At 36.6% G+C, this 72,089-nt stretch overlaps 2 protein-coding genes across 3 annotated transcripts; both read right to left on the bottom strand.

The window, feature by feature from the left end:
- Positions 1-5,225: 5,225 nt before the first annotated feature.
- On the bottom strand, positions 5,226-6,920 carry LOC113308670 (RNA-binding protein PNO1-like). 2 transcript variants are annotated; one of them, XM_026557136.1, is made up of 3 exons: positions 6,812-6,920; positions 6,643-6,715; positions 5,226-6,118 (listed from the first exon to the last, which is right to left on the bottom strand). In XM_026557136.1, exon 3 carries the CDS (start codon positions 6,060-6,062, stop codon positions 5,406-5,408), a length of 657 nt encoding a protein of 218 aa, XP_026412921.1. In that variant the 5' UTR covers positions 6,063-6,118; positions 6,643-6,715; positions 6,812-6,920; the 3' UTR covers positions 5,226-5,405. The 2 variants fall into 2 exon arrangements, with proteins under 2 accessions (XP_026412921.1, XP_026412927.1); XM_026557142.1 differs by having other exon boundaries at positions 6,643-6,708; positions 6,812-6,916.
- A 209-nt stretch (positions 6,921-7,129) lies between these two features.
- LOC113354476 lies at positions 7,130-48,090 on the bottom strand. The gene is made up of 5 exons (XM_026597802.1): positions 47,571-48,090; positions 46,901-47,435; positions 45,976-46,751; positions 7,393-7,500; positions 7,130-7,281 (listed from the first exon to the last, which is right to left on the bottom strand). Exons 1-5 carry the CDS (start codon positions 48,088-48,090, stop codon positions 7,130-7,132), a joined length of 2,091 nt encoding a protein of 696 aa, XP_026453587.1.
- Positions 48,091-72,089: the final 23,999 nt, after the last annotated feature.

The following is a 72,089-nucleotide window of genomic DNA, read 5'->3' on the forward strand; positions in this document are numbered from 1 at the left end:
TTTGTGATTTTAGATGAGCAGCCGTTTAGAGTGGTTGAAGGAGAAGGGTTCAAGGAACTTTGTAGGGTACTTGAATCCAGATTCAAGATCCCTTCTCGTATGACCATTTCGCGGGGTGTGTTAAATTTGTATGAAGCTGAAAAGGAGAAGATGAAGAACTACTTCAAGGAAAACAATGTGAGAGTTTGCTCACCACTGACACATGGACCTCAAATGCCCAAATAAAAGCTACATGGTTGTAACTGCGCATTTTATTGATAAAGATTGGAAGCTGCACAAACTGGTAATCAACTTTTTCCAAATTTTAGGTCATTCAGGTGAGGTAATTGGGAAGATGTTAGAGGAATGTTTGTTAGATTGGGAACTTCCTGGGGTTTTTACTATTACGCTTGACAATGTTAGTGCTAATGATTTAGCTATTGATTATCTAAGGGAGGATGGTCATTTAAAGGAGCAAGTGATTAGTTCAAATGGTGTACTGAATACTAAGTTTATGCAAGTTAGATGTGCTGCTCATGTGCTTGCACTTGTTGTGAATGCTGGCTTGGGAGAGTATCACATGGCTATTAAGAGAGTAAGGGCAGTGGTGAAGCATGTGATGAGTTCTCCTGCTAGGTTGAGTAAGTTTATGGATTGTGCTAAACAAGAAAAGATATTGCAGAAAAGGTTTAGTTTTAGATGTGGATACAAGATGGAATTCCACTTACATGATGTTGGAAGCTGCTTGTAGATATCAGAAAGCTTTTGAAAGGCTAGCACGGGAAGATAAGGCTTTCAAAAAGAAGTTTTGTTTCAACGAAAGATCCATCCCTCCTGTATTTTCTACTTCTACCGGTGCTAGTAATGATGTTGACATGGAAGAAGCTTCTACTATTGCTCATAACAAAGGCAAGAAGAAGGCCCCTCCTCCGCCTCCTATACATGCTCCATATATGGAAGATTGGGCCAATGCAAGATCATTTGGAAAATTTTAAAGGTATTCTATGATTTGACTGTCAAGTTTTCTTACTGTACTCGTGTTACTTCACATGAGTTCTTGTTTAACGTAAGTGTCATTCATAGAACAATGAACACATGGGTAAAAAGTTCAGATCCATTTCTCTCTGGTATGGGCACTAAAATGCTAGACAAGTTTAATAAGTATTGGGGAGAATATGAGAAAATGAACACTCTCATGTTCATTGCTGTTTTGCTTGATCCACGTGAGAAGATGAAAGGTTTAAATTTTATTCTTGATACTTTAGATATCACGGGTCCGTCATTACGTAAACACTTATCGACTTATGTGAAAACTGATTTTCAAGAACTTTTCGAAGAGTACAAGTGTCTCTATGCAAATGATGAAAACATGTCTAGCCACAGGTGATTGTAATAATGTTACTCAATCTTCTGGGGTTACTGATGATGAAGATTCTGCGTATGCTAGTCTAATAGCAGAGAGAGCAAGAGAAGATGAGGGGATGACAATGTTGAGGGGAAAACTGAGTTGGAGTTATATTTAGAGGAGAAACGTGAACCAGAATTAGCCCTAGCGGTGTTCAGTTTGAAATTTTAGGTTGGTGGAGGACTAATAGTACAAGGTATCCTGTATTATCACACATGGCGAGAGATATACTAGCCATACCAGTCTCTTCTGTTGCCTCAGAATCTGCCTTTAGTACTGGAAGGCGAGTTATTGATTCATATCGAAGTTCACTGCTGCCTAAGACTGTTGAGGCGTTGATTTGCACGCAAAGCTGGTTACGGACACCGGTTGATCTTGATCCAAACCTTAGGAACTGATGATGCTGAAGATGTTTCAGGTATTTTCTCTACTCACTTTTGTAAAATTCTGATTTGTTATTTTCTGTACTCACTGTTTGTCACTTATTGATGTAATTTCTTGCAGAATTTTTAGGTTCTCTTGCAACTTCTAAGTTCATCCGCATTGACATAGATGATGATGAAGAAGAAGATTCAACTTTGTTATCGTGAAGTTGATTATAAATGATTTAACGGGTTAGCGGTAAGTTTCTCTAGTTTGTAGTTTTAGCAGTTGATATTTTTTTAGAATAAAACTTAGATTTGTTTAAGCATATGAATAGCCAAGTTGAAACAATGAACTGTCAATAATGTGAGTACTCTCCTTTACGCCAAAATAGCTTAAACTCATGCCATTGCCTTTGAAGGTAGATCATCTTAGTCAACTGTTATGAATGTTCAGGGCTTACTTTACTTGTAACTTCTTCATATCAGTACAATTCTATTGTAGTTTCATTGGTTGAGGTGATAATGCAACATTAAAATTAGAAATGCATATTCCAGTAAAAGGATCATCCTCAATTCCAGCTAAACGAATGCTTATTGTTTAGTGCTTCTCTACCATAGCGGTTGCTAATCTTGATGTTCTTAGTTACATTATGTACCATTGCACTGATCATGATTGAGAAATTCATATTTAACTCGAGTTTGTGTATGTGCAGGTTACCATTACAACCTCCTGTGGAATACCCAATTTCTACACATGCAAAGTGTATTCACTGTAACAAACTATTTCCTGTCGACCCTTTTAGGAATGAGATCTCTATGTTGATTTTCCATCTAAAGATGTGGTCAGTTATGAACTTATGATTATGATTTTTTGATGTTTTTTCGTTTTTGTTATTAAGGAGAAACTAGACTCTTTAAAATTTAATGTTTCTATCAATATGTATTGGAAGTTGGAACATTTGATGTATTTGAAACTTGAGTGACAGGTTCAGAAAAATTTGCCCGTCATTTTTGTGAGACTGACAGATATAAAAAATTTCAGTGGTTAACCAAAAACCGAATGGTTTTATACAAAACCGAGTTGGAACCGAACCGAGAAAAACCGAACTACCCAAATGATTTCATTGGTTTTCATTATTGGAAACCGAGTAGTTCGGTTTCGGTTTAATTTTTTCCAAAAACCGATGAAAACCGAACCATGTGCAGCCCTAATTGTGGTAAGGAGAAACATCATCAACTATTTGCAATAACAACAATAGATGCGGCACGAGTTTGCAACAAGTAACCCAATACACATATGATTAATTTTGTTGATATACAAAGGATTAAGTTAAGAGACGTTTGTCCCATTGCAATTTAGTATGGATAATAAGATGCAATTTTATTTAATGTAGCAGCAGGGGCGGAGCCAGAAACTATGAGAAGGGGGTGCAAAATTTGTTAATGGGTTCAAAAAAATATTATAGGGGTGCAAAAGAGCAAAAATAGGCTTATGTTTTAAAAAAAAAAAAATCTTGTTGGACGGTTGGACCTATATTAGGCTATGGAGCCAGCTGGACAGGGGGTGCAACTACCCACCCTTGCAATGGGCTGGCTCCGCCCCTGTGTAGCAGGTGGACACTATGATATCCACTTAAATTTATACCTCAACGAGAAATAAAAATGAGAGACCAACAAAATTTGTGGTATCCGCAGTTATTTGGATGCAAATGTTAAGATGTTGGCGTTACCTGAATAAGGTTCATGAAGATGGAACTGTATCCCTGATCATGGTTAGTGTGAACACCAAATAAAAAATGCGAGTCACGGGAAGGAGCGAACACGCGCACACCAAATTGAAAATGCATCGCCAAGGGGAAGGATGGTTAAAAAGAAAAAAATGTCCGGTGCGTAGCACGGGCACAAATCTAGTATATGTTAAATACTATTAATATTAGGTTTAGGGTTTGTGAATATATTTCTTTAAAATAATAATATATTAATTAGCACAAAAAATATATTAATTAATTTTATTTAATTATAAAATAAAATTATTATATCCATAAATAATAATTTATTATATTATCCATAATATAATATCTCTTTTAAATACTCCCTCCGTTTCAAAAAGACAGTCCGGTTTGACTTTGTCAAAATATCGACTACCCTTAATTATTTACCTATTTTATGTTAATAAAAACTGCCTAAAATTGTCAAGAGGATTGTAAAATAGAAAACTAAAAGATATCAAATTTATGGAGTATAAACTTTTTAGGAAATTTGATTCTTGGAGCAAATATATTGTCTTTTAAAAGGAATGAAGAATATATTTGTTTCCTTAATTGTACAAATTTCTTTAATATTTTAGATTATATCCCATTAATATGCATTTATGAATATAAAAAATTAAAGGCTATAATAGAGAGTTCATTGAAAAAATACGCCTATAAACAGAAGCTGGACACAATTTTGAAACTGACGGAAATGGAATAGAGGACGGTTTTTTTGAAACAGAGGGAGTAATAATTTTTTTTGGTCCCAATCCTATTATTTTATGGAAGTTATACTGTAACTGCTAATAAAGATCACAATGAGAAGAAGTAATTGATGAGAACTAGTAAGGTTGAATTTCAGGTAGAGAGTTTCAGTGAACATGAACATGAACAAAGACAAAGGTGCATACGTCAGGACGACGCTGCAGAGCTAAGAGAGATACTTTTTGTGTTATTTTGCAGGTGTGCTTGAGTTTGGTAAAGTTGGACCAAGCGAAGTTACCTTCTATTGCCACTGACACGTGAGATTAAAGCTGATCGGTTGCGAACAATTTCCGACTCGTATGAATCGTTCTATGACCACTCAGCACGTCTACTATGAATCGATTGTTTGGCTACCATGGCAAAGATTGTCTGGGTGAACTGAGATAGGTGGAATAGTCTCGTCTTTTCCCTTTTGGTAGTCACTCAAGGACCCATTTCTCAACAGTACAGGAGAGCTTCGAGATCTGTTTTTATTCGGATAAGTTGTATAGACCCAACTTCTTTCACAGAGTGGATGACCATATCGAAAGAAGAAAAAAAAGACGCAAATGCTACACGAATTGATAATGCCAGTCACTTGTGAATCTGTGATACCCATACTCAACAAACTAATGAAAATGAAACCATTAAGCTAGCAATGGAGTGCAAGTGGCCTTGTCGTCCAATAAACTTCCTCGTCAATCTCCAGGAAACCGATGTTTGTGTTTTGAGTAATCAGCTTCCATTTCAAGGCAGATGCCGCCAATTTAAGTATCAAGCTAACAGAAACTAGCTTATCTGTAATGCTTCATGATATCAATGGACATTTCAAGGCAAAACAGAATTGTAATGAGATGCCCTAGAGACAAAGAAACCAAACAAATGACCTCTTCAAGCATAAAATGATAGACCTACAAACTCAAGCAAAGCAAACCAAAACCATGTAACATATTAAATAGTTCCTAGTGCTACAATGAAAGATTTGCACCAGCACACTTAAAAGTAATGGAATATCAGATCTTCAAAGAACAGATTAGCATCTTGCTGCTTGAACGTTTACATATTCAAACGGATTCAGATACATATTCTAAACAAAATAACTCATGAGGCAAAATTTAGTATTACAGTTTCTAGCCAAGAAAATTACATATGATGTGAAGATCAAAACCTTTCTGCCAATCTGGCACTCACAGCTCTAAGTTTTGAATAGACCTTACCAGCAGGAGACCCCATAATAAGGCTACAAAGAGCATCCCTAGCTACCTTGATGTTAGCAAAAGATCCAAGAATGTGAATTCGTGTATCAGCCACCACAATCCGGGTTCTTGTAGAGTTTTCAATAGCAAATCTAGTTTTACCTCCTTTACCTGATAATCTACCGATTGCACGAGAAAGGTGCTCACCTCTTAGTGTCTTGACATCCTTGATCTCGAAAGAATCTACGTAGAGTTCATCCATACGTAAGAGGGCAATAGCATCTATCACCTCAAAACCAAGCATGAAAGCATGGACAAAATCAGCACATTTCTGTAGGTTGCTAACATCAGGTGTATCTGATCTGGTTTTTAGCTCAACCTTACGGGCTTTGAGGTTCATACGAACATCAACCTTCATCTGCTCATAGATTGGGGTGTAAAGATCCATCCAAGCTTTCTTAAGTGGGGAAAAACGATGTGCAGGAACAGCAACCTTGCGAAACTGGATTTTACCTTCAGACATTTCATGAGGCTTCAACGGCTCAAAGTGGGGCTTTGATGGGAAAAATCCAATTGCAGATTTGGATTCTGAAGGAACCTTCTCAATTTCCATTGAAGTCATGGCTTTGTAAATGTGAATGTCAAAAGTCCGATGAATCAATTAAGGATTGCAAATTCCTGATAACAATAGAGAACGAAAATAGGGTGTCATACAGCAAATTCGATACATCGAAATATCAGATACACATAGGGTTTGGAAATGTAAAACTTAAACACCAAAAAACTAAGGAACAAAACTCCCTGAGTTATGCAGTTATGAAGCAGTAAGTAGTCTACAAACACCACATCACTAGCCATAGATTCATATCATAGCTGAAGGACCACATTTTAAGACTAATTATGAATTTCTGACCTCCTTATACCTGAAGGGCTAAACCTAGGCAACCCTCGAATCTAATTTTATTAGATGAAACAAATACAAGAATCACCCTCATTCGGATTTACAGTCTTACAGACCTTATCAAATTCCTTGTCATCTATAAAACCCATTTCATCTTTAATAAGCCTAAATCAAACATCAATATAAGAAAGGTGGAAACCCTAAAGAGCAAAAATAAGCAAACCTAAATTCAAATGCAGAATTTAACACTAACAAAAACAAACTAACATTGAAATCATCACATGTCCGAAAGAGATGTTACCTTCAAAAACAAAGTAATTTCTAAATGAGCTCTAACTTTTGGTAGTCTTCCCCAAATAAGCTAGATCTGCAGACTAAAATAAAGCAAAACGGCTGAGAAAATTGTGATAATAGATAAAAAAACAAATAAAACGATGAAAAATAAGATTTTTCCAGATAGCAATACTAACCTCGAGCAGAAGGTGATAGTAATACTAGGTTATTCAGGGTTGAGCTCCCGCAGCTCGAAGGTGGAGGGAGGTACTAGGTAGCAGAAAATATATCTGATGCAGAAGACTCGAGAAAGACCCTAAACCATAAACTTTAAACCCTTTTTATTAGGAAATTGCTATTTCAGCCCAACTACTGGGGTTCCACGACTACTGTCCCATCCCACCCATACAACGCGGGAACATTTTTTTTTTTAACTGAAAAACAGCAAAACCACGCTCTATCATTCTTCAGTAAAACACACCCTGAACGTCAGCAACAAGATTATTAACTATATCTTATGGTGGACTAGTAAACCACACTCCCTCGAAAACTCTATCAGCAGCTTTCTTCGATAATGTATCAGCAACAAAATTGGACTCTCTGTACTGATGGACAAAGACAACATCTTCAAATTTCTCCTTCATATCAGTAATGTCTTGAACAAGGCCTTTTAGATATCATGGCGGGGCAGCTTCACCTCTGCAGAGTTGGATAGTATAGGTGGAGTCACAATCGACTTCAATCTTCCTAATCCCCAATTATATAGCGAGTTAAAGACCATCCCTAGTAGCCCAAACTTCAGCCACATTACTCTCATTCTGGAAAATGTATTTTGCATAGCATGCCACAAAAGAGCCAGCATCATCTCTAACCACCCCTCCAATTCCTGCAAAAAGAGAATTAGAAGATGAAACATCTATATTTAAGTTGTAGTAACAAAATATATCTGACTAAAATTCCGCGCATACAAATATCTCTTTCCTATTTATGTATCACAGCAAAGTAATACTCTCTAGCATTCCTAATGGCTAAAGCAAGAGTCCTCAAAGTAACAAGTCTCTCGCCTTCATAATTTTCTCCAATCTTCATAACCTAATTAAAAGATTCTTAACTTACTTATGTTTCGATACTGGGATTCTCTTCCCTTAGCCGTTAAGGAATATCTTTGATCAATTAAAGAAATAAACATTCATAGCACGTGTTCAAAGTATGTCGACATCCTGACTTTGTAAGTTTTCTTTCACACTTACAACCTTGAAACCGATTTGCCACACTTCCAAACAAGTTTAGAATTGGTTCATCCGACTTTCAAGAACTATGTGATTGATCAAACCAACATTCAATCACAATCATGGGTTTAACGGTTCTACCAAAACAAGTTTCGGTTCTACCTCCATGTGAGTACTGTTCATAGTCACACTAGCTTTCCAAAATTCAGTTGACTAGGTACTAGTATCGGTTCCTCATATATATATGGTATCTAACTTATATGTGTTGCACATGTCCATAGGATCGGTTTCCCTTTGCCTAAAAACGTGTTGCACATGTCCATAGGATCGGTTCCCCTTTCTGCTATAAACCTTGTTGCACCCCATACAAGGATCGGTTCCCTTTTGTGATGTACTGCACCTCTTACTAGGATCGGTTCCCCTTTCCCATATTTGGTCAGACAAAACACAAACCCGATCATACCATCTCAGGTGATTACTTAAGATCGGTTTCACTAATAAAAGTCATACCAATACATAAGTCAGGCCTTTGTGAATAATTCTACCAAGAACACAAAAAAGTTGTGAGCGGTTATACTCAATCACACATATTGGTTGTTCATAAGATATGCAATGAATAACAAAACCAATAACACATGGCAATTTCCTTTTCGGTTCACAAAAAGTTTATGAACTTACTTCTTTAGAACACATGTAAACATTGTTCCCTAGGATGAAATCCTCACCTCATACCCATACATAATCACAATAACATTCAAATGATCATGGCGATGTCTTATCTACAAAGTTTAATGGTTAAGCAATAAACCTCGTATTGTATTCCTTAATACTATGTCTATCTAGAGTTTAAATATGCTTCACATTTATGTTTTCAATATGCACGACTTGAAAGATACATTACGGAATGAAACAGTTCAAGTCAAATATCACTAACCTCAGGTGGAAGGATAATTGTTGTCGTTGTAGCTCCTTGCTTCTTCACATCTTCAAGACTTCGCAGTACTTGTAGTGTCTCATATCCTAATACTTTCAAGCTAACCTATACGAAGTTGACTATAGTACATAATCAAGCGACTCTTAACATGAGTTTTGATTCACTAAAATATGACAGCCAAAATTGACATACCAACGCTTGGTGGGTTCAACCGAGCCATGCTCTAACAGATTGTTTATCAAGTAAATATGAATTAACGTTTGAGTGATTTACTTTAATTATAATAAAAACAAATTAATGCGGAAAATAAAAGTAAATGACACAGCAAGATTTTGTTAACGTGGAAACCGCAAATGCAGAAAAACCCCAGGACCTTGTCCAAAATTGAATACTCTCAGGATTAAGCCATTACACAAAATTACACCAACTTCGTATAGTTGAGACCAAGCAACTAAACCTATAGTTCACCTAGTTACGTCTGTATTCCCATGCCTCCAACTTATAAATAAGTCACGTACTTGGAACAATTTCTTTGGTTCGTATTCCAAACAGTAAAGGAACAACAAATCTGTTTTGTATCAACTCTCTTCAACCAAGTGATGTGAGTTCGACAAAGGATCTTCTGTTTATTTTAGATAAACTCATTCGACAGGTTCTTAGATATATCTTATTCTCAACTACCGAAGTAATTGTTAAGATTTTGCAATCAATACTTTTAATCACAAAGAATTGTATTGATGCCGATCTACACAACTAATCAATCCAATCTACCACAAGGATAAACCGATTATAGTTGGATCCTCTTATTCCGAAACAAGTATTGTGCACATCAAAGATTATGAACCCCAAATCAGAAATCTTCAATATCTTCTTTGTCTTCAAATCTTCTTAGATCTTCAATAAACACCTGCACACAACAATTTGAATCTATTGAAATCAATCACGCACAGAACGGAGTCTGTTAACAATGGATTATCACAAGATCGTCTTTAGCAGTAACAACAGTCTAAAGATCCCTTTTGAAACTTCAATCTAGTTTGAGTGAATCTTATATCAGAAGAGAAGATTCTCAAGCATAAACAAACTAGGTGCAATCAAAGTTTGACCACCGTTAGTCAATCAAATCAATCGAAAACACAAGATAAACCGCAATTATCTAGTTTCCCACCAACAGTACTAATAGAGCTTCTCAATCCCAAAGAAGACTTTAAACTGAGCGGTCGTAAGAGATTTCACCTAATTAGGTTACTCTCCTCTCTGAATAGACGGCTTCACCAGTAACAACACAACCGAGGAAGTTTGTTTTCACGAAGGATTAGTTTGCTAGAAATGCAAACTTCAAGTATTTATAGACAAGTAAGTTTGGATACCAAGGAATTTCCAAAACCGAAAATATTCTCAAGATATTCATTAAAGCACAAATTCGGTTTCCATAATTCCTGGAAATGCTCTGTCCAAAATAATGACCGAAAATCTCTTTGGAAAATCTTTAACTAGTAAATGCACATTACTAATTCTTATTTTCCAAAAATAAAATTAAGACCTTAATTAAAAGATTCTTAACTTATTTATGTTTCTATCCTGAGATTTTCTTCCTTTAGTTATTAAGGAATAACTTTGAACAATTAAAGATAAACATTACTGCATGTGTTCAAAGTGTGTCGACATCCTTACTTTGTAAGTCCTCTTTCATACTTACAACCTTGAAACCGATTTGCTACACTTCCAAACAAGTTTAGAATTGGTTCATCTGACTTTCAAGAACTATGTGATTGATCAAGAACACTCAATCACAAATCATGGGTTTAACGGTTTTACCAAAACAAGTTTTGGTTCTACTTCCATGTGAGTATTGTGCATAGTCACACTAGCTTTCCAAACTTCAGTTGACTAGGTACTAGGATCGGTTCCCCACATATATATGGTATCTAACTTATATGTGTTGCACATGTCCATAGGATCGGTTCCCCTTTGCCTAAAAACGTGTTGCACATGTCCATAGGATCAGTTCCCCTTTCTGTTACAAACTTGCTGCACCTCTTACAAGGATCGATTCCCCTTTGTGATGTGTTGCACCTCTTACTAGGTTCGGTTCCCCTTTACCCAGATTCGGTCATACACAAATCACAAACTCGATCCTACCATCTCAGGTGATTAATTAAGATCGGTTTCACTAATAAAAGCCATACCAATACATAAGTCAGGATTTTGTGAATAGTTTTACCAAGAACACAAACAAGTCATGAGCAGTTATACTAAATCACACATATTGGTTGTTCACAAGATATGTAATGAATAACAATACCAATAACGCCTGGAGATTTCCTTTTCGATTCATAAACAAGTTTATGAACTTACTTCCTTAAAACACATGTAAAACATTGTTTCCTAGGATGAAATCCTCACCTCAGACCCATACATAATCACAATAACATTTAAACGATTATGTTGATGTCTTATATATAAAGTTTAATGGTTAAGCAATAAACCTCGTATTGTATTCCTTAATACTATGTCTAACTAGAGTGTTCATGCTTCAAAGTTTTGTTTTCAATATGTACGACTTGAAAGATATGTTAGGGAATGAAACAGTTCAAGTCAAATATCACTAACCTCAAGTGGAAGGATGATGTTGTCGTTGTAGCTTCTTACTTCTTCACTTCTTCAAGTCTTCGCAATACTTGTAATGTCTCATATCCTAATACTTTGAAGCTAACCTATACGAAGTTGACTCTAGTACATAATCAAGCGACTCTTAAAATGAGTTTTGATTCACTAAAATATGACAATTAAACTTGACATACCAACGCTTGGTAGGTTCAACCGTGCTATGCTCTAACAATTTCCCCCTTTGTCAATTTTAGTGACAAAACTCTTACAATCATATGTATAAACAAATTACAAGAATTCATTACACATACGCTTGATTCCCCAATTCAACATCACAATAACCTGTATACATTCAATTCTTAAATGTCGTTGTTGACATTATAATAACAAAGCTAATACTCCCCCTAAAGGTGAGATAAGTAGATTTTATCAACCCCCACGTCTTTGTTATACCAATTAATATGACATGTTACTCCCCCTTAGTCTATGCTTTCACTCTTTCGTTAGATAAACGTTTAAGCACAATTGTCCTTTTCCTCAGTGATACCAATCAATATAAAATCAATGCCAACATCACTTGTTTACTCCATATATTTCTCCCCCTTTTTGTCACAAAATGACAAAAAAACGAGAAAATAAGGGACAAACCGAAAAGAATCTTACAAATCTCTAAATAGGCTTGCAACCTATAGAGTTAAGCACGAGGGTTCCACACACCATTTTTGATAACCAATATCAAAACCGAAACTACAAAGTAATTTGTTTTGATATGTTATCAAGGAAATAATTGCCCGAAGCAATTTTCCCAATTTAGTTTAGCAAACCAAAAATCAACTAAGCAATTTGGTTCCTTTGCTAAACCGACTGTACAAATACAATCGCTTCATTCGATAAGACCAAAATAAAAATAACTCTATTTCTCTCATCAGGTTCTAATTATCCATATAACTTAGACCTTTAAGTTTTAAACAAGACAAGTACTAGGTTAGTTAACTAGCATTTCTTGTTAAGGAATTCGATTAGACTTGAATAACCGAAACCTCCACTTTGATAAGTCTACCTAAGATAAACTTAGCTTCTCTTATCCGTAATCGAATTGGACTAAACAATCCATCCCGTAGATTTTTTCTTTCGTTAAGCCATAAAAAATTCATACAAACCAAAATAAATCAACTTGCATAATTATTCACCTCAACCGGAAGCAATTGAAACAACATAGACATTATAGCACCACAATTGCACCAAAATTTTGTAAGCCTAAACAATTGATACCACACAATAAAGCAAGATAACAATAGTTTTTCTTAACCGGAACCGATTGAATCACAAACACATCCATACACACATAATGGAATAAATCATCAATTGTACCGAAATTTTGTTAAGCAAAAGCAAAATATATATGAAATAAAATCAGGCTTTTCTTAAACAGGAAAACAATTAACTAACAACATTGTTACCTCAAATTTCGCATCCTCTTCTCCAACATGTTTGCATCTTTTTCCAGGGAGAATTGATATCGAAATATCATTATGTTGTCATCCTTATGCAAAACAAAAGAATAACAACAACTAACCTTTACCAGAGAAAGGTTGAAAACCACCGAAACACATATGCTTTTATGCTAAACCAAAACCGATTCAACATATTGTGACTTTTTCACATATTGTTTCTATCAGAACCCCTCATGATCCTTTGATAAATCCTACCAACATGGGCTAGAACTTAATCCTGCTAAATCAAAAAGTCACCCAAACCATAAGGTTTCACAACATTATGAGATCGAATATCAAGGTAATAAAACTGAAATCAAACATCCCATAAACATCCATAGCAATAATAAAGCATTCAAGCACAGGCTATGTAAATCAAAAACCATCACAAGAAAAATTACAAATCAAATAATTTTATTCATAATAGACCTACTACAATCATTAAAAGAAATCAAAAATTGATGACTATTTTCCAACAAATCTTTCAAAGATCATCTTCAATTTCCTCAAATTTTTCAGGATCTTCATCAACAGCATCTCGACTGATATCTCGGATTCTGCACACAGTACCTTGATTATGTTCACAGGCTAATGCATTAACCTTTCGATTAATATTTCGAGCATACTCCCTGTTACCAATTCCAAGTTTAATCAGCTTTCTTTGGTTACAGATAACAGTTCTTAGTAGTGTTGCCTGTCTATGGTGAGTTTCAATAGTACTGAGGAGGACTTGACGAAGATTGATAATATCAATCTTAGCATCCAAGCTGTTTTGGACAAGAAGATTAGTGACATCTTCCTGTTCATTTTCTATATCTGCACAACCAGATTTCTTAAAGGTATCATCAAGATGAACGGTTTCCTTAGAAGTCATTCCACTCAAAGCTTTCAGAAGTTTTGCTTGAGATCTGGTTTGAGAATACATCCTTTAGCATAAGTTCTCAGACACGCTGAGTACATATACTTGAAATACCTTAACACATACCAAACATAGATATCAGCCTTAAATAAATAATTCTGACAAGATTTGAAAGGATTTTCGCATCTAATGTGTTACACATTCACAACTTTCTTCGAAAAAAAATTATCTTTCTAGATCGGTATCAAGAGATACTTTTAGATAGGAAACTTATCCTGTTTTACACAAGTTGTTTGCAATACAACTTTTCTTCACATAGAGCCAGATTGTATCTATATGAATATTGTGTAAACTCTTTATGTTGAATAAGAGATTATTGACATGATACAGATGGCCCAGATATGTGTGCTTCCTTACATCAGATTATTGAGCATTGTAAGGATGCACATTACAATGCGGTTAAGCACTGGGATGAGGAAATTCATCATCAAATATCCCTTGAGGAGATCTTTTCCCTTCTTGAACATCAGCATGTTCCTCTTCATGGGTGTTGAACCCATCCTCTTTGTTAGGAAAATTGCGAGATGCAATATCCTCGATTACATCTTGTGCCCAGGATGGTATGTTCTTTGAACTTGAACCCGTGTGGTCTAGATCTGCCAGTCGACGGTTTGCTGATGTCTCTTGTTAAAGGCATTCTGTATGTCCTCTTAAGATATACATTCCTTGTTGGAAATGTTTTTCTAAACATTTGTTTAGATATACCTCTTGACATGTTACAATAAGAAGTTTCTCAATAAGGAATTTATTCCTTATCTGTGAATGTTCCAGCGATTGAGTAAGAATTTCACACTCTGTAGTCTGTTGATGAAGTTCATTGCACAAGGCCAGTTTTTGTTCCATATAATCTGCCAGATTATTTTGAAGACTGAGTGTTTCTCACTTTCCTTCACATATTCTTACATTTAGTTGAACAATAAGTTTTGTGACATCATCTAGACTGTCAATGGTCTAATCTTTTTCTGAATATTTTCCAACATGATTGAAAAATCTTTCCAACATCTTTCGAAATCCAGAACTTGGGCAGGCTAGTGAATTGAATCTCTTTTCAGACGATTGTTGACTAGGAATTGGAGTCGGATCCAAAACATGTTTCGTGAATTTCAGACTCATTCTTTTCTGATAAGTAACCTGACTCGCAATCAAGTGATTAGTCATAGACTTCTTCTTCGATTTTCGAAAAGACTTTCGAGACCAATTTCCATCGACCTTCTCTGAGATATTATTCTCATTATCTTGACATACGTTAATTGAGTTCTTCATAAGCTTAGCCTTGCTTTTCTTATTTTGACTCATATCTTATAGGTTGGATTGCACCAAACACAGATTGTTAGATCTTTTCGTGTTTGCCTGCTGTGATACCAATTTAAAAGGCGAGGGTACCCAAATATACCTCAACCTAAAACTTTTCCTACCTATAAGTCCTTTCTCCGAAAGTGATTGTCTATGGACTGGGTTGAGAAAATGCAACTAATCGGTTCACACTTCGTGTCATCGTCTATGAATACGAGATCGAGACAATACAACAACGAAGTATGTTTACTTGATAAAAAGGTTCGGACTTAACCAAACACAATAGGATTGCTTATCAAGTAAATAGGAATTAACGTTTGTGTGATTTACTTTAATTATAATAAAAAATTTATAATACGGAAAATAAAAGTAAATGCCACAACAAGATTTTGTTAACGAGGAAACCGCAAATGAAGAAAAACCCCGGAACCTTGTCCAGAATTGAATACTCTCGGGATTAAGCCGCTACACAAAATTAAACCAACTTCGTATAGTTGAGACCAAGAAACTAAACCTATAGTTCACCTAGTTCCGTCTGTATTCCCACGCCTCCAACCTATGAATAAGCCACGTACTTGGAACAATTCCTTTGGTTTGTATTCCAAACAGTAAAGGAACAACAAATCTGTTTGGTATCAACTCTCTTCAACCAAGTGATGTGAGTTCGACAAAGGCTCTTTTGTTTATCTCAAATAAACTCCTTCGCCAGGTTCTTGGATCTATCTTATTCTCAACTACCGAAGTAATTTTTTAAGATTTTTCAATCAATACTTTTAATCACAAAGAATTGTATTGATGTCGATCTACACAACTAATCAATCCAATCTACCACAAGGATATACCGATTATAGTTGGATCCTGTTATACCGAAACAAGTATTGTGCACACCAAAGATTATGAACCCCAAATCAGAAATCTTCAATATCTTTTTTGTCTTCAAATCTTCTTAGATCTTCAATAAACACCTGCACACAACAACTTGAATCTCTTGTAATCAATCACGCACAGAACGGAGTCTGTTAACAATGGATTATCACAAAATCGTCTTTAACACTAACAACAGTCTAAAGATCCCAGTCGAAACTTCGATCTATTTTGAATGAATCTTATATCAGAAGAAAAGATTCTCAAGCATAAACAAACTAGGTGCGATCAAAGTTCAACCACCGTTTGTCAATCGAAAACACAAGATAAACCGCAATTATCTAGTTTCCCACCAACGGTACTAATAGAGCTTCTCAATCCCAAAGAAAACTTTAAACTGAGCGGTCGTAAGAGATTTCTCCTAATTAGGTTACTCTCCTCTCCGAATAGGCGGCTTCACCAGTAACAACACAACCGAGGAAGTTTGTTGTCACGAAGGATTAGTTTGCTAGAAATGCAAACTTCAAGTATTTATATACAAGGAAGTTTGGACACCAAGGAATTTCCAAAACCGAAAATATTCTCAAGATATTCATTAAAGCACAAATTCGGCTTCCATAATTCCTGAAAATGCTCTGTCCAAAATAATGACCGAAAATCTCTTTGGAAAATCTTTAACTAGTAAATGCACATTATTAATTCTTATTTTCCTAAAATTAAATTAAGACCTTAATTAAAAGATTCTTAACTTATTTATGTTCCGATCCTGGGATTTTTTTTCCTTTAGTTATTAAGGAATAACTTTGAACAATTAAAGATAAACATTACTGCTTGTGTTCAAAATGTGTCGACATCCTTACTTTGTAAGTCCTCTTTCATACTTACAACCTTGAAACCGATTTGCCATACTTCCAAACAAGTTTAGAATTGGTTCATCCGAATTTCAAGAACTATGTGATTGATCAAGAACACTCAATCACAAATCATGGGTTTAACGGTTCTACCAAAACAAGTTTCGGGTTTTACCTCCATGTGAGTATTGTGCATAGTCACACTAACTTTCCAAAATTCGGTTGACTAGGTACTAGGATCGACATATATATGGTATCTAACTTACATGTGTTGCACATGTCAATAGGATCGGTTCCCCTTTGCCTAAAAACATGTTGCACATGTCCATAGGATCGGTTCCCCTTTCTACTACAAACTTGTTGCACCTCATACAAGGATCGATTCCCCTTTGTGATGTGTTGCACCTCTTACTAGAATCTGTTCCCCTTTACCCAGATTCGGTCATACACAAATCACAAACTTGATCATACCATCTCAGGTGATTACTTAAGATCGGTTTCACTAATAAAAGCCATATCAATACATAAGTCAGGCTTTTGTGAATAGTTTTAACAAGAACACAAACAAGTCATGAGCGGTTATACTAAATCACACATATTGGTTGTTCACAAAATATGCAATGAATAACAATACCAATAGCGCCTGGCGATTTCCTTTTCGATTCATAAACAAGTTTATGAACTTACTTCCTTAAAACACATGTAAAACATTGTTTCATAGGATGAAATCCTCACCTCATACCCATACATAATCACAATAGCATTTAAACGATTATGTCGATGTCTTATCTACAAAATTTAATGGTTAAGCAATAAACCTCGTATTGTATTCCTTAATACTATGTCTATCTAGAGTGTTCATGCTTCGAAGTTTTGTTTTCAATATGTACAACATGAAAGATACGTTAGGGAATGAAACATTTCAATAAAATATATTTAACCTCAAGTGGAAGGATGATGTTGTCGTTGTAGCTTCTTCACTTCTTCAAGTCTTCGCAATACTTGTAATGTATCATATCCTAATACTTTCAAGCTAACGTATACTAAGTTGACTCTTGTACATAATCAAGCGTCTCTTAAAATAAGTTTTGATTCACTAAAATATGACAACCAAACTTGACATACCAACGCTTGGTGGCTTCAACCGAGCTATGCTCTAACAATAACTTGTTCAAATAACTTCAAAAGAACTAGTTGAAGAGTTGTTCAATTGCTTAGGTCTTTATACATAGACACAATTAGAAAAATATCGGTTTGATTCATTTGAATCAATTCATGATCAATATAGCCACGGTTTGAAAATATTGCATTCCTTATAATTTATTGTTTAAGTTCATGAATTACCGATTTGAGAAAATAACCAGCTTGGGTACGCGTACGGGTATGCGTACCTTAGCAACCGGATTGAGTTGGTTTTAGTTTCCAAACTCAGCAGAATTTTTCTAGTAGAAAAGTTCCACCAGTACGCGTACCTAAGGTGACTGGTTTACTAGTTTGTAAACTACAAACTCAGCAGAATTTTCCGGGAGGAAAAGTTTTGCCAGTACACGTACGGGTACGCGTACCCAACCAGTCTCCTTTACCAATTCCGTATGCACACATATGCACACACTTGGTTTCCGGTACATAGATTTATACATTAATGTGTGAACACACTATATATGCTTATATCCATAGATGGTTACATAATCTCAACTATACATTCCAAACATTGAAACATTCTTCTATAATGTTATAATAGTCGTTATTCACAACTATCGTCATCAAAGCAATTTTCAAGAGATTGAAACATCATCATGACTTTCGTCACGGGTAAAGATGAAAATGGTTAAATCAAAAGCTTACTAACACATATTTCGAGAAATAGATAGGCGAGATAAACTCGGCTCGAAATAGCAAATGTGTATGTATGAAAACTATCATACTTATACGACTTTTGTCTCAAGAGTAGGATATAGAGTAGATAGACTTTTGAGTGATAGATAAGTTCAAGTCTTCTCATACCTTTTAGTCGGAGGAAGTTCCACTGGTTCCTTGAGTAATTCTTCGTCTTCGTAAGATGATCGTCGTGGAGTCTGGAGCTCAACTACACTTAACTATCCTAGTCCGAGACTTAGCTATAAGTTGACTAGAAATCAAGACATATAGTTTTGACAACTAAATTTGACAAACAAGATTGAGATAGCAACGCTTACGAGTTCGACCGAGCAATGCTCTAACAATACTGAAAAGTGAAACTTTTTTGACAAAAAGAGACGTCCTAACTTCTTCACAAAAGCAGATAGAAAGTATCAGGAATTGAGCAATGAATTGATTCATGCTTTGAGGTGATACACTCAGATGACTGAGATTTAAACTCCTCTTGTATTTCTTTTAGCTTGTTAAAACTAATTGGATTACGCAGAGGAGGAGCACTGCTCTCACTGATTAGTAAATCAATATCGACCTCAACATTAACATTATTCATCATAACTTGATTTAGCCTGTCAAGAGATTCTTGTTCATTATGGAGATATAGATCAACATCATAATATAAGATTTCAGGTTTCTTTTCAATTCCTGAAAAAAATTCAAGGGATTTTAAATCTGGTGGAGGTTTAGATAGAATTTCTTCTACATATTTTATTAAATCAGTCATCGAAAAGAATTCTGGAATCCCTGAATCTGGTGGTGCATTTATTGACATAACACTTTTGTCCATATTCAGATCACTACAAACACAGACTTATGAGGTCTTTAATGTGTTTGTCTGCTCTGATACCAATTAAAAAAGCGGGGGTCTAACAACCACACTCAATAATTCGTTCAGCAATCTGAATAGACAAACTCCAATATATATACTTTCAAGAGAATCAACTAGACAGTCAGACTCAATCTAGAAAAAAGTATATCAAAAAGTTTTTATATCTCTATCTTTCAATTCAATCGGCAATCAACGAATAGGAATTTGTGAGCCCGATTGAATATAAGAGAAGTAACTTGAACGGTACTAAAGACCAATGTTCAAGGATCAATCAATTTCAATCAACAACCAAAAGTTGGATTTCCCAATTGATCGATTCAACGCACAACCTATGATATTTCAATTATATAAAAAAATATAATGCGGAAAAGAAATAACACATACACCAGAACTTTGTTAACGAGGAAAACCGCAAATGCAGAAAAACCCAGGGACCTAGTCCAGCTTTGAACACCACACTGTATTAAGCCGCTACAGACACTAGCCTACTACCAATGAACTTCAGACTGGAATGTAGTTGAACCCTAATCAATCTCACACTCATTCAAGGTACAGTTGCGCTCCTTACGTCTCTGATCCCAGCAGGATACTACGTACTTGATTCCCTTAGCTGATCTCACCCATAACCAAGAGTTGCTACGACCCAAAGTCGAAGGCTTGATAAACAAATTTGTCTCACACAGAAAAGTCTATAGAAATAGTGATGAGTGCCAAATATTGTATATATTTATCCCTTTTTGTTGGCATTTAACTCATCTTTTATGCATTAATTCTACATTTTATCCCATATTCTGTATTTTCATTGTTTTCAAGAATAAATATTTTTCTTACTTAATTTTGCATTTTTAGGTAATAAATAAAATCTGGATGACTTGCGGAGCGGAAAAGAGCAGAAAAGTAGTGAAAAGCCGGGAGAAATCACGCAAGGAAGCCGCGAAGAATGGTGCACACAACCTCATTTTCTACACACAAAAACGCCTCCGTTCTCAGCCATCAGATCAGTTCTCAGAAGCATCCGATGGTCGCTCCTTCATAGAGCATCAAAATCTGAAGTCTCTGCCAAGCACCACAGCGCTGAAATTCCAAGCCTTCAGATTAGATGGTAGTTGAATCCAACGGTTGCTCCCTTGCTGTTCATCAAAGTTTGATATCTCCGCCTTACACTACAGCACCTAACCCCATCTGGATCCGTCTATTTAGTTGTACCAAAAAAATCCTACGGTCGCTTCCATCCCCTTCCTTAAAGCCGTTCGATTCCATCTGAACTTAATGATCCGATGGCCCAGCTCGTGAAACATCATCTCTTGATGAACCCGACTCACACCAGAACATCCCATACCCTAAAAAACCCATCGAGAACTACCCATTCCATTTCTCTCCTTCTCTTTCTTCTTCTTCCCATCTTCACCGACAGTTGCAGAGCTGCAACTGCAACTCCTGCCTCTCTTCCTTGTCGCAACAGCCACCACACCACACCGTACATCACCACCCCATCCCAAGTTTCTCCCTTGTCTCGTTTTTAGCATCAAACTAGGTGCTACAAGCTAGAACAGTGAGAAGCTAGGGTTACACAATCGAAAGAGGGGACAAAACTTGAAGAGACAGGAGCAGAAGAAGAAGATAAAGCGTGGGTTAGACGCAAATCAACAGAAATCAGTGAGTAATTTTGGGAATTTGAGAAAACCCTAATTTCAATTTAGGGTTTCGAAAATTTAGGGTTTGTTGTAAACTATAAATATGGATGTTGTTGCTACTGTTAGGGGTGTTCTTGGGTTAGCCAAGTTAACCCCCAATTTGGGTCTAAGTAGGTTTAATTTTAATTTTAATTTTAATTTCAGTTTCAATTTCTATTTCAATTTCAAATTACTCTTTCTGTTTACCATGTTTTAATTCATCACTACCATGTTTTAGTTCATCACTAGGAAGTAGATGAAGCCTCTATGCCACAGTGAAGTAAATGATTAGTTTTGTTCTTGATGAGCTTGAATTAGAACCATGGAGGATTGATTACTCAGTGATGATAGTAACCTGTGATTGGTGGTGCTGTAAGAAGACCACCAATGCTAGGGGTGAACAGGATTAACTAGGTGAGCAATTTTCTTTAGATATAGGATAGTTAGTCAATTAGTGACCAAGTCCATCTGTGATTGATGGTGCTGTAAGAAGACCATCAATGCTAGGGGTGCATTAGTGAACTAAGTGAATAGCTTATCCTAGATGAAAGCCCAGAACACAAGGCAGGCCTGAACCTTCACCTTGTTTACTAAGGCCAAGAGCAAGACTTGCACTGGACATGATATAGCTGAGGATTTAGGTGGATTCAATATCCTAGTTTTCCCCAATTCCCTGTTTAGGTAGATTTTACTTAGAAAACAACCATAGCTCCCTCCAAGTCCCTGTGGACAAACCCTTTCTTCCCATCACTAGCTACAACTGACCCTGTGCACTTGCAGGTCAATTTGTAGGTTCTTTTTAAAACCACACCAAGTTTTTGGCGCCGCTGCCGGGGACTCGGTTGCGGCGCATAAGTTGTTTTTCTTTGCCTTGCTTTTCTGTGCAGTTGCATATCTTGCATAATTTTCTGCCATTTGCATCTGTCTACCACCTGCATCTCATGCTGTAGTTAATAGCATTTTAGCATCTGTAGTTGTAACTTAGTAATCATTTTAGTCTTGTAAATATTAGTTAGTAATCATCTGTAGTTGTTCATTAACTTTGCTACTTAGCTATACCTTGCATCCTAGCATTAGCATTCTGTTCTGTATCATTATCATTTCCATTCTGTGTAGCTGTAGCATCACTGCATCATCTTAGACATTTGCATAATCTCTTCTCAATTGCTTAAACTGCACAACTCTGGAAACTGAAGCTTTTGTTGAGTTAGCAAGTACATGTGCTTCTCCTGCTGTGCTTATCCTGCTCCTGCTGCTGCTATTGCTGCTGAGCTCCTGTTGCTATTCCCTGCTGCTGCTGCCTGCTGAAGCTGGTGTAAGATAAAGCCCAACTGGGCTGTAAGCTGCAGAAGGAGAAGAAATTGAGCCAAGCCCAACTGGGCCTCAGAAAAAACCAAAGCTTAGGATGATCCAAAGCCCAACTGGGCTTTTGCAACCTAACTGAGCAGCTGGGCTGTGCTTAAGCAAGTAAGCCTAAACCCATTAAGAGAACCCAACCTGTGGGCTTCCATTTTTAATTTGTGGGCTTGTAATAATTTTTGTTTTTCTTTATTTTTTTATTTGGGCTTGTAATAATTTTTCTTTTTCTTCTTTTTCTTTCTTTTATGGGTTTGTAATTATTATTGTTGTTTTTATTTTCTTTTATGGGTTTTGATAATTTATGCTAGGCTAATTTAAAAAAAAAAAAAAAAAAATTTACTTGCTCCCAGATTTTAAAACCAAATTTTATTTTGCTCCCACATTAACAACCAAATTTTTTTCTTCTTCCTCCTTATCCCGACAAAACCAAAATTCTCCCATAAAAACCAAAAAGTTTTCCAAATCTTTCCCTAAAAACCAAAATTTTTCTTTTTCCCATCAAAACCAAATGTCTCCCGCCAAAACCAAATTTTTCCCAACAAAACCAAATTTTTCCAAAAAGTCCAATCCCTTAAAAACCAAATTTTGAGCTTTGTAAACTCTTTACTTAGCCTTTGAGCCCAATCATGTCTAGATCTTTTTCTACAGTTGGGGAATACAACGAATCCCTTAGAGAACTTGCGTATGGACAAACTTCACGTTATGAACCTCCCACAGACCATGATGTCAATAGTTATAGGAATTATTATGGACATTTTCAAAGTCCCGAGCTTCACTACATGAACCCTACTGACTATTCGCACATGCATCGTTTGCCACAACGTGAAAATGAACATTTTGCTAGTGCCTCACTCACACAATCATCTCTTGTGGATCAATTAGAAGCTCGAATCGCAGCTTTAGAAATGCAATCACATGAGGAATCTGTCACATCTAATTTTCTTAGGCAACCTGAAATCTATGCATGTCCCGCATGTGGTAGTTTAGACCACCCTGTTGAGAATTGTCATATTTTGCATAATTTTAGGCAATCTAGAGAAAATCCAAGGTATGAAATGCCCATAAATTGTGAGAATGGTGGTCATTGGGACCGTAATCAATCCTTTGAGGGTTGCGATCAATCTTTTATAAACCCTAATGACCATTCACACATGTACCAATCACCACAATTTGAACATGAAGAATTTTGTACTCCCATGAATTTAGACTCCACCACAGAAGCTTTCAGACTCAGTGAGCAAAACTTCGATAGATCTACATCACGAATTCAGGCATATTTAGATCAGATTTTGCTTCACCTACAAAAGGAGGAAATTCATGAGGAAATGTATGTTGTCCCTCATGAAGTGTCTAGTCCCATTCATGTAAATGATGTTGAATATGAACCTAATTTAGAGGAACATGAATCGACTAATGACACCACCACTTTTAATGAGGACCAATATGCATGCTACCATGATGATGATTATGATGATTATGATGATATGTTAGAAGAACATGAAAATATTGTGGAACCTGTTGGTTCAATAACATATGGCTTCTCGCCCTCGACCTTCATGAATGTTGTTTTTTCTAATACTCATTGTAATTCATATGATTTTGATATTGACATGGGATTCGTACAATTATTCTGTGAAGATGAGCATGACATAGGAATAGTTGAATCTTCTGTAGACACTAATGCTAATATGCATGAAAATATATTTGATGTGTCTGATTCTCTACCTAGGTCACATTGTGATATTTCTCCTGATTTGCCGATGCATGAGAATAAATTTGTTGATGATGTTGATGACTCTGATTGTGATCTTGCCAATTTGTTTGATGATTGTGAGCATGTTGTGACACGTGTAGAATACTTAGGAGATGTTGATGTGATTAATAATGATGTGCCTATCGTCCTACATAAGTCACAATCTGATGGCCTTCCACCCAACCTAGATTTGGTTTGTACCCATATTGTCAAACCGATTTTTCTGAAAATTCCTAATCTAGGATTGGAACTGTATGCTTCCCAAGTCCTTTTGGACTATTTTGCATCTAAGTATAATATCTTTGAGGAGCCACAGTTGGAATTAGCATGTGTACCCGTCCCTAGCAAAGTTCATTTCGAGTTAGACCTTGTACATGATGAACCCCCGAAACTGCGCGATTTTGTTTTCAAAATTATATCTTCTGTAAAATCCAGGTTTGGGGGTAGCTCATTTTGTTTCACAGCTTCACTTGCATGCCTATCATATTATTATTGTGTGAAGCTGTTGAAACCTCTACACTTTGTCTTTTGGGTTGATCCTCAACTCTTTAGATTGTTAGTGTATGGTGAATTTTTGTATATAATCCAGTAGATAAAATTTCTTAAAAACCCTTTTGTTCCTTTTGTATATATTTTGCTAATCCAATATGATCTCGGCTGACATATGTTGGATTCTTGCCTTGAATAACGGAGTTCTAATATTGCTTTCGCCGAAATCGGGTATTCTCTTTCCCTTTTCTCTACTCAACATGATCCTCTTCATATGTTGTATTAATTTTTTCCATATTTTGAAACATTGAGGACAATGTTTAGTTTAGGTTTGGGGGTATAGAGTAGATACCACGATAATATGCCATAATTGAAAACAAGAACTCCATCCTTTTTGAAAAAATTGAAAAATTCCAAAAAAATTGAAAAATCAAAATAAAAAAAAAAATTGAAAAAAAAAAAAAAAACATAAAAAATGGAGCTCATTTACCTTGAAATGTTGACTCTTGTGCAAATATGTAATTATTAGGAGTCTTAGTCTAGATATTTAGGCACCCTGATTCTAGCACAATTCACATAGTGATAAGAAATTTGCACGCGCACGATCTACCAATACATGTATGGCCTCGATCTTCAAGGTGTTTGATAGGAAGTCACGATTGCCAATCACTTTAGAATACTGAACGAAACTTGACTAGCTTGTTCTTTGGTTGGTTGGGATAGAAGGTGGAGGTTACATTAAGAAAGACAACCATCGAATTTAACTGGGTGCATCAAAAAGGGCTACCTCTTGCAAAGTGTCATGTAATCTTTTGTTTCCTTTTGTATATGTATCAAAAGTGTTTCCTTTCAAAAAAAAAAAAAAAAAAAAAAAAAAACGAAATTCAAAAAAAATATCAGAAAAATAAAAAAAAAAAAAAAAAAAAAAAAAAATCAAGTATTTATCAATTCCATCATCTCTTGTTCCAAAAATAAAAGAGAGTATCAATGTAAATAAGAGTCATGTAAAGAGTCATTTTGTTGTTTCATTGTAATAAGCAAGGAGGGTGTATGCCATTGATGTACAACGCGAGCAATTGTGAAATACCTCCAACTCATTCACAATTCTCGTAAAGTCCGGACAGCTAGCTAGATTTCGACCTCAGTTCTTAGCCTGAGAAACTATCTCTTGGTGATTAGTAGTCATAACTTCAAATCTTTCTTTACACATGTGTAGATACACTTTACACTCTTATCACATGTCTTTATTTGTTATCAGTGCTAGGATTGTGCCTTTGATAGCTAGATTGACATCTCCATTTTGCTGTGAGCTTAACTGTTTTGCACATGTCACATTTGATGGAATCTGAGCTCATATTTTGTCCTTAGGTTTTGTAGGCACACCTCTGGTAAACCTTCACGAGACTTCAACTCGTCCACTAGGGACACTTAGTGGTTTAAAAGGCTTAGTGCATACGCTAAATGCATTCGAGAGACCAGCGACAGTGGTATAGTTAGGATTTCCTTAGTTTTGTTTTACTTGAGGACAAGTAAAATTCAGGTTTGGGGGTATTTGATGAGTGCCAAATATTGTATATATTTATCCCTTTTTGTTGGCATTTAACTCATCTTTTATGCATTAATTCTACATTTTATCCCATATTCTGTATTTTCATTGTTTTCAAGAATAAATATTTTTCTTACTTAATTTTGCATTTTTAGGTAATAAATAAAATCTGGATGACTTGCGGAGCGGAAAAGAGCAGAAAAGTAGTGAAAAGCCGGGAGAAATCACGCAAGGAAGCCGCGAAGAATGGTGCACACAACCTCATTTTCTACACACAAAAACGCCTCCGTTCTCAGCCATCAGATCAGTTCTCAGAAGCATCCGATGGTCGCTCCTTCATAGAGCATCAAAATCTGAAGTCTCTGCCAAGCACCACAGCGCTGAAATTCCAAGCCTTCAGATTAGATGGTAGTTGAATCCAACGGTTGCTCCCTTGCTGTTCATCAAAGTTTGATATCTCCGCCTTACACTACAGCACCTAACCCCATCTGGATCCGTCTATTTAGTTGTACCAAAAAAAAATCCTACGGTCGCTTCCATCCCCTTCCTTAAAGCCGTTCGATTCCATCTGAACTTAATGATCCGATGGCCCAGCTCGTGAAACATCATCTCTTGATGAACCCGACTCACACCAGAACATCCCATACCCTAAAAAACCCATCGAGAACTACCCATTCCATTTCTCTCCTTCTCTTTCTTTTCCTTCTCCTTCACCCGACAGTTGCAGAGCTCTGCAACTCGAGCTCCTGCCTCTCTTCCTTGTCGCAACAGCCACCACACCACACCGTACATCACCCCCATCCCAAGTTTCTCCCTTGTCTCGTTTTTAGCATCAACTGAGAGCTAGGTTACACAATCGAAAGAGGGGACAAAACTTGAAGAGACAGGAGCAGAAGAAGAAGATAAAGCGTGGGTTAGACGCAAATCAACAGAAATCAGTGAGTAATTTTGGGAATTTGAGAAAACCCTAATTTCAATTTAGGGTTTCGAAAATTTAGGGTTTGTTGTAAACTATAAATATGGATGTTGTTGCTACTGTTAGGGGTGTTCTTGGGTTAGCCAAGTTAACCCCCAATTTGGGTCTGAGTAGGTTTAATTTTAATTTTAATTTCAGTTTCAATTTCTATTTCAATTTCAAATTACTCTTTCTGTTTACCATGTTTTAATTCATCACTACCATGTTTTAGTTCATCACTAGGAAGTAGATGAAGCCTCTATGCCACAGTGAAGTAAATGATTAGTTTTGTTCTTGATGAGCTTGAATTAGAACCATGGAGGATTGATTACTCAGTGATGATAGTAACCTGTGATTGGTGGTGCTGTAAGAAGACCACCAATGCTAGGGGTGAACAGGATTAACTAGGTGAGCAATTTTCTTTAGATATAGGATAGTTAGTCAATTAGTGACCAAGTCCATCTGTGATTGATGGTGCTGTAAGAAGACCATCAATGCTAGGGATGCATTAGTGAACTAAATGAATAGCTTATCCTAGATGAAAGCCCAGAACACAAGGCAGGCCTGAACCTTCACCTTGTTTACTAAGGCCAAGAGCAAGACTTGCACTGGACATGATATAGCTGAGGATTTAGGTGGATTCAATATCCTAGTTTTCCCCAATTCCCTGTTTAGGTAGATTTTACTTAGAAAACAACCATAGCTCCCTCCAAGTCCCTGTGGACAAACCCTTTCTTCCCATCACTAGCTACAACTGACCCTGTGCACTTGCAGGTCAATTTGTAGGTTCTTTTTAAAACCACACCAAGTTTTTGGCGCCGCTGCCGGGGACTCGGTTGCGGCGCATAAGTTGTTTTTCTTTGCCTTGCTTTTCTGTGCAGTTGCATATCTTGCATAATTTTCTGCCATTTGCATCTGTCTACCACCTGCATCTCATGCTGTAGTTAATAGCATTTTAGCATCTGTAGTTGTAACTTAGTAATCATTTTAGTCTTGTAAATATTAGTTAGTAATCATCTGTAGTTGTTCATTAACTTTGCTACTTAGCTATACCTTGCATCCTAGCATTAGCATTCTGTTCTGTATCATTATCATTTCCATTCTGTGTAGCTGTAGCATCACTGCATCATCTTTGACATTTGCATAATCTCTTCTCAATTGCTTAAACTGCACAACTCTGGAAACTGAAGCTTTTGTTGAGTTAGCAAGTACATGTGCTTCTCCTGCTGTGCTTATCCTGCTGCTGCTCCTGATCCTGCTGCTGCTATTGCTGCTGAGCTCCTGTTGCTATTCCCTGCTGCTGCTGCCTGCTGAAGCTGGTGTAAGATAAAGCCCAACTGGGCTGTAAGCTGCAGAAGGAGAAGAAATTGAGCCAAGCCCAACTGGGCCTCAGAAAAAACCAAAGCTTAGGATGATCCAAAGCCCAACTGGGCTTTTGCAACCTAACTGAGCAGCTGGGCTGTGCTTAAGCAAGTAAGCCTAAACCCATTAAGAGAACCCAACCTGTGGGCTTCCATTTTTAATTTGTGGGCTTGTAATAATTTTGTTTTTCTTTATTTTTTTATTTGGGCTTGTAATAATTTTTCTTTTTCTTCTTTTTCTTTCTTTTATGGGTTTGTAATTATTATTGTTGTTTTTATTTTCTTTTATGGGTTGTGATAATTTATGCTAGGCTAATTTAAAAAAAAAAAAAAAAAAAAAAAAAAAAATTTACTTGCTCCCAGATTTTAAAACCAAATTTTATTTTGCTCCCACATTAACAACCAAATTTTTTTCTTCTTCCTCCTTATCCCGACAAAACCAAAATTCTCCCATAAAAACCAAAAAGTTTTCCAAATCTTTCCCTAAAAACCAAAATTTTTCTTTTTCCCATCAAAACCAAATGTCTCCCGCCAAAACCAAATTTTTCCCAACAAAACCAAATTTTTCCAAAAAGTCCAATCCCTTAAAAACCAAATTTTGAGCTTTGTAAACTCTTTACTTAGCCTTTGAGCCCAATCATGTCTAGATCTTTTTCTACAGTTGGGGAATACAACGAATCCCTTAGAGAACTTGCGTATGGACAAACTTCACGTTATGAACCTCCCACAGACCATGATGTCAATAGTTATAGGAATTATTATGGACATTTTCAAAGTCCCGAGCTTCAATACATGAACCCTACTGACTATTCGCACATGCATCGTTTGCCACAACGTGAAAATGAACATTTTGCTAGTGCCTCACTCACACAATCATCTCTTGTGGATCAATTAGAAGCTCGAATCGCAGCTTTAGAAATGCAATCACATGAGGAATCTGTCACATCTAATTTTCTTAGGCAACCTGAAATCTATGCATGTCCCGCATGTGGTAGTTTAGACCACCCTGTTGAGAATTGTCATATTTTGCATAATTTTAGGCAATCTAGAGAAAATCCAAGGTATGAAATGCCCATAAATTGTGAGAATGGTAGTCATTGGGACCGTAATCAATCCTTTGAGGGTTGCGATCAATCTTTTATAAACCCTAATGACCATGCACACATGTACCAATCACCACAATTTGAACATGAAGAATTTTGTACTCCCATGAATTTAGACTCCACCACAGAAGCTTTCAGACTCAGTGAGCAAAACTTCGATAGATCTACATCACGAATTCAGGCATATTTAGATCAGATTTTGCTTCACCTACAAAAGGAGGAAATTCATGAGGAAATGTATGTTGTCCCTAATGAAGTGTCTAGTCCCATTCATGTAAATGATGTTGAATATGAACCTAATTTAGAGGAACATGAATCGACTAATGACACCACCACTTTTAATGAGGACCAATATGCATGCTACCATGATGATGATTATGATGATTATGATGATTGTTAGAAGAACATGAAAATATTGTGGAACCTGTTGGTTCAATAACATATGGCTTCTCGCCCTCGACCTTCATGAATGTTGTTTTTTCTAATACTCATTGTAATTCATATGATTTTGATATTGACATGGGATTCGTACAATTATTCTGTGAAGATGAGCATGACATAGGAATAGTTGAATCTTCTGTAGACACTAATATGCATGAAAATATATTTGATGTGTCTGATTCTCTACCTAGGTCACATTGTGATATTTCTCCTGATTTGCCGATGCATGAGAATAAATTTGTTGATGATGTTGATGACTCTGATTGTGATCTTGCCAATTTGTTTGATGATTGTGAGCATGTTATGACACTTGTAGAAGACTTAGGAGATGTTGATGTGATTATAATGATGTGCCTATCGTCCTACATAAGTCACAATTGTTGGCCTCCACCCAACCTAGATTTGGTTTGTACCGATATTGTAAAACCAATTTTTCTGAAAATGCCTAATCTAGGTTTGGAACTGTGTGCTTCCCAAGTCCTCTTGGACTATTTTCATCAAATATAATACATTTGAGGAACCACAGTTGGAATTAGCATGTTTGCCCGTCCCTAGCACAGTTCATTTCGAGCTAGACCTTGCATGATGAACCCCCGAAACTGCGCGATTTTGTTTTCAAAATTATATCTTCTGTAAAATCCAGGTTTGGGGGTAGCTCATTTTGTTTCACAGCTTCACTTGCATGCCTACCATATTATATTGTGTGAAGCTGTTGAAACCTCTACACTTTGTCTTTTGGGTTGATCCTCAACTCTTTAGATTGTTAGTGTATGGTGAATTTTTGTATATAATCCAGTAGATAAAATTTCTTAAAAACCCTTTTGTTCCTTTTGTATATATTTTGCTAATCCAATATGATCTCGGCTGAATATGTTGGATTTTGCCTTGAATAACGGAGTTTAATTCTGCTTTCGCCGAAATCGGGTATTCTCTTCCTTTTCTCTACTCACATGATCCTTTCATATGTTGTATTTAATTTTTCCATATTTTGAAACATTGAGGACAATGTTTAGTTTAGGTTTGGGGGTATAGAGTAGATACCACGATAATATGCCATAATTGAAAACAAGAACTCCATCCTTTTTGAAAAAATTGAAAAATTCCAAAAAAATTGAAAAATCAAAAAAAAAATAAAAAATTAAAAAAAAAAAACATAAAAAATGGAGCTCATTTACCTTGAAATGTTGACTCTTGTGCAAATATGTAATTATTAGGAGTCTTAGTCTAGATATTTAGGCACCCTGATTCTAGCACAATTCACATAGTGATAAGAAATTTGCACGCGCACGATCTACCAATACATGTATGGCCTCGATCTTCAAGGTGTTTGATAGGAAGTACGATTGCCAATCACTTTAGAATACTGAACGAAACTTGACTAGCTTGTTCTTTGGTTGGTTGGGATAGAAGGTGGAGGTTACATTAAGAAAGACAACCATCGAATTTAACTGGGTGCATCAAAAAGGGCTACCTCTTGCAAAGTGTCATGTAATCTTTTGTTTCCTTTTGTATATGTATCAAAAGTGTTTCCTTTCAAAAAAAAAAAAAAAAAAAAAAAACGATGTATATATTCATAAAAAAAATATCAGAAAAATACAAAAAAAAAAAAAAAAAAAAAAAAAATCAAGTATTTATCAATTCCATCATCTCTTGTTCCAAAAATAAAAGAGAGTAATCAATGTAAATAAGAGTCATGTAAAGAGTCATTTTGTTGTTTCATTGTAATAAGCAAGGAGGGTGTATGCCGTTGATGTACAACGCGAGCAATTGTGAAATACCTCCAACTCATTCACAATTCTCGTAAAGTCCGGACAGCTAGCTAGATTTCGACCTCAGTTCTTAGCCTGAGAAACTATCTCTTGGTGATTAGTAGTCATAACTTCAAATCTTTCTTTACACATGTGTAGATACACTTTACACTCTTATCACATGTCTTTATTTGTTATCAGTGCTAGGATTGTGCCTTTGATAGCTAGATTGACATCTCCATTTTGCTGTGAGCTTAACTGTTTTGCACATGTCACATTTGATGGAATCTGAGCTCATATTTTGTCCTTAGGTTTTGTAGGCACACCTCTGGTAAACCTTCACGAGACTTCAACTCGTCCACTAGGGACACTTAGTGGCTTAAAAGGCTTAGTGCATACGCTAAATGCATTCGAGAGACCAGCGACAGTGGTATAGTTAGGATTTCCTTAGTTTTGTTTTACTTGAGGACAAGTAAAATTCAGGTTTGGGGGTATTTGATGAGTGCCAAATATTGTATATATTTATCCCTTTTTGTTGGCATTTAACTCATCTTTTATGCATTAATTCTACATTTTATCCCATATTCTGTATTTTCATTGTTTTTAAGAATAAATATTTTTCTTACTTAATTTTGCATTTTTAGGTAATAAATAAAATCTGGATGACTTGCGGAGCGGAAAAGAGCAGAAAAGTAGTGAAAAGCCGGGAGAAATCACGCAAGGAAGCCGCGAAGAATGGTGCACACAACCTCATTTTCTACACACAAAAACGCCTCCGTTCTCAGCCATCAGATCAGTTCTCAGAAGCATCCGATGGTCGCTCCTTCATAGAGCATCAAAATCTGAAGTCTCTGCCAAGCACCATAGCGCTGAAATTCCAAGCCTTCAGATTAGATGGTAGTTGAATCCAACGGTTGCTCCCTTGATGTTCATCAAAGTTTGATATCTCCGCCTTACACTACAGCACCTAACCCCATCTGGATCCGTCTATTTAGTTGTACCAAAAAAAAAATCCTACGGTCGCTTCCATCCCCTTCCTTAAAGCCGTTCGATTCCATCTGAACTTAATGATCCGATGGCCCAGCTCGTGAAACATCATCTCTTGATGAACCCGACTCACACCAGAACATCCCATACCCTAAAAAACCCATCGAGAACTACCCATTCCATTTCTCTCCTTCTCTTTCTTTTCCTTCTCCTTCACCCGACAGTTGCAGAGCTCTGCAACTCGAGCTCCTGCCTCTCTTCCTTGTCGCAACAGCCACCACACCACACCGTACATCACCACCCCATCCCAAGTTTCTCCCTTGTCTCGTTTTTAGCATCAAACAGTGAGAAGCTAGGGTTACACAATCGAAAGAGGGGACAAAACTTGAAGAGACAGGAGCAGAAGAAGAAGATAAAGCGTGGGTTAGACGCAAATCAACAGAAATCAGTGAGTAATTTTGGGAATTTGAGAAAACCCTAATTTCAATTTAGGGTTTCGAAAATTTAGGGTTTGTTGTAAACTATAAATATGGATGTTGTTGCTACTGTTAGGGGTGTTCTTGGGTTAGCCAAGTTAACCCCCAATTTGGGTCTGAGTAGGTTTAATTTTAATTTTAATTTCAGTTTCAATTTCTATTTCAATTTCAAATTACTCTTTCTGTTTACCATGTTTTAATTCATCACTACCATGTTTTAGTTCATCACTAGGAAGTAGATGAAGCCTCTATGCCACAGTGAAGTAAATGATTAGTTTTGTTCTTGATGAGCTTGAATTAGAACCATGGAGGATTGATTACTCAGTGATGATAGTAACCTGTGATTGGTGGTGCTGTAAGAAGACCACCAATGCTAGGGGTGAACAGGATTAACTAGGTGAGCAATTTTCTTTAGATATAGGATAGTTAGTCAATTAGTGACCAAGTCCATCTGTGATTGATGGTGCTGTAAGAAGACCATCAATGCTAGGGATGCATTAGTGAACTAAATGAATAGCTTATCCTAGATGAAATCCCAGAACACAAGGCAGGCCTGAACCTTCACCTTGTTTACTAAGGCCAAGAGCAAGACTTGCACTGGACATGATATAGCTGAGGATTTAGGTGGATTCAATATCCTAGTTTTCCCCAATTCCCTGTTTAGGTAGATTTTACTTAGAAAACAACCATAGCTCCCTCCAAGTCCCTGTGGACAAACCCTTTCTTCCCATCACTAGCTACAACTGACCCTGTGCACTTGCAGGTCAATTTGTAGGTTCTTTTTAAAACCACACCAAGTTTTTGGCGCCGCTGCCGGGGACTCGGTTGCGGCGCATAAGTTGTTTTTCTTTGCCTTGCTTTTCTGTGCAGTTGCATATCTTGCATAATTTTCTGCCATTTGCATCTGTCTACCACCTGCATCTCATGCTGTAGTTAATAGCATTTTAGCATCTGTAGTTGTAACTTAGTAATCATTTTAGTCTTGTAAATATTAGTTAGTAATCATCTGTAGTTGTTCATTAACTTTGCTACTTAGCTATACCTTGCATCCTAGCATTAGCATTCTGTTCTGTATCATTATCATTTCCATTCTGTGTAGCTGTAGCATCACTGCATCATCTTAGACATTTGCATAATCTCTTCTCAATTGCTTAAACTGCACAACTCTGGAAACTGAAGCTTTTGTTGAGTTAGCAAGTACATGTGCTTCTCCTGCTGTGCTTATCCTGCTGCTGCTCCTGATCCTGCTGCTGCTATAGCTGCAGCTGCCTTTTCTTTCCCCTGCTGCTGTGCACTTGCCTCTGCCCTGCAACTCTCCTGTTGCCTTTTCCTTCCACTGCTGCTGCTGCTGCATTGAGCCCAAAAGCCTCAGAAGCCCATAAGTCCAAAGCCTGGGTTTTTAACCATTGGCCCTTTACAAACCAAAGCCCAGGTCTAATCAAAAGACCACAGTCCACTGTTAGCTCAATCCCACTGAGCCCAAGCCTAAGTTTAAGGCCAAAGCCCATTTACACTTCAAAGACTAACTGAGCCCAAGCTCAGTTCATTTTATTGTTATCAAACCCATTAGTACTCAAAGCCCAATTTAAGCCAAAAGGCTTCATAGCCCAATAGCAACTAGAACCCAAAATAGTTAGAACACTACAAAACACACCCGATCTCTGTGGATCGACCCGTACTTGCACGAGCTATAACTGACGACCGTGCACTTGCGGTATTACTGTAGGCCCCCGTTTTTATTGCGCTTAATTTTATACATATCTCCGGGCCCACCAAGTTTTTGGCCGGGGATAATTTTTAGGACCTTTTAGAAGCCTACCAAGTTTTTGGCGCCGTTGCCGGGGATTGGTGCTGTGTTTTTCTTGTAGTTTTATTAGCTATTTTTGCATTTCACTGCATAGCATTTGCATCTGCATCTGCTTCACTTCATTTGCTGTTGGACCTGCTGTTCTGAACCAGTTTTTCCTCTGCTGGGACGCCACCAAGGAAAAGAACCAAAGCCCAACTGGGTTTTTGCAACAATATCAGAGCAGTTGGGCTGTGCTTAAAAGGTAACCCATTTAAGAGAACCCGAATTGTGGGCTTCCAATTTTTAATTGTGGGCTTGTAATATTAAAGCCAATTTTTGGGCTTTTTATTTTCTGTTGGGTTTGTAATTAATTTTTGTGGGCTTGTTTGTTTAATTTGTGGGCTTGTATTTAATTTTTGTGAGCTTGTTTAATTTGGACTTGTATTTTGTATTCTGGGTTTTTAAACCCAGCTGAGCTTGTAACCGATCACGCTAGGTTAACTCGTTAGTGGGCCGAGTACCCAAATTCTAGGCCGAGATTTTGGACTCAGTTTCACCAAACGTTTTCAAACCAGCTGAGCCAAAGCAAACACAAAACCAAACAGTGGGCTTGCTCCCATTCAAAAACCAAATTTTATTTTCTTTTTTAAAAAAAATAAAAATAAAAAAAAAAATATTAAAAATTAAAAATTGAAAGAAAAAAAAACATAAAAAATGGAGCTCATTTACCTTGAAATGTTGACTCTTGTGCAAATATGTAATTATTAGGAGTCTTAGTCTAGATATTTAGGCACCCTGATTCTAGCACAATTCACATAGTGATAAGAAATTTGCACGCGCACGATCTACCAATACATGTATGGCCTCGATCTTCAAGGTGTTTGATAGGAAGTCACGATTGCCAATCACTTTAGAATACTGAACGAAACTTGACTAGCTTGTTCTTTGGTTGGTTGGGATAGAAGGTGGAGGTTACATTAAGAAAGACAACCATCGAATTTAACTGGGTGCATCAAAAAGGGCTACCTCTTGCAAAGTGTCATGTAATCTTTTGTTTCCTTTTGTATATGTATCAAAAGTGTTTCCTTTTCAAAAAAAAAAACAAAAAACAAAAAACGATGTATATATTCATAAAAAAAAATATCAGAAAAATACAAAAAAAAAATAAAAATAAAATAAAATAAAAAATCAAGTATTTATCAATTCCATCATCTCTTGTTCCAAAAATAAAAGAGAGTAATCAATGTAAATAAGAGTCATGTAAAGAGTCATTTTGTTGTTTCATTGTAATAAGCAAGGAGGGTGTATGCCGTTGATGTACAACGCGAGCAATTGTGAAATACCTCCAACTCATTCACAATTCTCGTAAAGTCCGGACAGCTAGCTAGATTTCGACCTCAGTTCTTAGCCTGAGAAACTATCTCTTGGTGATTAGTAGTCATAACTTCAAATCTTTCTTTACACATGTGTAGATACACTTTACACTCTTATCACATGTCTTTATTTGTTATCAGTGCTAGGATTGTGCCTTTGATAGCTAGATTGACATCTCCATTTTGCTGTGAGCTTAACTGTTTTGCACATGTCACATTTGATGGAATCTGAGCTCATATTTTGTCCTTAGGTTTTGTAGGCACACCTCTGGTAAACCTTCACGAGACTTCAACTCGTCCACTAGGGACACTTAGTGGTTTAAAAGGCTTAGTGCATACGCTAAATGCATTCGAGAAACCAGCGACAGTGGTATAGGTAGGATTTCCTTAGTTTGTTTTTACTTGAGGACAAGTAAAATTCAGGTTTGGGGGTATTTGATGAGTGCCAAATATTGTATATATTTATCCCTTTTTGTTGGCATTTAACTCATCTTTTGATCATTAATTCTACATTTTATCCCATATTCTGTATTTTCATTGTTTTCAAGAATAAATATTTTTCTTACTTAATTTTGCATTTTTAGGTAATAAATAAAGTCTGGATGACTTGCGGAGCGGAAAAGAGCAGAAAAGTAGTGAAAAGCCGGGAGAAATCACGCAAGGAAGCCGCGAAGAATGGTGCGCACAACCTCATTTTCTACACACAAAAACGCCTCCGTTCTCAGCCATCAGATCAGTTCTCAGAAGCATCCGATGGTCGCTCCTTCATAGATCATCAAAATCTGAAGTCTCTGCCAAGCACCACAGCGCTGAAATTCCAAGCCTTCAGATTAGATGGTAGTTGAATCCAACGGTTGCTCCCTTGCTGTTCATCAAAGTTTGATATCTCCGCCTTACACTACAGCACCTAACCCCATCTGGATCCGTCTATTTAGTTGTACCAAAAAAATCCTACGGTCGCTTCCATCCCCTTTCTTAAAGCCGTTCGATTCCATCTGAACTTAATGATCCGATGGCCCAGCTCGTGAAACATCATCTCTTGATGAACCCGACTCACACCAGAACATCCCATACCCTAAAAAACCCATCGAGAACTACCCATTCCATTTCTCTCCTTCTCTTTCTTTTCCTTCTCCTTCACCCGACAGTTGCAGAGCTCTGCAACTCGAGCTCCTGCCTCTCTTCCTTGTCGCAACAGCCACCACACCACACCGTACATCACCACCCCATCCCAAGTTTCTCCCTTGTCTCGTTTTTAGCATCAAACAGTGAGAAGCTAGGGTTACACAATCGAAAGAGGGGACAAAACTTGAAGAGACAGGAGCAGAAGAAGAAGATAAAGCGTGGGTTAGACGCAAATCAACAGAAATCAGTGAGTAATTTTGGGAATTTGAGAAAACCCTAATTTCAATTTAGGGTTTCGAAAATTTAGGGTTTGTTGTAAACTATAAATATGGATGTTGTTGCTACTGTTAGGGGTGTTCTTGGGTTAGCCAAGTTAACCCCCAATTTGGGTCTGAGTAGGTTTAATTTTAATTTTAATTTCAGTTTCAATTTCTATTTCAATTTCAAATTACTCTTTCTGTTTACCATGTTTTAATTCATCACTACCATGTTTTAGTTCATCACTAGGAAGTAGATGAAGCCTCTATGCCACAGTGAAGTAAATGATTAGTTTTGTTCTTGATGAGCTTGAATTAGAACCATGGAGGATTGATTACTCAGTGATGATAGTAACCTGTGATTGGTGGTGCTGTAAGAAGACCACCAATGCTAGGGGTGAACAGGATTAACTAGGTGAGCAATTTTCTTTAGATATAGGATAGTTAGTCAATTAGTGACCAAGTCCATCTGTGATTGATGGTGCTGTAAGAAGACCATCAATGCTAGGGATGCATTAGTGAACTAAATGAATAGCTTATCCTAGATGAAAGCCCAGAACACAAGGCAGGCCTGAACCTTCACCTTGTTTACTAAGGCCAAGAGCAAGACTTGCACTGGACATGATATAGCTGAGGATTTAGGTGGATTCAATATCCTAGTTTTCCCCAATTCCCTGTTTAGGTAGATTTTACTTAGAAAACAACCATAGCTCCCTCCAAGTCCCTGTGGACAAACCCTTTCTTCCCATCACTAGCTACAACTGACCCTGTGCACTTGCAGGTCAATTTGTAGGTTCTTTTTAAAACCACACCAAGTTTTTGGCGCCGCTGCCGGGGACTCGGTTGCGGCGCATAAGTTGTTTTTCTTTGCCTTGCTTTTCTGTGCAGTTGCATATCTTGCATAATTTTCTGCCATTTGCATCTGTCTACCACCTGCATCTCATGCTGTAGTTAATAGCATTTTAGCATCTGTAGTTGTAACTTAGTAATCATTTTAGTCTTGTAAATATTAGTTAGTAATCATCTGTAGTTGTTCATTAACTTTGCTACTTAGCTATACCTTGCATCCTAGCATTAGCATTCTGTTCTGTATCATTATCATTTCCATTCTGTGTAGCTGTAGCATCACTGCATCATCTTTGACATTTGCATAATCTCTTCTCAATTGCTTAAACTGCACAACTCTGGAAACTGAAGCTTTTGTTGAGTTAGCAAGTACATGTGCTTCTCCTGCTGTGCTTATCCTGCTGCTGCTCCTGATCCTGCTGCTGCTATTGCTGCTGAGCTCCTGTTGCTATTCCCTGCTGCTGCTGCCTGCTGAAGCTGGTGTAAGATAAAGCCCAACTGGGCTGTAAGCTGCAGAAGGAGAAGAAATTGAGCCAAGCCCAACTGGGCCTCAGAAAAAACCAAAGCTTAGGATGATCCAAAGCCCAACTGGGCTTTTGCAACCTAACTGAGCAGCTGGGCTGTGCTTAAGCAAGTAAGCCTAAACCCATTAAGAGAACCCAACCTGTGGGCTTCCATTTTTAATTTGTGGGCTTGTAATAATTTTTGTTTTCTTTATTTTTTTATTTGGGCTTGTAATAATTTTTCTTTTTCTTCTTTTTCTTTCTTTTATGGGTTTGTAATTATTATTGTTGTTTTTATTTTCTTTTATGGGTTGTGATAATTTATGCTAGGCTAATTTAAAAAAAAAAAAAAAAAAAAAAAAAAAAAATTTACTTGCTCCCAGATTTTAAAACCAAATTTTATTTTGCTCCCACATTAACAACCAAATTTTTTTCTTCTTCCTCCTTATCCCGACAAAACCAAAATTCTCCCATAAAAACCAAAAAGTTTTCCAAATCTTTCCCTAAAAACCAAAATTTTTCTTTTTCCCATCAAAACCAAATGTCTCCCGCCAAAACCAAATTTTTCCCAACAAAACCAAATTTTTCCAAAAAGTCCAATCCCTTAAAAACCAAATTTTGAGCTTTGTAAACTCTTTACTTAGCCTTTGAGCCCAATCATGTCTAGATCTTTTTCTACAGTTGGGGAATACAACGAATCCCTTAGAGAACTTGCGTATGGACAAACTTCACGTTATGAACCTCCCACAGACCATGATGTCAATAGTTATAGGAATTATTATGGACATTTTCAAAGTCCCGAGCTTCAATACATGAACCCTACTGACTATTCGCACATGCATTTGCCACAACGTGAAAATGAACATTTTGCTAGTGCCTCACTCACACAATCATCTCTTGTGGATCAATTAGAAGCTCGAATCGCAGCTTTAGAAATGCAATCACATGAGGAATCTGTCACATCTAATTTTCTTAGGCAACCTGAAATCTATGCATGTCCGCATGGGTAGTTTAGACCACCGTTGAGAATTGTCATATTTTGCATAATTTTAGGCAATCTAGAGAAAATCCAAGGTATGAAATGCCCATAAATTGTGAGAATGGTAGTCATTGGGACCGTAATCAATCCTTTGAGGGTTGCGATCAATCTTTTATAAACCCTAATGACCATGCACACATGTACCAATCACCACAATTTGAACATGAAGAATTTTGTACTCCCATGAATTTAGACTCCACCACAGAAGCTTTCAGACTCAGTGAGCAAAACTTCGATAGATCTACATCACGAATTCAGGCATATTTAGATCAGATTTTGCTTCACCTACAAAAGGAGGAAATTCATGAGGAAATGTATGTTGTCCCTCATGAAGTGTCTAGTCCCATTCATGTAAATGATGTTGAATATGAACCTAATTTAGAGGAACATGAATCGACTAATGACACCACCACTTTTAATGAGGACCAATATGCATGCTACCATGATGATGATTATGATGATTATGATGATATGTTAGAAGAACATGAAAATATTGTGGAACCTGTTGGTTCAATAACATATGGCTTCTCGCCCTCGACCTTCATGAATGTTGTTTTTTCTAATACTCATTGTAATTCATATGATTTTGATATTGACATGGGATTCGTACAATTATTCTGTGAAGATGAGCATGACATAGGAATAGTTGAATCTTCTGTAGACACTAATATGCATGAAAATAATTTGATGTGTCTGATTCTCTACCTAGGTCACATTGTGATATTTCTCCTGATTTGCCGATGCATGAGAATAAATTTGTTGATGATGTTGATGACTCTGATTGTGATCTTGCCAATTTGTTTGATGATTGTGAGCATGTTATGACACTTGTAGAAGACTTAGGAGATGTTGATGTGATTAATAATGATGTGCCTATCGTCCTACATAAGTCACAATTTGTTGGCCCTCCACCCAATCTAGATTTGGTTTGTACCGATATTGTAAAACCAATTTTTCTGAAAATGCCTAATCTAGGTTTGGAACTGTGTGCTTCCCAAGTCCTCTTGGACTATTTTCATCCAAATATAATACATTTGAGGAACCACAGTTGGAATTAGCATGTTTGCCCGTCCCTAGCACAGTTCATTTCGAGCTAGACCTTGTGCATGATGAACCCCCGAAACTGCGCGATTTTGTTTTCAAAATTATATCTTCTGTAAAATCCAGGTTTGGGGGTAGCTCATTTTGTTTCACAGCTTCACTTGCATGCCTACCATATTATTATTGTGTGAAGCTGTTGAAACCTCTACACTTTGTCTTTTGGGTTGATCCTCAACTCTTTAGATTGTTAGTGTATGGTGAATTTTTGTATATAATCCAGTAGATAAAATTTCTTAAAAAACCTTTTGTTCCTTTTGTATATATTTTGCTAATCCAATATGATCTCGGCTGAAATATGTTGGATTTTGCCTTGAATAACGGAGTTTAATTCTGCTTTCGCCGAAATCGGGTATTCTCTTCCTTTTACTCTACTCAGCATCCTTTCATATGTATTTTAATTCTTTCCATATTTTGAAACATTGAGGACAATGTTTAGTTTAGGTTTGGGGGTATAGAGTAGATACCACGATAATATGCCATAATTGAAAAAAGAACTCCATCTTTTTGAAAAAATTGAAAAATTCCAAAAAAAATTGAAAAATCAAAATAAAAAAAAATTGAAAAAAAAAAACATAAAAAATGGAGCTCATTTACCTTGAAATGTTGACTCTTGTGCAAATATGTATTATTAGGAGTCTTAGTCTAGATATTTAGGCACCCTGATTCTAGCACAATTCACATAGTGATAAGAAATTTGCACGCGCACGATCTACCAATACATGTATGGCCTCGATCTTCAAGGTGTTTGATAGGAAGTTACGATTGCCAATCACTTTAGAATACTGAACGAAACTTGACTAGCTTGTTCTTTGGTTGGTTGGGATAGAAGGTGGAGGTTACATTAAGAAAGACAACCATCGAATTTAACTGGGTGCATCAAAAAGGGCTACCTCTTGCAAAGTGTCATGTAATCTTTTGTTTCCTTTTGTATATGTATCAAAAGTGTTTCCTTTCAAAAAAAAAAAAAAAAAAAAAAAAAAAAAAAAAAAATCAGAAAAATCAAAAAAAAAAAAAAAAAAAAAAAAAAAAAAAATCAAGTATTTATCAATTCCATCATCTCTTGTTCCAAAAATAAAAAGAGAATCAATGTAAATAAGAGTCATGTAAAGAGTCATTTTGTTGTTTCATTGTAATAAGCAAGGAGGGTGTATGCCATTGATGTACAACGCGAGCAATTGTGAAATACCTCCAACTCATTCACAATTCTCGTAAAGTCCGGACAGCTAGCTAGATTTCGACCTCAGTTCTTAGCCTGAGAAACTATCTCTTGGTGATTAGTAGTCATAACTTCAAATCTTTCTTTACACATGTGTAGATACACTTTACACTCTTATCACATGTCTTTATTTGTTATCAGTGCTAGGATTGTGCCTTTGATAGCTAGATTGACATCTCCATTTTGCTGTGAGCTTAACTGTTTTGCACATGTCACATTTGATGGAATCTGAGCTCATATTTTGTCCTTAGGTTTTGTAGGCACACCTTGGTAAACCTTCACGAGACTTCAACTCGTCCACTAGGGACACTTAGTGGTTTAAAAGGCTTAGTGCATACGCTAAATGCATTCGAGAGACCAGCGACAGTGGTATAGTTAGGATTTCCTTAGTTTTGTTTTACTTGAGGACAAGTAAAATTCAGGTTTGGGGGTATTTGATGAGTGCCAAATATTGTATATTTATTTTTTGTTGGCATTTAACTCATCTTTTATGCATTAATTCTACATTTTATCCCATATTCTGTATTTTCATTGTTTTCAAGAATAAATATTTTCTTACTTAATTTTGCATTTTTAGGTAATAAATAAAATCTGGATGACTTGCGGAGCGGAAAAGAGCAGAAAAGTAGTGAAAAGCCGGGAGAAATCACGCAAGGAAGCCGCGAAGAATGGTGCACACAACCTCATTTTCTACACACAAAAACGCCTCCGTTCTCAGCCATCAGATCAGTTCTCAGAAGCATCCGATGGTCGCTCCTTCATAGAGCATCAAAATCTGAAGTCTGCCAAGCACCACAGCGCTGAAATTCCAAGCCTTCAGATTAGATGGTAGTTGAATCCAACGGTTGCTCCCTTGCTGTTCATCAAAGTTTGATATCTCCGCCTTACACTACAGCACCTAACCCCATCTGGATCCGTCTATTTAGTTGTACCAAAAAAAAATCCTACGGTCGCTTCCATCCCCTTCCTTAAAGCCGTTCGATTCCATCTGAACTTAATGATCCGATGGCCCAGCTCGTGAAACATCATCTCTTGATGAACCCGACTCACACCAGAACATCCCATACCCTAAAAAACCCATCGAGAACTACCCATTCCATTTCTCCTTCTCTTTCTTTTCCTTCTCCTTCACCCGACAGTTGCAGAGCTCTGCAACTCGAGCTCCTGCCTCTCTTCCTTGTCGCAACAGCCACCACACCACACCGTACATCACCACCCCATCCCAAGTTTCTCCCTTGTCTCGTTTTTAGCATCAAACTAGGTGCTACAAGCTAGAACAGTGAGAAGCTAGGGTTACACAATCGAAAGAGGGGACAAAACTTGAAGAGACAGGAGCAGAAGAAGAAGATAAAGCGTGGGTTAGACGCAAATCAACAGAAATCAGTGAGTAATTTTGGGAATTTGAGAAAACCCTAATTTCAATTTAGGGTTTCGAAAATTTAGGGTTTGTTGTAAACTATAAATATGGATGTTGTTGCTACTGTTAGGGGTGTTCTTGGGTTAGCCAAGGTAACCCCCAATTTGGGTCTGAGTAGGTTTAATTTTAATTTTAATTTCAGTTTCAATTTCTATTTCAATTTCAAATTACTCTTTCTGTTTACCATGTTTTAATTCATCACTACCATGTTTTAGTTCATCACTAGGAAGTAGATGAAGCCTCTATGCCACAGTGAAGTAAATGATTAGTTTTGTTCTTGATGAGCTTGAATTAGAACCATGGAGGATTGATTACTCAGTGATGATAGTAACCTGTGATTGGTGGTGCTGTAAGAAGACCACCAATGCTAGGGGTGAACAGGATTAACTAGGTGAGCAATTTTCTTTAGATATAGGATAGTTAGTCAATTAGTGACCAAGTCCATCTGTGATTGATGGTGCTGTAAGAAGACCATCAATGCTAGGGATGCATTAGTGAACTAAATGAATAGCTTATCCTAGATGAAAGCCCAGAACACAAGGCAGGCCTGAACCTTCACCTTGTTTACTAAGGCCAAGAGCAAGACTTGCACTGGACATGATATAGCTGAGGATTTAGGTGGATTCAATATCCTAGTTTTCCCCAATTCCCTGTTTAGGTAGATTTTACTTAGAAAACAACCATAGCTCCCTCCAAGTCCCTGTGGACAAACCCTTTCTTCCCATCACTAGCTACAACTGACCCTGTGCACTTGCAGGTCAATTTGTAGGTTCTTTTTAAAACCACACCAAATAGATAAATCTGTCTCTCACAGAAATACCTACGAGTTTTGTTCCGTCTTTTGATAAATCAAGGTGCATAGGAACCAATTGATAAATCGGACTAATATTCCCGAATAACAACCTAGTATTATCAATCACCTCACAATAATCTTAATCGTATGATAGCGAAACAAGATATTGTGGAATCACAAACGATGAGACGAAGATGTTTGTGACTACTTTTAATCCTACCTATCGGAGATAAATCTCAAGCAAATCTTAGCAAAGATCATACTCAATCACGATAGAAGAAGTAAGATAAGAACACGCAACTACAGAGAAAATAGTTGGGCCTGGCTTCACAATCCCAATGAAGTCTTCAAGTCGTTAACCTACAGGGTTTCGTGAAAAACCTAAGGTTAAAGGGGAATCGACTCTAGCTTATGCAACTAGTATCACACAGGAGGTGTGGGGACTAGGTTTCCCAGCTGCTAGAGTTCTCCTTTATATAGTTTTCAAATCAAGGTTTGCAATATTAGTTACCTTGTTAACAAAGAATTCAATATTCACCGTTAGAGGAAAACCTGATTAGATTCAAGCTAATATCTATCAACCGTTAGATCGAACTTAGCTTGTTATACACAAATGAAATGTACCCTCATTTAGGTTTATGTAACCGTACCTAAACGTGTATACCATGTTGGCTCAACAGTAGTTAACCGAGGTTAGTTATATGAACAATCTCATATTAACCTTATTCATCTTAAACATAACTAGTTCAAATGACTGAAATGAAACTAGTTAAATAGTTGTTCAATTGTTATATTCTCATAGAAGTATACAAGAACACAATTGAAGCAAAATCGGTTTGATTCACTCGAACCAATTCATGAACATTATAGCCACGGTTTGCAAAGAATGCATTCCTTAATATGTAAATGTATTAGTTCATGAACAAACCGATTTTAGAACTTTAGTCACTCAAGTATGCAAAGGGGTTCGCATACTTAAGTAACCGGTCTGAGTTTGGTTTCTCCAGTATGCGAACGGGTACGCATACCCTAGTACACTTTCTTCTATCGCTGGTGCTTCCTATAAAACATTTACTTTTTTCTAAACTGATAATTTGTCCAGAAGCATTTTGATATTCCTTGAGCATGTCCATTAGATTTTTGACATTTCTCCTCTCATCATTGCAGAACAAGAAAATATCATCTGCAAATAGTATATGTGATGATTGAATACCATTTCTGTTAACCATTGCCTTCAGTTCTCCATTTTGAATCTTCTTTGTAATGTTTCTACTTAGAGCATCTTCAACAATTACAAATAATAGTGGAGATAAAGGATCTCCCTGTCTCAATCCTATTTCCACTTTGAAATAGCCCTCTGGTCCTCCATTCACTAGCACATAAATTCTAGCTGATGTAAGAAGAATTTGCAGCCAATAGATTCCTTTGTCTGAAAATCCAAATTTGCTCATAACCTGAAAAAGGAACTTCCAACTTAGAGAATCATAAGCCTGTGTGATATCAATCTTTAAACCAAAATTTCCTCCTCTTCTTTTGGTATCCAATTCATTTATCATTTCTGATGCTAATGTTATCTGTTCTTGGATTGTTCTCCCCTTAATGAAAGCTCCTTGTTGAGGTGATACTATCTTTTGAATTATATTTCCCATTCTAGAAGCCAACATTTTTGTGAAGATTTTGAAACTGAAATTCATTAGACCAATTGGTCTAAATTGTTTTTCCTTATTTGCATTACTTACTTTTGGAATGAGCTTTAGAAAATTAGCATTTAGCCCTGCAGGAATAAATTGTCTCCTCCAACAGTATTGAATTGCATTCGTAATATCTTCACCTATAAACTCCCATGCATACCTGTAAAACCAACCAGAAAATCCATCTAGTCTTGGAGCACTTTCAGGGCATTTTTTATATCTTCGTTTGTAGGAACAACTTCCATCATTGTATTATCTTCTCCTTATACCAATCTGGGGATGCTATCCAAATAATCTTGAGCCATTTACACTTCTTTAAATTTAAATTTATCTTCAAAGTAGGCAACTAAATTCTCTGCTATATCTCTTTGGTTGGAAATGATATTTCCATCTTCATTTTCTAGCTGTATTATCATACTTTGAGATTGTCTCAACTTTAAATTCATGTGGAAAAATCTAGAGTTTGATGCTCCTTCCTTTAACCACATTACTCTGGACTTCTGTTGAGTTATTTCCTTTTGATGCTGAACTAGAACTTCCAACCTCCCTCTTGCAATGACAAGCTTGTTTAATTGATGGATAATTTCTGGATTTTGATCAGAAATAATAATAGCATCTAAGACTTCCTTCTCTGCTAACTTCAAATTCTTGTTAACATCACCAAACACAGACCAATTCCAATCCTTTATATCAATTTTTAGTCTTTTCATTTTGCTCATAAAAATATAGATTGGATTACCTTGAAGATTGTTGTTCCATGACTCCTTTATTAGTGTTAAGAAGCCAGGATGGTTTATCCACACTTTTAAAGCTCTAAATGGTACATTTATTGGCTTTGGAATTGCTGTATTAGCTCCATATAATGTGATGTGATCAAATACTCCTCTTGCTCCTAACTTATATGTCCATCTGGGGAAAAGATCTAGCCATTTATCATTATAGACTGCTCTGTATAAGTTACATACAATTCTTTTCTAACCAGATTTTGCTACTTGAATCAAACCACAACTATGCAAGCAGTTATTAAATTCTAGCATTGAAATTCTTAGAGGTCTTAAACCTCCCTTTTTCTCTTCTTCTCTTAATACTGCATTAAAATCTCCAATTGTTAACCATGGTTTATCTAATGAACTTACGTCCTCCATCTCCCTCCATAGAGTTCTTTTATCTGTTGTTAATGATGCTGCATGGACACCTGTGATAAGAACATTTCCAACTTCTACGGTAATTGATTGCTCAGTACTTGAAACTAGAATTTGAGGTTTTATAGAAGCACTCCATAATATCCAGATATTTTCTTTTCTTGATTCAGTTGAATTGTGAATTGCTTCATAGTGCATTCCTTTCAGTCTCAATTTTTCACAAAAATCTGAAGAATAATTTACCTTTGGTTCTGCCAGAATAACTAAAGTAGGATTTAAACTGTTAACTAAACTTCTAAGTTTATATTTGGCCCTTGTTATCCTTAGGCCTCTTGTATTCCAAAATGATATTCTCATTTATTGGATGATTGTTGAGAATAATTACTTCCTCTCATTTTCACAAGTGGAACTTCATTTTTAACTACACCAGAAAATTGATTTCTTGTTTTAATAATGCTTATATGCTTAGAAGCCTTCTGTTTTTCTTTAGGCACTTCTTCATGAACTACTTCTTTTTCCACTGGTGGTATACATGAATAACCTCGTTCATTGAAGGAGCACTAGAAGCAGACTTGAGAATTTGATTAATATTTAGTACTGGAAACTCAACTTGTGAGTTAAAAATCTCATCATTCATATGTTGTAATAACTGAAATTTATCTGAACTAATTTGAGGAGTATCTGTTGTTAATGGAATTGGAGGAATTATGGCATCAACCTCCTCATCAGTATCCAATAAACTCTCATAAATGTCCATTGCTTTGTCTTTACTAGGAGTACATGAGCATATATCAAAACCAACCTGAGCTGGATCTTGTTTCTTCTTTGATTCAACTTTTCTCCAAACTTTTTTCACTGCATTTGTATTTTTATTCTCCTCCTGTTTCACATGTTCATTCCTTTTAGTTCTGCATTATGCAACATAGTGTCCCAATACATTACAGTGATTGCAATATTTTGGTAGCTTAGGAATTTGTATTGATTTCTCAAATCCACCATACTTTGATTCAACCCAAATTTTACTTGGGATTGATTTTTCTAAATCCATTTCCACCAAAACACTAGCATAAAATCCTGCTTTTTTCTTCAAAGTTGTTTCATCCACTTTTATTGGCCTTCCAAGATCTTTTCCCATGTGTAGAATGATTTTTTCCTTCTAATATTCAATATTAAGACCAGGGAAATTCACCCACACAAATGCTGAAGAGGTTTTCTGAGCAGTTGGATTGAAATTTGGTTCTCAATTCTTAAGAGTAAGATTGTGTTCTTCCACCACCCAGTTACCAGTCCAAATATGTAATTTGTCTTCTTCATTGTCTAATTTGATAATGAAAAATCCTTTTCCTAAAGGAATAAGTTGAACATAACATTTCAATCTCCATTGTCTTTTAAGGGATGATTTTGCAATCTTAAATTTCAACTTTACGAGATCCAATCTCCCAATCAAGCTAAATTCCCATTCCTTTAAACTTTCATCAATTATATCATCAGGAATGAACAAAGAAGGTGAGTGACCATGAACTCCACATTCAGGAAGATCCGAAATTATCTTTGAAGATAATCTAAAGTCATTTTATGAAATATTTTATTTCGATCCAGAACTAGATCCATTTTTTGAATTATCTTGAGATTCCTCCATATTTATTATCAAATGATGAACCAATTCACCTTTTTGTTACTACCAATCATTGTAATTAACAAGAAGGACTTGAATTAATGAAGATTGAGAAAATTCTGAAGTAGCGGTAAAAAAAAACCGAAAGCTGAGTCAGTCGCCCGATCCTCAGAGCTCAACTCACCAATTCACCTAGTCCAGATTGAACAAACACTGTATTAAGCCGCTACAGACACTGACCTACTACAAACTAACTTCGGTCTGGACTGTAGTTGAACCCCAATTAATCTCACAATGATCCAAGGTACAGTTGCGCTCCTTACGTCACTGATCCCAGCAGGATACTACGCACTTGATTCTCTTAGCTGATCTCACCCACAACTAAGAGTTGATACGACCCAAAGTCGAAGACTTTAATAAACAAATCTGTATCACACAGAAAAGTCTACGGTAATAGATAAATCTGTCTCCCACAAAAATACCTACGAGTTTTTGTTCCGTCTTTTGATAAATCAAGGTGACATGAACCAATTGATAACCTGGACTTATATTCCCGAAGAACAACCTAGTATTATCAACCACCTCACAATGATCTTAATCGACGCGACGAAAGAAGATATTGTGGAATCACAAACGATGAGACGAAGATGTTTGTGATTACTTTTATATCTTGCCTATCGGAGATATCAATCTCAAGCCAATCGTTACGATTGTACTCAATACGATAGAAACAACAAGATCAAATCACACAACTATAAGAAAGTAGTTTCGGTCTGGCTTCACAATCCCAATGAAGTCTTCAAGTCGTTAACCTACAGGGTCTCGGTAGAAACCTAAAGTTAAAAGAAAATCGACTCTAGCTTATACAACTAGTATCACACATGAGGTGTGGGGATTAGGTTTCCCAGTTGCTAGAGTTCTCCTTTATATAGTCTTTCAAATCAGGATTTGCAATCAATGTTAGCTTAGTAACAAAGCATTCAATATTCACCGTTAGATGAAAACCTGATTAAATTCAAGCTAATATCTTTCAACCGTTATATCGAAAACTTAGCTTGTTACACACAAATGAAATGCACGTTTTAGGTTTGTGTAACCGTACCCAAACATGTACATTCGTTGGTTCAACAGTAGTTAACAAAATGGTTAGCCATATGAGCACTTTCATATCAACCATATTCTTCATTACCATAACTAGTTCAAATGACTCAAATGAACTAGTTAGAGAGTTGTTCAATTGCTTAGATCTTATAGAAGTATACAAGACACAATCGAAACAAAAACGATTTGATTCACTTGAATCGATTCATGAACTTTATAGTCACGGTTTGCAAACTTGCATTCCTTAGTTAATATAAGTATAAGTTCACGAATAATCGTTTTTAGAAAATAACCAACCTAAGTACGCGGACCAGGTACGCGGACTTAAGTACCCAGAATAAGTTTGTAAATAGTTCACAAACTCCAGCAGATTTTCTCGGGAAAAGAACCTCTGACAGTACGCGGACTGGGTTCGCGGACTCTGTTCCGGTTTCCTGAGCAGCAAAGTACGCATACTTGGTTCAAGGAATAAGGACTTATACACGTATGTGTTACCACACAATGCTTATATCCAACAATGGTTATATAATCTAAACTCTCATTTCAATCATTGAAACATTCTTAGAGGACGTTATATAGTTGTTATTCATAGACCATTTTTCGTCAAAGCCATTTTCAAGTGATTGAAACATAACATGACTTTCGTCACTAGTTAAAGATGAACTTGGCCAAAACGAAAGCTTACCAACACATATTTCGAGAAATAGATAAGCAAGATAAACTCGGCTCGAAATAGCAAATGTGTATAATCAAAGTCTATATAGAAAAACGACTTTTTTCTCAAGATAGGAGATAGAGTAGATAGACTTTTGAGCGATAGATAAGTTCAAGTCTCCACATACCTTTTAGTCGATGAAGTTCCACCAGTTCCTTGAGTAGTTCTTTGTCTTGTATGATAATCGCCATGGAGTCTTTGAGCTCAACTACACTTTCTATCCTAGTCCGAGACTTGGCTATAGTAGACTAGAAATCAAAACTTATAGTTTTGATCACTAACATTGACAAACATGCTTGAGATAACAAGGCATGCGAGTTCGACCGAGCAGTGCTCTAACAATCTCCCCCTTGGTCAATTTTAGCGACAAAACTATCAATACATATGGAATACAAAAATAGATAAATAAACTTTTGTAGCTCTTCTTCCACATGCCTAATCTTCAACATTACACGAAATTTTCGTCACTTCCAAGTACTCCAATGATTCCAAAGGTTGTAAGTTTAGCAACATTGTTGTTGAAAATCCGTAGCTATAACAATGATAAAACAAGAATTCTCAATCATTGTTATACAATGCCATAGTATTATTACACAACATCAAAGTCTAATTGTATCACAACTTCGACAACAATACTATGGTGATATGTATCACTCTCCCTTAGTCAATACTCCATCTCACATGGAAACCACTCCCCCTTACATAATGATCCAAAAACCATATGTATTTGTAGTGTGAACTACACATTAATTCTCCCCCGTTTTGTCAATAAAATTGGCAAAGGTACGAAAATGGGTTCCTAATGAAATTTCCACGGAGATGCTTCAAGACCAAAGAAAAGTACATATCAACTTTGTTTAGATGCAATCATATAGCCGCTTTCATCAAGGAGTTTATAAAGATACAAGATAACTCCTATAATATTCCACAGCCGCACACCCCACAAAGATTTGGAAATTAAGCACAAGTTCAATTAAGAACTCTCCCCCATAATATGTCATTCCCGAGATAACAACAAGAGCGACCTTAATTTCATAAGAAAAGAAGGATTTCTTTGGACATAACAAATCACATACGAATATGAATTTGAATCCAAAAATAATCAACTAAATTAACCACAAGAACACCCATGATTAATCTAATCGGAATTGCTCGACATAAGAGAAATTACGGAGCCTCACAGTATATACATAAGATATGGATCAGGGAAGATTAATACTGCGGAATAGACAAAGATTCATTCTATTTTCCATCACTATTTGCACAATGACATACAATAGACATAATCCTCATAAACAAAATTTCATCCTATCTTCCATCAATATTTGCATAATGACATAATAGGCTTCAAACTTTTGTAATGTCAAAAGTTCATTCATTCTTTTATCAATATGTTAGAGCATTGCTCGGTCGAACTCGCATGCGTTGCTATCTCAAGAATTTTTGTCAATGTTAGTGATCAAAACTATAAGTCTTGATTTCTAGTCTACTATAGCTAAGGTCTCGGACTAGGATAGAAAATGTAGTTGAGCTCAAGAACTCCATGGCAATCATCATACAAGACGAAAGACTACTCAAGGAACCGGTGGATCTTCATCAACTAAAAGGTATGTGGAGACTTGAACTTATCTATCACTCAAAAGTATATTTATCTCCTATCTTGAGACAAAAGTCGTTTTTCTATATAGACTTAGATTATACACATTTGCTATTTCGAGCCTAGTTTATCTCGCCTATCTATTTGTCGAAATATGTGTTGGTAAGCTTTCGCTTTAGCCAAGTTCATCTTTACCTAGTGACGAAAGTCATGACAAGTTTCAATCACTTTGAAAATTGCTTACTTTGACGAAAAATAGTTTGTGAATAACAACTATAAAATATCAACGTCCTCTAAGAATGTTTCAATGATTGAAATGAGAGCTTAGATTATATAACCATTGGAGGATATAAGCATTGTTGTGGAAACACATACATGTATAAGTCCTTATTCCTTGAATCGAAGTTTGCGAACTTTGTTGATCAAGAGACCGGAATAGTGGCGTGAGCCAAGTCCGCGAACTGGCAGAAGTTCTCGACCCGAGAAATTCTGCTGGAGTTTGTGAACTCCGTCCGGGAACTTAAGTCCGCGAACCCAGACCGCGAACTTGAGTGGGTTATATCTAAAAACGATGTTTGTGCACTTATTCTTATATAAAATAAGGAATGCAAATTGCAAACCGTGGCTATATAGTTCATGAACCGATTCGAGTGAATCAAATCGTTTTTGCTTCGATTGTGTCTTGTGTAGTTACATAAGATTTCCTTGCAATTGAATAACTCTCTAACTAGTTCATTTGAGTCACTTGAACTAGTTATGGTGAAGAAGAATATGGTTGATATGAAAGTGATTATATGGCTAACCATTTGGTTGACTATTGTTGAACCAACAAATGTACAAGTTTGGGTACGGTTACACAAGCCTAGAAACGTGCATTTCATTTGTGTGTAACAAGCTAGTTTTCGATCTAAAAATTGAAAGATATTAGCTTGAATCTAATCAGGTTTTCATCTAACGGTGAATATTGAATGTTTTATTACCAAGCTAACATTGATTGCAAACAATGATTTGAAAGACTATACAAGGGAGAACTCTAGCAACTGGGAAACCTAATCCCCACACCTTCGGTGTGATACTAGTTGTGCTAAGCTAGAGTCGATTCTACTTTAACCTTTGGTTTCTTCTTATAAACCAGGTTAACGACTTAAAGACTCCATTGGGATTGTGAAGCCAGACCGATACTACTTTCTTGTAGTTGTGTGATATGATCTTGATGTTTCTATCGTACGAGTACAATTGTAATAATTGGATTGAGATTGATATCTCCGATAGGCAAGATATAAAAGAAATCACAAACACTTCGTCTCATCGTTTGTGATTCCGCAATATCTTTTTTCGCTGCGTCGATTAAGATTATTGTGAGGTGATTGATAATACTAGGCTGTTCTTCGGGAATATAAGTCCGGTTTATCAATTGGTTCCTGTTCACCTTGATTTATCAAAAGACGAAACAAAACTCGTAGGTATATTCGTGGGAGACGGATTTATCTATTACCGTAGACTTTTCTGTGTGATACAGATTTGTTTATTAAAGTCTTCGACTTTGGGTCGTAGCAACTCTTAGTTGTGGGTGAGATCAGCTAAGGGAATCAAGTACGTAGAATCCTGTTGGGATCAGAGACGTAGGAGCATAACTGTACCTTGGATCAGTGTAGATTGATTTGGGTTCAACTACAGTCCAGATCGAAGTTAATTTGGAGTAGGCTAGTGTCTGTAGCGGCTTAATACAATGTGTGTTCAAACTGGACTAGGTCCCGGGGGTTTTCTGCATTTGCGGTTTCCTCGTTAACAAAATTCTGGTGTCTGTGTTATTTCTTTTCCGCATTATATTTTGTTATATAATTGAAATATCACAGGTTGTGCATTGTTCAATCAATTAGAATATCCGACCTTTTGGTTGTTGATTTAAATTGATTGACACTTGGATATTGGTCTTTGGTACCATCCAAGTTATCTCTCTAGTATTTGATAAAGACTTGCAGTTTTCTATTTGCTTGAGTATATATCAAATCGAGAGATCGAGATATAAACTCTTTGATATACTTTTCATCTAGATTGAGTCTGACTATCTAGTTGATTCTCTGGAAAGTATATTGGAGTTTGTCCATACAGATTACTAAGAAAAATATTGGGTGTGGTTGTTGTACCCCCACTTTTTCACAATACATGCATATCGACATACGAAAGACTTAACTTTTGACAAGGTATGGGACAATCATAGTTCACGGACGCAAACACACATATCCCATTACAAATTCCAATATATAAAACCATAAAGATTAGTACTGCAAAAATCATCTTCCAAACAATTTTTTAGAATTTAAACAAATAAACCTAAAAACTTGAAGATGAAAACGTTGGACATAGCTATGTGTAATCACAATAATGGATATTACAAACTCTAGTTATTCTTCTAAACAAAACAAGAAAATAAAATTCTTAACATAAGATTTACTAGGCAAATAACTCTTTAGAGAACATGATCCAAAAAACGGTAAACCCGGTTAGCAACTAGAGATTGAACATGGACGAGCTCATCAGTTGTTTTCTTCAGTTCGTTTTTCAGGAAATCAAGATTCCTTGTTGCAATTCCGAGTTGTTCACGTACGACCTAAAAATATTTAAGAAGATTTCCAACCAGTTGTGATGACATCTGAACTGGTAGTTTGTTTTCATGATCAACCACATGATAGCATGTTATGAAAATAGGATTCTCGTTAAACTCGATAGTCTTGCCCTTCTTGACTTCATCATCTTTGTTGCTTTCATTCATTGTGCACACCAAAATTCAGTGTAACCTTTTGACCTTACGGAACAATGTATCAAGAGATGACACATATGTGTATATAAAGGAGTTCCATGGAAAACCCTAAGAAAACTTGTATATGTCCGTGTGGGTCAGGTGTACGTGTACTTGTGGTCACAACCCTAATATGTGACCAAGGGAATAGAGGAGCCAAATTTAGACTGCTTCTTGAGAACTCAAGAGACATTCTAAACAACTGATGAAATTCTTATGTCAAGAATAATAGTTGAGAAACAACTACTTGGAGGAAGGACAAATAAACAGGAATTTTTCTCAAAAGAGGATGATCAGAATTATCTTCAAGAGAAGAATTGGAGCGAGGCTCTACAGATTTTAAGATAATAAAATACAAAAGAAGAATAACATATAACCTCGACAACATTCTCAGGACACACTTCTTGAGAACTATGAGCATCCTTCTTTGACTTCAAGAAGGATGCTACATTGAGCAGTCATGTTGTATTCAGATGAGCATTTTGCTCATCAATATTGACTTCTTTTTTCTCTCCTTCAAGAGGATTTAAAGAAAAATCACTTGACTTAGTTGAAGGAGTTTTATCAAGAGGGGAACAAGGAGTACCTGAGTCAGCCGCTTTCCTTGTCTTTTTGATGCTCCGTTTGAGTCTGTTTATGCTGATCTTAAGCTCTGAGACACGATTATTGATATGAATGAAATATGGAGCAGGAGTCTTGGATCCATAGCCTTCTTCAGAGAGAGAAGGGGAACTCAACCTTTCTTTCTTTCTCCGATGCCTTTTTCTCTTTTCAGAGTTATTCAAGAAGTCAGTTGCCCTTCTGCCGTTCTTCCTTCTACCATTGTCCGTATTTTTTGTTTCAAAAGCACAATTTTGAAAAACTTATCATAGTATTTTTCTTGATTGTTGACAATGCCTTTTACTCCAACTACATGAGAGACAGGTTTAATAACTTCTTTAGACATCCATGCAAGAATGTTGTGAATTTTTTCATTCCTCAAACGAAAACGACATCTTCGCTTAAGATGTCTTTTATTTCCGCAATAATATCAGTTTGACCGTTCTCATGTGAGTAGGTTTAGAAGGAGCAAAATCCTTGTTTCTAGGCACATTACAAGCTGCAAAAGGTTTCTCACATGAAGAGTTATCATTAGCTTTAAAGAAATTGATCTTACTAATTTTTGGAGCGTCTATTCCTTTATAGCTCAGACCACGTGTATCACGATGTTCTTTACATGCTCCAAGCATAGAAGATAATTTTGTAGATTTAGAATTGAATCTACTCAGAATCTCTTCCAGTGATTTCACTTTATCAAGAGAAGCAGCAAGGTCAGTCTCCAAGGATTTTTCTTTGGCGAGAAGACTGAGTTCTTTGTCATTGAAACATTTTTGTTGACAGTCATATCTTACTTCAGATTCTGCAAGTCTTTCTTTCAACACAAAGAGATTTCGAAGAAGATTATCACATTCGGACCCTTTTGAGCGTACATATTATTCTCTATCTTTAACGATAGATTGTAAGAGTTTATATCCACAATCATATCCTTTAAAGAGTTTTCTCAATATTCCGTTTTCTTGACAAAGAGGAGCCATGTATTTACTCAAGCAAGTTGTTCACTTATTTTCTTTCAAAGCACGGTTAAAAAGCTTGATATATTGAGATATTTACTCATCAAGACTTAGTCCTTCTTCTGAATCACTGTCATCTGAAAGATCATCCAACTGTTCATCAAGAGATTTTCCCAGTTAAATGTAGATTCAGACAAAGGACCAGAAACAGAGTCTTTCTTAAAAGCTTCAGGACTTTGAAACTCACAAGGGTGACTCTGAGATGATGTTGCGTTATCGGAGATATTCTTATCGTCCATAAAGTCAAATTGCTACAAACACAGACTTGTAAGGTCTTTAAACGTGTTTTCCTGCTCTGATACGAATTGAAAAAGCGGGGGTACAACAACCACACCCAATATTTCGATTAGCAATCTGTATGGACTAACTCCAATATACTTTCAAGAGAATCAACTAGACTCAATCTTAATAAAGTATATCAAAGAGTTATATCTCTCTTTCTCAATTCAATTCTTACTCAAGAAAATAGAGATCTGCGAGTCTAATTGAATACAAGAGAAATCATTTGAACGGTACCAAAGACCAATGTTCAAGTATCAATCAACAACCAAAGGTCGGATTTCCCAATTGATTGATTCAAACGCACAACCTATGATAGTTCAATTATAAAGATAAACAATATAATGCGGAAAAGAAATAACACATACACCAGAAGTTTCGTTAACGAGGAAACCGCAAATGCAGAAAAACCCGGGGACCTAGTCCAGATTGACCACACACTGTATTAAGTTGTTACAGACACTAGCCTACTACAAACTAACTTCGGTCTGGACTATAGTTGAACCCCAATCAATCTCACACTGATCCAAGGTACAGTTGCGCTCCTTGCTTCTCTGATCCCAGCAGGATACTACACACTTGATTCCCTTAGATGATCTCACCCACAACTAAGAGTTGCTACGACCCAAAGTCGAAGATTTTAATAAACAAATTTGTATCATACAGAAAAGTATACAATAATAGATAAATATGTCTCCCAATGAAATACCTACAAGTTTTTGTTCCTTCTTTTGATAAATCAAGGTGAACAGGAACCAATAGATAACCCGGACTTATATTCCCGAAGAACAACATAGTATTATCAATCACCTCACAATAATCTTAATCGACATGGAGAAAGAAGATATTGTGGAATAACAAACGATGAGTCGAAGATGTTTGTGATTACTTTTATATCTTTCCTATCGGAGATCTCAATCTCAAGCCAATCGTTAGGATTGTACTAAATACGATAGAAATAGCAAGATCAGATCACAAAACTACAAGAAAGTAGTATCAGTCTGGCTTCACAATCCCAATGAAGACTTCAAATCGTTAACCTACATGGTCTCGGTAGAAACCTAAGGTTAAAGGAGAATCGACTCTAGCTTATACAACTAGTATCACACAGGAGGTGTGGGGATTAGGTTTCCCAGTTGCTAGAGTTATCCTTTATATAGTCTTTTAAATCTGGGTTTGCAATCAATGTTAGCTTAGTAACGAAGCATTCAATATTCACCGTTAGATGAAAACCTGATTAGATTCAAGCTAATATCTTTTAACCGTTAGATCGAAAACTTAGCTTGTTACACACAAATGAAATGCACGTTTTAGGTTTGTGTAACCGTACCCAAACATGTGCATCCGTTCGTTCAACAGCAGTTAACCAAATGGTTAGCCATATGAGCACTTTCATATCAACCATATTCTTCTTTACCATAACTAGTTCAAATGACTCAAATGAACTAGTTAGAGAGTTGTTCAATTGCTTAGATCTTATAGAAGTGTACAAGACACAATCGAAACAAAAACGATTTGATTCACTCGAATCGATTCATGAACTTTATAGCCACGGTTTGCAAACTTGCATTCCTTAGTTAATATAAGTATAAGTTCACGAATAATCGTTTTTAGAAAATAACCAACCTAAGTACGCGAACCAGGTACGCGGACTTAAGTACCCGGAATAAGTTTGTAAATAGTTCACAAACTCCAGCAGATTTTCTCGGGAAGAGAACCTCCGAAAGTATGCGGACTAGGTTCGCGGACTCTGTTCCGGTTTCCTGAGCAGCAAAGTACGCATACTTTGGTTCAAAGAATAAGGACTTATACGTGTATGTGTTACCACACAATGCTTATATCCAACAATGGTTATATAATCTAAACTCTCATTTCAATCATTGAAACATTCTTAGAGGACGTTATATAGTTGTTATTCACAAACCATTTTTCGTCAAAGCCATTTTCAAGTGATTGAAACATAACATGACTTTCGTCACTAGGTAAAGATGAACTTGGCCAAAGCTAAATCTTACCCCACACATATTTCGATAAATAGATAAGCGAGATAAACTCGGCTTGAAATAGCAAATGTGTATAATCAAAGTCTATATAGAAAAACGACTATTGTCTCAAGATAGGGGATAAAGTAGATAGACTTTTGAGTGATATATAAGTTCAAGTCTCCACATACCTTTTAGTCGATGAAGTTCCACTAGTTCCTTGAGTAGTTCTTCGTCTTGTATGATGATCGCCATGGAGTCTTTGAGCTCAACTACACTTTCTATCCTAGTCCGAGACTTAGCTATAATAGACTAGAAATCAATACTTATAGTTTTGATCACTAACTTTGACAAACATGCTTGAGATAGTAACGCATGCGAGTTCGACCGAGCAGTGCCCTAACAACAAAGCATTCAATATTCACCGTTAGATGAAAACCTGATTAGATACAAGCTAATATATTTCAACCATTAGATCGAAACTTAGTTTGTCATACACAAATGAAATGTATTTCATTTAGGTTTGAGTAACCGTACCTAAACGTGTACACTTAGTCGGTTCACAAATAGTTAACCAATGGTTAGCCATATGAGCACTTCCATATTAATCGTATTCATCTTCTTCATTACTAGTTCAAATGACTTCAAAAGAACTAGTTGAAGAGTTGTTTAATTGCTAAGGTCTTTATACATAGACACAATTGAAACAAAATTGGTTTGATTCATTTGAATCAATTCATGAACAATATAGCCACGGTTTGTAAAGATTGCATTCCTTATAATTTATTGTTTAGTTCATGAACTACCGATGTGAGAAAATAACCAGCTTGGGTACGCGTACGGGTATGCGTACCTTAGCAACCGGATTGAGTTGGTTTTGGTTTCCAAACTCAGCAGAATTTTTCGGGTAGAAAAGTTCACCTAAGGTGACTAGTTTACTAGTTTGTAAACTACAAACTCAACAGAATTTTCCGAGAGGAAAAGTTCCGCAAGTACGCGTACCCAACCTGCTCCTTTACTAATTTCGTATGCACACATATGCACACACTTGATTTCCGGTACATGGATTTATACACCAATGTGCGAACACACTATATATGCTTATATCCATAGATGGTTACATAATCTCTACTCTATATTCCAATCATTGAAACATTCTTCTATAAAGTTATAATAGTCGTTATTCACAACTATCGTCATCAAAGCAATTTTCAAGAGATTGAAACATCATCATGACTTTCGTCACGGGTAAAGATGAAAATGGTTAAAGCAAAAGCTTACTAACACATATTTCGAGAAATAGATAGGCGAGATAAACTCGGCTCGAAATAGCAAATGTGTATGTATGAAAACTATCATACTTATACGACTTTTGTCTCAAGAGTAGGAGATAGAGTAGATATACTTTTGAGTGATAGATAAGTTCAAGTCTCCTCATACCTTTTAGTCGGATGAAGTTCCACTAGTTCCTTGAGTAGTTCTTCGTCTTCGTAAGATGATCGCCGTGGAGTCTGGATCTCAACTACACTTAACTATCCTAGTCCGAGACTTAGCTATAAGTAGACTAGAAATCTAGACATATAGTTTTGACAACTAAATTTGACAAACAAGCTTGAGATAGCAACGCTTGCGAGTTCGACCGAGCAATGCTCTAACAATTTCTTTGAACCCAGAGATGCCTCGGAGGGGCACATTCTTGTTCAACAGGAATAGCCTGACTAGGTATTTTATCCTTATCACTAGAAACATCAGGATTAATAACTGTTGGAACAACTTCTACTGATTCTGGGATTTCTTTGATTTTCTTAATTGTCTCGGTTGGAGGCAATTCAACAGGAGAGTCATCATAAATAAAATTACTTAGATCATCAATGATTACATTTGCAGATTCCATCATGACTTGGGTTATGATATTAAAAACTCGGAAACCACGACTATCAGATGCATAGCCAAGAAAGATACCTTCATCGCTTTTTGAGTCAAATTTCCCATTCTGTTCATGGTCCTTTAGAATGTGATAGGTGTTTAAAAACACCTCTCTAAGTATCGATTGATTATGCTTTCTTAGCTAGTTTTCTTGTGAAATTTTATTATTAGCTTTCTTTTATATTTTATGGGAATTTTGGGTCTTATTCCCGAAAAGAACAAGAAATCGTCCAATTGGTCAAAAAAGAGGCAGAATTATCATTGCAAGAGAAACCACTACTGGCAGTTGTGTGGGCGTTAAGAAGCAACCAGCTCAAATCTATTATGAATTACTGGAGGTAGCCAAAGAAGACAGCTATTTGTTTCTAAACGGGTTTACTATAGGCACCCACTCAATTTACTATGGGCCACTTATCTATCCTTTATACCCAGCAACAACAAACTCTTCAGACCAAAGTTCTTCTCAAACTGAACTCGTGGTTGTTGGTTGATGATCGAGACGGAGTTGATGCTGTGATGCTTCTGTAATGATCCCAAGAGCAGTGATGCTGGTGACATAACGGTCGAGAGCAATCTTACCTCGAGTTTAAGGGACTGCTACCATTAATGGCAGTGATGGCGATGTCAAAAATGGAGAAGTTTAAGACAAGATTGGAATTAAAACAAATGGGTTTCTTATAATTCAAGTTACAGGAAAGTAATGGTACTCTTTTCAGGGTACAAACTACAAGAGTTTTGGGGTAGAGTTTGTGAACCGGAAACAACTGAAAGAAAGTTGTTGCTGTCATAGTTCTGTTGGAGATTCAAGTGGTGGTTTTAGAAGTTTGAATGATTGGTTTGTGTGAATTCATTGCAGGGAAGGAGCTATATGGAATGTCAACGAATTCAACAACAGCTTCATATCTGTAGAACCACCAAGACGTGTTAGAGCACTGCTCGGTCGAACTCGCAAGCGTTGATATCTCAAGCTTGTTTGTCAAGTTTAGTTGCCAAAACTATAAGTCTTGATTTCTAGTCTACTTATAGCCAAGTCTCGGATTAGGATAGTAAGTGTAGTTAAGCCTTAGACTCCACGGCGTTCATCTATTGAAGACAAAGAACTACTGAAGGGAACTTGTGGAACTTCATCAAAAAAAGGTATACAGAGACTTGAACTTATCTATCATTCAAAAGTCTATCTATTTTATCTCCTATTTTGAGACAAAAGTCGTATTGCTATACAGACTTCAATTATACATATTTGCTATTCTGAGCCGAGTTCATCTCGCTTATCTATTTCTCGAAATATGTGTTGGTAAGCTTTTGCTTTAGCCAAGTTCATCTTTACTCGTGACGAAAGTCATGTTGATTATTTCAATAACTTGAAAATCGCTTTGATGAAATAGTTTATGAATAACAACTATTTAACATCCTCTAAGAAAGTTTCAATGATTGAAATGAGAGTTTAGAACAAGTAACCATATTTGGGTATAAACATGGTGTGTTCTCACATTTGTGTAAAAGTATGTGTACCCGTACGCGTACTGGTGGTTGTTGAAAATCCGGGAAAGTATGCATACCCGTACGCATATTAGCGGAAGTTTCACATCGTGAATTTCTGCTGGAGTTTGGAATTATGAATTGGTATGCGTACCCATACGCGAACCAGTGTAACCAAACTCGGTCCGGCTACTTTGGTATGCGTACCCGTTTGCATACTTAGGTAGGTTACTTTCTAAAATAGATTTGTTCATGAACTAAAACATTTATATAATAAGGAGTGCAATCTTTTCAAACCGTGGGTATAATGTTCATGAATTGATTCGAGTGAATCAAAACCGATTTTGCTTCGATTGTGTCTTGTATACATCTATGAGATCTAAGTGGTAGGCTTTTAAGAGTGTAAAATAAGAGCAAGAAAGAATCCTACTTGTTATACCTGCAAGTGCACAGGGTCTGTTGTAGTAGATGTGTGGAAGTCAGGGTCGAACCACAGAGACTAGGTGTGTATGATTGAAGGTTTCCTAGCTAAGCTAGATCTATAAGTGTAGCAGTGGCAGTGAGCTAATGAAACAAAGGCAATGAGCCTAAGGCAGTGAAGTGACAGCAAAGAAGTAAAGGGAATCAAATAAAAACAAGAAACAGTAAAGGAAAGAGGGATTTTGGGTGAAGACTAGGGATTAGATTCCACCATTTCACCTAGACTAAGTTATCCTAGTTCCACATAAATCTTGTCCCTTGTATAGTTATCAGTGAGCTTCTTGGCTCAACTGACTAACTAGATGGCAGTGGAGGTTCTATGCCTGCTGCTCATCAAAGGGTTGGGTTAGAAAGGAAGCTAAAGGCACTAAGATAATTATAATTCTAGTAGTAGCTGGGGCTCTCACACTGCAACTACCCACAGAGAAGCCACTTAGGTGTTTTAACAACCTAAAGGATGTTTTAATCACAACTAAAGTATTCATCCTAAGTACTAATTGTCTGATTTAGAGTACAACTAGTCAGAGGATTCATAACAGATAATTAAGCATGAGCTGTTGCACAATCACATGGTGGTGTTCTAACTACAATGCATACATGATATGCACTGTGAGAGCAAAATGTAAAGTGCTTTGATTAAGACTATCCTAAACATTTCAAGCACAACAAGAATTATGTTTATAACTGAATGAAACTTAGCAATGGCTCAAAGGGTTTCCTCATCACCCTAGTTATGAGCTTAGAACATGGAAATTACACTTGAAACAACATTGCATTCAAACAAAACATGAACTGAAGATAACACAGTTCTTGGGTGAAGCTCTGGCTAGCCCAGGCATAATTTTTACATACACCCAATGTTCTCAATTTATAGTACAATGTTTTCCCCCAAAATTTAGAAACCCTAAATTTTGAAACCCTAATTTTGATTTTGGGAATTTTCAATTCAACTCACCCACTGTGATTTCTGCTTCGACACATGCTCGTACATCTCCTCCTCTTCTAATGCTGCTGCTCTTGTCGTCTATGAAATACTAGCTCGAGATGTTTTACAAATCCCACACCCTAGGGTTCAGAGAAAGAGGTGCGAGTTTTGTAAAATGTCTAGGCTAGTAGAGGGATGGGTTTTGGGGGAAGGACTGAGCTGATGGAGGTGGTGGTAGTGATAGAAATGGTTGCGGCAGAGGAGACAGTGGAGGAGGTGGTGTTGCATACGAGAAGAGAGTTTTGCAGAGAATTTGGGAAGAAGAGAGGGGAAGAGATCGATGGAAATGGGATTAGGGTTCGTTTGGTTGAGGGTGTAGGTTTCTGATGATAGGGTGTGAGGAGGGTGTATCAAAGGTTGATGCTCAACGAAGCGAAAGTGTAGGATGAAAAGGTGATGGAATGATCCAACGGCGCGATAGGAACGACCGTTGGATGATGAGATACAACAAAACTGACTGCTTCAGATTGAGTTAGGTACTATAGTGTTTGACAGGAGCTTCGGATTTTGATGCACAATGATGAGGCGACCGTTGGATGACAAGATGGATCCAATCTGACGGCTCTCATGGAAATGGGTATGAATAATGGAAATGGATTTGGGTAAGGGTTTTGGGCCTTGGGTATGCCAAGCCCATATCTTCTTTAAGAACAATTCTTCCTCTTCAAGCCCACTTCTAGTTGATCCGGCTCTTGCAAACATCATTCTTCGCTTCCTCCTAGCGGGAGTCTTTTCCGTTCCTTTGCTCTTTTCGCTCCGTGAGATAACCAGGCTTTATTTAGTACCTAAAAATGCAAAATTAATTAAGAAAAGTATTTATTCTTGAAAACAACGAAAACACAGAATATGGGATAAAATGTAGAATTAATGCATAAAAGATAAGTTAAATGCCAAGAAAAATATATAGAAATATGCACTTTTTAGCACTCATCAAATACCCCCAAACCTGAATTTTACTTGTCCTCAAGTAAAACAAAACTAAGGAAATCCTACCTATACCACTGTCGCTGGTCTCTCGATTGCATTTAGCGAATGCAATAAGCCTTTTAAACCACTAAGTGTCCCTAGTGGACGAGTGAAGTCTCGTGAAGGTTTGCTTAGAACGTACCTACAAAGTTCTAGGACAAAATATAAGCTCATATTCCATCAAATGTGACATGTGCAAAACAGTTTAAGCTCACAGCAAAATGGAGATGTCAATCTAGCTATCTAAGGCACAATCCTAGCACTGATAACAAATAAAGACATGTGATAAGAGTGTAAAGTGTATCTACACATGTGTAAAGAAAGATCGGATGTTATGACTACTAATCACCAAGAGATAGTTTCTCAGGCTAAGAACCAAGGTCGAAATCTAGCTAGCTGTCCGGACTTTACGAGAATTGTGAATGAGTTGGAGGTATTTCACAATTACTCGCGTTGTACATCAATGGCATACACCCTTCCTTGCTTATAACACAAAAACACAAAAGATGACTCTTTACATGACTCTTATTTACATTGACTACTCTCTTTTATTTTTGGAACAAGAGAGGATGGAATTGATAAATAATTGATTTTTTTTTTTGATATTATTTTTGATATTTTTTATTTTTTTGAATATATACATCGTTTTTTTTTTTTTTTTTTTTTTTTTTTTTTTTTTTTTTTTTTTTTGAAGAAGGAATTGATTTTTACATATGGTAGCTCTTTTGATACATAACAAAAAGAAACAAAAAATTACATGACACTTTTCAAGAGGTAGCCCTTTTTGATGCACCCAGTTAAATTCGATGGTTGTCTTTCTTAATGTAACCTCCACCTTCTATCCCAACCAACCAAAGAACAAGCTAGTCAAGTTTCGTTCAGTATTCTAAAGTGATTGGCAACTAAAACTTCCGATAGAACACTTCAAGGATGAGGCTATACATGTATTGGTAGATCGTGCGCATGCAAGTTTCTTATCACTATGTGAATTGTGCTAGAATCAGGGGTGCCTAAATATCTAGACTAAGACTCATAATAATTACATATTTGCACAAGAGTCAACATTTCAAGGTAAATGAGCTCCATTTTTATGTTTTTTTTTTCAATTTTTAATTTTTAATTTTGATTTTTTCATTTTTTTCAAAAAGGAAGAGTTCAATTTTTTCAATATAGCATGTTATCGGGATATCTACTCTATACCCCCAAACCTAAACTAAACATTGTCCTCAATGTTTCAAAAGATGTAAAGAATTATAATACAACATATGAAGAGGATTATGCTGAGTAGAGAAAAAGGAAAGAGAATACCCGATTTCGGCGAAAGCAAGATTAGAACTCCGTTATTCAAGGCAAGAATCCAACATATGTCAGCCGAGATCATATTGGATTAGCAAAATATATACAAAAGGAACAAAAGGGTTTTAAGAAATTTTATCTACTGGATTATATACAAAAAATTCACCATACACCAACAATCTAAAGAGTTGAGGATCAACCCAAAAGACGAAGTGTAGAGGTTTCAACAGCTTCACACAAATATAACAGGAAAGAAACGAAAGTGAAACTGTGAAACAAAATGAGCTACCCCCAAACCTGGATTTTTCAACGGATAAAATTTTGGAAACAAAATCTCGCAGTTTTGGGGGTTCATCATGTACAAGGTCTAACTCAAAGTGAACTGTGCTAGGGACGGGCAAACATGCTAATTTCAACTGTGGTTCCTCAAATGTATTATACTTAGAAGCAAAATAGTCCAAGAGGACTTGGGAAGCACACAGTTCCAAACCTAGATTAGGGACTCTCAGAAAAGTCGGTTTGACAATATGGGTACAAACCAAATCTAGGTTGGGTGGAAGGCCATCAGATTTTGACTTATGCAGGACGATAGGCACATCATTATTAATCAAATCAATATCTCCTAAGTCTTCTACAAGTGTCACAACATGCTCACATTCATCAAATAAATTAGCAAGTCCACAATCAGAATCAACATCATCAACAGATTTATTCTCATGCATCGGCAAATCAGGAGAAATATCACAATGTGACCTAGGTAGAGAATCAGACACATCAAATATATTTTCATGCATATTAACATTAGTGTCTACAGAAGATTCAACTATTCCTATGTCATGCTCATCTTCGAAGAACAATTGTACGAGTACCATATCAATATCAATATCATATGATTTGCTATGAGTATTAGAAGAAACAACATTCATGAAGGTCGAGGGCGAGAAGCCATATGTTATTGCACCAAAAGGTTCCACAATATTTCCATGTTCTTCTAACATAACATCATTATCATCATAATCTTCATAATCATCATCATGGTAACATGCATATTGGTCCTCATTAACAGTGGTGGTGTCATTAGTCGATTCATGTTCCTCGAAATTAGGTTCATATTCAACATCATTTACATGAATGGGAATAGACACTTCATTAGGGACAACATACATTTCCTCATGAATTTCCTCCTTTTGTAGGTGAAGCAAAATCTGATCTAACTTCGCCTGAATTCGTGATGTAGATCTATCAAAGTTTAGCTCACTGAGAGCTTCTATGGTGGAGTCTAAATTCATGGGAGTACAAAATTCTTCATGTTCAAATTGTGGTGATTGGTACATGTGTGCATGGTCATTAGGGTTTATAAAAGATTGATCGCAACCCTCAAAGGTTTGATTATGGTCCCAATGACTACCAGCCTCACAATTTATGGGCATTTCATACCTTGGATTTTCTCTAGATTGCCTAAAATTATGCAAAATATGACAATTCTCAATAGGGTGGTCTAAACTACCACATGCGGGACATGCATTGATTTCAGGTTGCCTAAGAAAATTAGACATGACAGATTCCTCATGTGATTGCATTTCTAAAGCTGCGATTCGAGCTTCTAATTGATCCACAAGAGATGCTTGTGTGAGTGAGGTATTAGAAAAATGTTCATTTTCACGTTGTGATGAATGATGCATGTGTGAATAGTCATTAGGGTTCATGTATTGAGGCTCGGGACTTTGAAAATGTCCATAATAATTCCTATAACTATTGGCATCATGGTCTATGGGAGGCTCATGACGTGAAGTATGTCCATACGCAAGTCCTCTAAGGGATTTGTTGTATTCCCCAATTGTAGACCAAGATCTAGACATGATTGGGCTCAAAAGCTAAGTAACTATGTTACAAAGCCCAAAACTTGGTTTTTAATGGGTTTTAGAAAATTTGGACTTAATGGGACAAAAAAACACTTTGGTTTATTGGGTTTTGAAAACTTTGGTTTTAGACTTTGAAGACAAAGCCCATTTGGGAGCTTTTGGTTTTGATGGGAGCAGATTTGGTTTTAAAGAGGTAGAAAAATTTGGTTTTTAGTTGGGAGCAAAAATTTTGGTTGTAGTATTGGGAGCAAGAATTTTTGTTTTAGTGTTGGGAGCAAGCCCACAATGGTGGGAGAAATTGCTTTGCCAAGGGAAGGTGAACTAACCCACAATGTGTATGCAAACTGAAGCCCAATGTAGCTTTTGAAATAGCCCAACTGTTGCTTGTTTGGTCTGAGGCCCAGTTGGGCTTTCAAAAGTTCAGTTTTTTTAATTCAAAACTACAGGCCCAAATCAATCTAACACCACAAGCCCACAAGAAATTAAACAAACAAGCCCACAAGTAATTAATTACAAACCCAACAGAAAATATAAGCCCAAATGTTGGGTTTAATATTACAAGCCCACAAGAAAAATGGAAGCCCACAGTTTGGGTTCTCTTAATGGGTTTAGACTTACCTTTGAAGCACAGCTCAGCTGTTCAGTTTGGTTGCAAAAGCCCAGTTGGGCTTTGGATCACAGCAACAACAGCTCCAGCAGGAGGTAGCAGCAGCTTGCCTTTGCATAGCAGCAACAGCTGAGGCACAGCAGCAGGACCAGGAGCAGCAGCAGGAGAAGCAGCTCAGCAGCAACAGCAGCACCACAACACCAGAGGTTTGTTCTCAGCCTCACAGCAAGGTCACAGTACCTGGTCACTCAACAAAAATGTCAAGAACAGCAAATAAAGGCAGTGAACAAGAACTGTAGCGCAAGATTAACTGCAAGAATGTAAAGATGACTAATATGCAAATATGATATGCAATCAGGACAGCAAGATGCAATGAGTATGCAATGCAAAGATGAATATGCAGTAATGAGTGCAAGTTATGATGAGATAAATGCTTACACTAAATGATTATACTAAATGCAAGATATGCAAGTGAATAGCAGCAAAAGAAAGCAAGGAAAAACAGCAACCACATAATGCCAAGTCCCCGGCAGCGGCGCCAAAAACTTGGTAGGCTTTTAAGAGTGTAAAATAAGAGCAAAAAAGAAGCCTACTTGTTATACCTGCAAGTGCACAGGGTCTGTTGTAGTAGATGTGTGCAAGTCAGGGTCGAACCACAGAGACTAGGTGTGTGTGATTGAAGGTTTCCTAGCTAAGCTAGATCTCTAAGTGTAGCAGTGGCAGTGAGCTAATGAAACAAAGGCAATGAGCCTAAGGCAGTGAAGTGACAGCAAAGAAGTAAAGGGAATCAAATAAAAACAATAAACAGTAAAGGAAAGAGGGATTTTGGGTGAAGACTAGGGATTAGATTCCACCATTTCACCTAGACTAAGTTATCCTAGTTCCACATAAATCTTGTCCCTTGTATAGTTATCAGTGAGCTTCTTGGCTCAACTGACTAACTAGATGGCAGTGGAGGTTCTATGCCTGCTGCTCATCAAAGGGTTGGGTTAGAAAGGAAGCTAAAGGCACTAAGATAATTCTAATCCTAGTAGTAGTTGGGGCTCTCACACTGCAACTACCCACAGAGAAGCCACTTAGGTGTTTTAACAACCTAAAGGATGTTCTAATCACAACTAAAGTATTCATCCTAAGTACTAATTGTCTGATTTAGAGTACAACTAGTCATAGGATTCATAACAGACAATTAAGCATGAGTTGTAGCACAATCACATGGTGGTGTTCTAACTACAATGCATACATGATATGCACTGTGAGAGCAAAATGTAAAGTGATTTGATTAAGACTATCCTAAACATTTCAAGCACAACAAGAATTATGTTTATAACTGAATGAAACTTAGCAATGGCTCAAAGGGTTTCCTCATCACTCTAGTTATGATCTTAGAACATGGAAATTACACTTGAAACAACATTTCATTCAAACAAACACATGAACTGAAGATAACACAGTTGAGGAACTGGCCAGTCCAATCCTCTTGGGTGAAGCTCTGGCTAGCCTAGGCATAATTTTTACATACACCCAATGTTCTCAATTTATAGTACAATGTTTTCCCCCAAAATTTAGAAACCCTAAATTTTGAAACCCTAATTTTGATTTTGGGAATTTTCAATTCAACTCACCCACTGTGATTTCTGCTTCGACACATGCTCGTACATCTCCTCCTCTGCTAATGCTGCTGCTCTTGTCGTCTCTAAAATACTAGCTCGAGATGTTTTACAAATCCCACACCCTAGGGTTCAGAGAAAGAGGTGCGATTTTTCTAAAATGTCTAGGCTAGTAGAGGGATGGGTTTTGGGGGAAGGACTGAGCTGATGGAGGTGGTGGTAGTGATAGAAATGGTTGCGGCAGAGGAGACAGTGGAGGAGGTGGTGTTGCAGACGAGAAGAGAGTTTTGCAGAGAATTTGGGAAGAAGAGAGGGGAAGAGATCGATGGAAATGGGATTAGGGTTCGTTTGGTTGAGGGTGTCGGATTTTGATGCACAATGATGAGGCGACCGTTGGATGACAAGATGGATCCAATCTGACGGCTCTCATGGAAATGGGTATGGATAATGGAAATGGATTTGGGTAAGGGTTTTGGGCCTTGGGTATGCCAAGCCCATATCTTCTTTAAGAACAATTCTTCCTCTTCAAGCCCACTTCTAGTTGATCCGGCTCTTGCAAACATCATTCTTCGCTTCCTCCTAGCGGGAGTCTTTGTCGTTCCTTTGCTCTTTTCGCTCCGTGAGATAAGCAGGCTTTATTTAGTACCTAAAAATGTAAAATTAATTAAGAAAAGTATTTATTCTTGAAAACAACGAAAACACAGAATATGGGATAAAATGTAGAATTAATGCACAAAATATGAGTTAAATGCCAAGAAAAATATATAGAAATATGCACTTTTTAGCACTCATCACTAAGCAATTGAACAATTCTCTAACTAGTTTATTTGAGTCATTTGAACTAGTTATGGTGAAGATGAATAAGGTTGATATGAAAGTGCTCATATGGCTAACCATTGGTTAACTATTGTTGAACCGACTAAGTGTGAAAATACGGGGGTCTAACAACCTCACCTAATATTTCTATTAGCAATCTATATGGACTAACTCTAATATACTTTTAAGAGAATCAACTAGACAGTCAGGCTCAATCTTAATAAAAAGTATATCAAGGAGTTAATATATCTATCTCTTGATTTAAATCTTACTCAAGCAATCTGCGAGTCTCGATTAAATACAAGAGAGATAAACTTGGATGGTACCAAAGACCAATATCTAAGGATCAATCAATATCCAACAACAACCAAAGGTTGGATTTCACTATTGATCGATACAACGCACAACCTGTGATATTTCAATTAGATAACAAAATATATGCGGAATAGAAATAACACAAACACCAGAAATTTTGTTAACGAGGAAATCGCAAATGCAGAAAACCCCGGGACCTAGTCCAGATTGAACACCATACTGTATTAAGCCGCTACAGACACTAGCCTACTACAAACTAACTTCGGTTTGGACTGTAGTTGAACCCTAATCAATCTCACACTGATTCAAGGTACAGTT

Source organism: Papaver somniferum, chromosome 1 (assembly GCF_003573695.1).
Source record: "Papaver somniferum cultivar HN1 chromosome 1, ASM357369v1, whole genome shotgun sequence".
NCBI lineage: Eukaryota > Viridiplantae > Streptophyta > Magnoliopsida > Ranunculales > Papaveraceae > Papaver > Papaver somniferum.

Excerpts from the sequence above, each read along its gene's own strand:
- LOC113308670 (XM_026557136.1), bottom strand. The coding sequence starts at position 6,062 with ATGACTTCAATGGAAATTGAGAAGGTTCCTTCAGAATCCAAATCTGCA.
- LOC113354476 (XM_026597802.1), bottom strand. The coding sequence starts at position 48,090 with ATGAGAATATCATTTTGGAATACAAGAGGCCTAAGGATAACAAGGGCC. Across the intron at positions 47,436-47,570 it reads GATTCAAGTAGCAAAATCTG|CAATTCCAAAGCCAATAAAT; the intron begins GTTAGAAAAGAA and ends GAGCTAATACAG. Across the intron at positions 7,501-45,975 it reads AATTATCAGTTTAGAAAAAA|GAATTGGAGGGGTGGTTAGA; the intron begins GTAAATGTTTTA and ends CTCTTTTTGCAG.